General features: G+C 34.3%; 8 protein-coding genes across 9 annotated transcripts in view; 3 read left to right on the top strand and 5 right to left on the bottom strand.

Annotated features, from left to right (window-relative positions):
- Positions 1-1853: 1853 nt before the first annotated feature.
- LOC105347467 (IQ motif and ankyrin repeat domain-containing protein 1) lies at positions 1854-5005 on the bottom strand. Its single transcript, XM_011456577.4, has 5 exons — positions 4776-5005; positions 4161-4263; positions 3509-3646; positions 2861-2989; positions 1854-2224 (listed from the first exon to the last, which is right to left on the bottom strand). The coding sequence occupies exons 1-5, from the start codon at positions 4909-4911 to the stop codon at positions 2071-2073; spliced, it is 660 nt and encodes a 219-aa protein (XP_011454879.2). The 5' UTR covers positions 4912-5005; the 3' UTR covers positions 1854-2070.
- Positions 5006-5997: 992 nt separating this feature from the next.
- On the top strand, positions 5998-11042 carry LOC105347466 (IQ motif and ankyrin repeat domain-containing protein 1). 2 transcript variants are annotated; one of them, XM_011456576.4, is made up of 15 exons: positions 5998-6138; positions 6290-6411; positions 7018-7223; positions 7381-7545; positions 7660-7789; positions 8000-8124; positions 8245-8307; positions 8639-8778; positions 8949-9003; positions 9216-9308; positions 9614-9728; positions 9824-9920; positions 10027-10161; positions 10377-10505; positions 10625-11042. In XM_011456576.4, exons 2-15 carry the CDS (start codon positions 6291-6293, stop codon positions 10788-10790), a joined length of 1740 nt encoding a protein of 579 aa, XP_011454878.3. In that variant the 5' UTR covers positions 5998-6138; position 6290; the 3' UTR covers positions 10791-11042. The 2 variants fall into 2 exon arrangements, with proteins under 2 accessions (XP_011454878.3, XP_011454877.3); XM_011456575.4 differs by having other exon boundaries at positions 6038-6156.
- Positions 11043-11901: 859 nt separating this feature from the next.
- Positions 11902-32010, bottom strand: LOC105347465 (R-spondin-2). The gene is made up of 5 exons (XM_011456573.4): positions 31597-32010; positions 21432-21614; positions 18907-19056; positions 15105-15290; positions 11902-12566 (listed from the first exon to the last, which is right to left on the bottom strand). The coding sequence occupies exons 1-5, from the start codon at positions 31685-31687 to the stop codon at positions 12286-12288; spliced, it is 891 nt and encodes a 296-aa protein (XP_011454875.2). The 5' UTR covers positions 31688-32010; the 3' UTR covers positions 11902-12285.
- Positions 32011-35259: 3249 nt separating this feature from the next.
- Positions 35260-42679, bottom strand: LOC105347464 (eukaryotic translation initiation factor 3 subunit E). The gene is made up of 13 exons (XM_011456571.4): positions 42524-42679; positions 41331-41448; positions 39272-39389; positions 39140-39182; positions 38907-39011; positions 38411-38536; positions 38030-38154; positions 37701-37821; positions 37014-37115; positions 36616-36725; positions 36201-36303; positions 35875-36006; positions 35260-35476 (listed from the first exon to the last, which is right to left on the bottom strand). The coding sequence occupies exons 1-13, from the start codon at positions 42611-42613 to the stop codon at positions 35453-35455; spliced, it is 1317 nt and encodes a 438-aa protein (XP_011454873.1). The 5' UTR covers positions 42614-42679; the 3' UTR covers positions 35260-35452.
- A 156-nt stretch (positions 42680-42835) lies between these two features.
- LOC105347463 (E3 ubiquitin-protein ligase rnf146) lies at positions 42836-45423 on the top strand. The gene is made up of 2 exons (XM_011456570.4): positions 42836-43009; positions 43477-45423. Exons 1-2 carry the CDS (start codon positions 42943-42945, stop codon positions 44397-44399), a joined length of 990 nt encoding a protein of 329 aa, XP_011454872.3. The 5' UTR covers positions 42836-42942; the 3' UTR covers positions 44400-45423.
- Positions 45424-46681: 1258 nt separating this feature from the next.
- On the bottom strand, positions 46682-51698 carry LOC105347482 (1-acyl-sn-glycerol-3-phosphate acyltransferase epsilon). The gene is made up of 8 exons (XM_011456593.4): positions 51414-51698; positions 50395-50473; positions 49804-49919; positions 49531-49617; positions 49324-49414; positions 48138-48299; positions 47797-47920; positions 46682-47552 (listed from the first exon to the last, which is right to left on the bottom strand). Exons 1-8 carry the CDS (start codon positions 51627-51629, stop codon positions 47324-47326), a joined length of 1104 nt encoding a protein of 367 aa, XP_011454895.3. The 5' UTR covers positions 51630-51698; the 3' UTR covers positions 46682-47323.
- A 210-nt stretch (positions 51699-51908) lies between these two features.
- LOC105347480 (uncharacterized) lies at positions 51909-58044 on the top strand. Its single transcript, XM_011456592.4, has 10 exons — positions 51909-52049; positions 52152-52248; positions 52425-52480; positions 54147-54357; positions 54614-54909; positions 55039-55185; positions 55299-55401; positions 55666-55758; positions 57210-57355; positions 57588-58044. The coding sequence occupies exons 1-10, from the start codon at positions 51918-51920 to the stop codon at positions 57921-57923; spliced, it is 1617 nt and encodes a 538-aa protein (XP_011454894.4). The 5' UTR covers positions 51909-51917; the 3' UTR covers positions 57924-58044.
- A 7944-nt stretch (positions 58045-65988) lies between these two features.
- The window catches only part of LOC105347460 (uncharacterized), a 6815-nt gene continuing 2077 nt past the window's right edge, over positions 65989-70726 (bottom strand). The window contains exons 5-10 of the mRNA XM_011456569.4: positions 69112-69185; positions 68794-68991; positions 68061-68154; positions 67562-67695; positions 67013-67156; positions 65989-66888 (exon numbers count right to left, since the gene is read on the bottom strand). Coding sequence (XP_011454871.3) covers positions 66766-66888; positions 67013-67156; positions 67562-67695; positions 68061-68154; positions 68794-68991; positions 69112-69185 — 767 coding nt within the window. The 3' untranslated portion in view covers positions 65989-66765. The remainder of the gene's footprint in view (positions 66889-67012; positions 67157-67561; positions 67696-68060; positions 68155-68793; positions 68992-69111; positions 69186-70726) is intronic.

The raw sequence follows: 70726 nt of genomic DNA on the forward strand, positions 1-70726 counted from the left end.
ATTTTAGATTTATCGATGTTCATTTTCAGGTTCCATTTTATCCAATAAGTATGAAAGCAATCTATCTGTCTATGCAATTCTTCGGGAGATTCTGCCAACAGTATAGTGTCGTCTTCATGTAATATAGCTATAATTGGATAAAAATATCAGAATTAGATTGAAAGCCTGCAGAGTCAACTCTAGAGTGTTTATGGTCGAGTTTTACAAGTTACACGATCAGATTTACACATATTCAAATACAGACTGACACACCAACACGATCGCATATATATTGGATTTACAAGTTTTCATGTCTGGATTTTATTAGCACGATTACCCTCCCTACACAAATAACCATGATGATGTCAGACTCAAATTCCCATATAGTAATATTAAAATAATTACCATACATGTAATATGCCCCATGCATTCAAACGGTTTGTTCCCGTTTTGCACACATTTGAAAATTAGGTATCGAAAAAATGTGTGCGAAACGGGAATTTGACCAGGTGAGATAATTGCTTAATTGCTATAGTCTATATCACAATTCCTGTGAGGGCTATTGACAATGAAATAAATAAAAAAACATATGTACTCCCAATTGATATTTACATCTATTTTATGTTACAATATGAATTGCATATAAGCACATTTACATAACAATTGACCTGCATGTTTTTGAATTTAATTTCAAACATTACTACAGTAATTTAGTCAAGAACAATTTCATTAATTTATTTAAACAAGAAAGATTATTGCAAAAATGTTGGATATGAAAATTAATGCTTTGTTTAACTTGCTGTCTATAGGAAGTTCATATACATGTACATGTTTGACTTTGAAAAGAAAATATATTTTTATATTCAATTATAATTGCTTTTGCTGACATAAAGTGAGGAAATGTGTCCAGTGAAAACGCTGCAAAATATTTCTCATTTATGCTGTGGCTTGAATAATCGAAGAAAATATACAAACTTTATGATGGTATGATGATAAATCGGCAATTTTATATGCTTCAAAAACTGTAAAACCTATCAAATGAAGACCTAAACCTTCTTCTGATTGAACTATATCGATTCAATATTCAGATTATTATTTTTGTTAGAATTTTTTGAGCTCCATGTATTTAGCTACTGGTTTGAACCACACCCCCCCCCCCCCCCGAAAATGTACCGCAATATAAACTAAAGCGGTGACGTCATAAGAACTTAATGAATCAATATCAAAATTATTATTTTTGTCGGAAATTTTTGTGCTTCATGTATTTAGCTACTGATTTGAAAAATCAGAAAGTGACACTCAGTTATAAAATGTAATTTATACTAAAGCGGTGATGTCATAAGAACTACTGTCAAAGCCGCTACTTCGAAGATTGAAATATTTTGTGATAAAGATCTGTTTTTCCTTTCATAATATTCTTTCTGTTGATACCAACCAACCAATAATAAACATGCATTTTACATATTTTGCAACCAAGTTGTAAAAAGAGACATGGAGTACATGTACCCCATCATCTTCACAATATCTTGACCTGAGTGGAAATTTAAGACTACAAATATCATTTATTTATTTTTATTTTATCAAATGAAAAAAATGGTGATAGTTATCAGTTGTTAAAATACAACAAAATACAATTGTATCTATAATCTTCATGTTTCATCGTAAAGGCGCTGATAAAACACAGGTATAAATCCAGGTAAAATCTTTGACTGAAAGCAGACTATAATTGCTATCACAACACAAATCACACCTATTGTTCTATACCCAATTATCAAATGTGTGCAAAACGGGAACACACCATTCAAACGACGCCACCGTCTAACAGTACTTTCAGTACTTTTATTGTATACTCTTTAATTACATAAAGACATTACCATATTATATTTATAAACCGTTCATAAAAATTTATTAGGATTAATAATACATATGGTATACAAATTCGCCCTGAAAAATCGCATGGAACAAATAACAATATGCATACAACCAACAGAATAAACACGAGAACCAGTTCACAATATATTGCATTGAAACCAATGATATAAAGAGACTAGAGTCGGTGATATTCATCACCATGGTAACAGTTCTCCATGGTTACGATTCTACACGTACGGTCATCATTTTGTCCGTGAACCCGTTGGTATCTTCATTCTTTGTAATGATTACAAAACCAAAGTCGTCCTTCATCCCGAACTGCAGGATATTACTGTATAAGTCGTCATCTGTTGGGCGCATTAGTTTCTTGATGCTAAAATAGGATGAAAAATAAATTTAATCTTTTTTTTTTATCTTTTTTCAACGTGGCGAAGTTGTAAATGAAGTCAACAGTGTAATTCTGAATAATATTCGTATACTTGATATACAATGTTGAAAACAATTATTATACTGATCTACTGATGGGCAAAATATTTTAAGGTATAAGGAATCTTTCTTTAAATATTATGGGGTGATCAAATATGGTCGAACGTGGTCAAATCTATCATAAAATCATTCTGGCTTTATTGGATTTGATCATCTTATAATACTCAAAGAATGATTCCTTATTACTTTTATTTAAATAATTATCATCAATCGTACGGTTAGATATTATTCATGAAATGAATTGGACTACACGTTACAAAATCGATTCGTATTGTTATTATAGAAAGCCACTGGAAAATGTAAAAATATCTGTTTAACATCTAAAATGCTTGTATGTAAAAACGTGTATCTATCATAACAATTCACAATATGAGTCCTGTGAATATAAACCTATATAAGCACACTCGTTAAATCGTAGTTTTTACGGGAATACATAAATATGTATAGGGATTGTAATTTTGGAACACAAATAGACAAATCTCTCTCTCTCTCTCTCTCTCTCTCTCTCTCTCTCTCCACATACTTATCGTCCTCCATAATGCTTTTGTCCAGAATCATCTTAAGGAGGCCCGGTTCAATCTTCTCCATCACGCTGTAGATCGGTTCATAAAGGTCAACTCCCATCATGTCAATGACTAACTTCTTTCCATGCCTGCAAAAACAAGTATTCAATAAAATTGCAGATAAAAACATTTGGTTAATGTGAAATTATTTGTGTGATGATAAATATTGGTACAGGTTCTTCAATCAATTCTATTTGACAAATGCAATAGAAAATTTTAACTCCGCTTGTATGTTCATAAGGTTGTCGTATGTTCTCAGTCCTTGGCAACTTCATTTAATTAAGGAATAAGGAATCATTCTGAGTATTATGAGGTGATAATTTCGGTCGGGGCGTGATCAAATCCAATGAAGGGCTTTATGATAGATTTGACCATGCCCCGATCGAAATGATCACATCATATGATTCCTTATTACTTATATTTATATAATTTTCAGCCATTGTACGATTAAATGTTTAAATATAAATAAGCAAACACCGCTGGCGCACCAATTATACGTCATTTGAAGCTATTGGGCTTTATATTACAAAATCGATACGTAGTGTTATCACAGGCAAAGACACTGAAAAATGTAAATATTATGTATTGTACCCAGTGGTTTAACTGACCTGAGAGCAGCGAGAGTCGCTATTCGAATCCTGTCAGGAGAGTTGATGAATTCGTGGTCTAGACCGTTGATGAATGTACACTCCCGGTACTGTAGGAATCTCCCGGATATCTCGCTCGGATCGATCATCATTGGAAACCTATAATATGATAACAGAATGATGTGGTCACTCGCAGAAATTACCAAAATCGAAGCTAAAGACAGTGAATACTTTGAAATCCAAAGATCGCCCTCATGTGAGATCCATGGTAAAAAAAAAAAAGAAAAGAAAAGAAAACATGTATATATACCCGGTATATTCATTGGTGGGTGATGCTTGTTAAAATTGAGAACACGAGAAAAAAAAGCTTGCGTATTTCTTTTAAATTCTGTCATAATCCTTTAGAATTTCGGGTACATTTTAATTATTTTTTTTTATTAGAAAGGCAAAATAATATATATTCAAATCAAAGATGTGTATTTTGCTTGTGAATATCCGTATATTTTTTAATGTCTTTAAACAAAAGCCATCCCAAATAATCCATACAAAATATTTTTTCGGTTTACATGTGTTTAGATTGGAAAGATTGAACTGTAATTCATTCCACCAATTGACAATCTCTCTGTGTAAACCAATCCACGTAAAAATATACATTGAATTGTCGTTTACTGACCATTTGGAATTTTTCACGATGTTGTCCGCGTCTTGGAGCACAAACGCGGCCAGCTCCTTGACAGTGATTTTGTGTTCTGGGGGTTTGGCGGGGGCTGCTTCAGCTGTAAAGACCCAAAAACGTGCATGAAGCTCAAGGTCGCTGTAAATATGACTGGACATGAACATCATTATTTATCTTACCTTTAAATAAATAAAGCTGCATTTACAACAAAACTAAATAAATCGAATATATCTCAAATATATGTATTAACTATGTTTTGCCGGTGTGGACCGGAAACTTAATATATGCAATAAGATAAAAAAAATCGATATTCCGATGTAGAGCCGTACCAAGAAAAACAACTAAGAGCGGACGACCAACTCTTGTCGCTACCTGTAAGAAAATCAATTATTTGGAAATACCCTTTAAAAAGAAGCACTTCAAAATCAGACTTTGTTTGAGTTATTTGATGTGCAAGGACAGCACGAAAATCTTTGACACCCCTAATACCCGATTTCAAAAGTGGATATGCACTGAACAAAACAAAGAAAAAAGAATAAATAATGAAAAATAAAAATACATATTACAGAGAAATTGAGGACCGTTGTGAATAAATAGGACATCAGCACTGACCTGGTTTTGCGGTGGCGGCAGGTTTGGCCGGTGTTTTGGTGGTACTTTTAGGAGCCGCCGCTTTAGCTGGTTTGGCCGCAGTACCACCTTTACTGGCGGTTGTTTTGACCGTTTTTCCTGCGGGTTTAGGTGGCATTCTTCTGTTGTAGTCTGAAAATTGTTCCACTTCTTCGCTTTTAAATACCCCCGGATTGCTTTAAAGAACTAAAAATATTGGACCGATCATTGACTATATGAGTAACGATTAAAAGTCCAAATTTTCCAGTGACGCACGCTAAACCAACGGGGACCAGTGTGTGGCCAAATAATTTCAAAATATCACATATCCTTCATTAATTATCCTCTTCTGCAACTGGGGTTGTCATTTGGTATTGACTTTATTGGTTTTTATCACATTAACTGTTTAATTATGAAATCTGTACACATACAGTTCCTGAGCGGCAAAGCCAATCAATGAACTAAAAAAATGATGCAAAATTATCAATACACGCCTGTGTGCATTCACAGAATGAAATACTTGATATCAATTCATCAAGGAGAGACTTGGGAAAGGAAAATCAACAAATGATCGAACTCAACCTTGGTCCCCGTTTATAGCTTCCTGATAGATGCGTGTGCTCGAAGTATTTTCGCCACTTTGGAATTGTATTTCGATACATTTCTATTGATTTTGCTTTATCATAGTGATTATACTATTGTAAATATATCCATTTTCGAAAGTTGTGATATAGAAGGTTTAGAAAAAAGATCACATAACCAATTTATTTATCATAAATTGTGCAAATTTATGATCATGAATTGATTATCAATTTCATTAATGCAAATTTTCATGAATCATATCATAGTACAAAGAAATATCAGTCAGTAGCAACTGGGAAACGAGGAAGGGGGATCCTTAGCATACGTAGCTATATATAGTCCTTTAATGAATCACTTGCCTCAATTACATGTAATTTTGCAATAAACCCCCCCCCCCCCAGGCCATCAAATTAATTAAAAAAAAACCCAACTTTTTACAATAGTTTACACTTTATTTTCAAATTATCTCCAAATTATGAAGTGTTAAATTTTGTACTTATCATTTCTAATTAAGGTATATTATACTTTAAAATTTTCAATTTATTAAATTCAATCATATAAGTAACACATTCATACTTTATAAATAACGGGGCTGGGATTTCCGATCTACGTGTTTTTCCCTAATGAATCACATGTACTTGGATTTCCCCCTCTTTACCTTTCTTAAATGTACATGTACCGACTGTATCTACATAATTTGAAAATATCTCGTCAAAAATAAGAAGAAACTATAAGTCAGCATAGATTTTACTTCGTCTAATTTAATTTACAAGAACAAGTTAATGTACGAGATAATAAGTTCGTTAGTATTTTTATTTTAACCAATGAAATTGTTTCTTTTTTGAGATCGCCAAGTGCGCCCCTGTGATGTTTACAAATGGAGAGCTGTAGAATGTAAGACGATTTTAGAGAAGTTTTCTTACACTCCTTTTCAGAATGCCGCCCAAAAAGCCAGTGGCAGCTAAAGCACCCGTCAAAGCTGCAGCAAAACCTGCACCAAGACCTGCGGCTGGAAGAGGGACAACCCCTGCTGCAAAGAAAGGAGCGGTCGCACCAGGTATAAACTTTATTTTTACAATACGAACAGTACGTACTGTCAAATGCTGTACAAAATAAAGAGTCGGATACACGTCGATAAATATTGGGGCCACTTTGACGATACAAGGTTGCATGAGTGGCTGGCATGACGAAAGATTTGAAATAGAATTGTTTTGTAAACCATTTAGTGTTCACTTTATTTATATATTGACCACAAGGGTTAGGAAGCTGATAGTTATTTAGTTCTTTTAGAATTGAGAAATGATTTATTATTTGCTTTAGAATATATGATGTTTATGGCACGATTCGATTTTTAATGCTTACTGGCGTGCGACTAGTTCTCGCTGAGTACCATTTCTCGCCAGTACATTGTGACGTCATTTTTTGTCTATAATTTTATGTGTTGTTAAAATGACGTCACAATGTACTGGCGAGATATGGTACTCGGCGAGAACTGGTCGCACGCCAGTAATGAACTTAATTCACACATATAATAGACATATTTTTTCTCCAAACCTATTAATTGTGTAGCACATTTACATTTTCAAAAAATATTCAGTGGTTTTTATTGTGTTTGTATGGTAGTTTCTAAATTAATCCAAGGAATGGATTTTCTGATTTTAAGGTGCTAAGAAAGGAGCTGCTCCAGCAGCAGGTAAAGGTAAACCAGCTGAACCCGCAAAACCAAAGGCAAAGGTGTGGACAGAAAAAGATGATGCAGCTCTTAAAATACAGACCAAATACAGGCAATTCCGGGCAAAGAAAGCACTTGATAAAAAGAAGAAAGAGAAGCAAGAGTATGAGGATCTTATGGATAAATTGGAGAAGGAGGTAAGTACAACACATAGTAGAGAGCTTTTAAATATGTAACATTAAAAAAAAAAAACCCTCATATATGTACTTAATGATACTTTAATGGTCATAATGAATACATACTCTGGCCAATTTTTAAAATCATATTTAAATTTAACATTTTTGTGATTTAAAGGCATTCTTACAACTTGTCAAAATGGAACAAGAAAAAGCAGAAAAAGAAAGACAGAAAGAAGAGGAAGAAAGAAAAAGAAAGAGAGAAGAAATAAAAAGAAAGAAAAGAATGTTGGAGGCAGCTTTTGAAGGAGATATTGAGGAAATAGAAAATATTCTGAAAGAAGTAAGTTTACACATTTTTTTTCTTCACAATTTGAAATTTTGTAAGCCTGCGCATGATTTCATGAATTAAGAATGAATAGTACCCTATCTAGTGTTTTCCTTTTTTACTTGATAGGTAAAAGCATTGGACGACCAAAAGGGAGTGGGCAAAGATGCAATAGGATTAGCAATACGTAATAAGCACCTGATGAATGTAATTGAATGTGAAGATGCAAATGATAACACTCCTCTTTCAGAGGCAGCCAGTAAGTAACATAGCTTGGTGCATCAATGTTACTTAAATACATGTACACTACTTCATTCCTACATGTAGCTGCAATGTTATAACCTTGCACCCCATCTTTTTTTTTTTGGGGGGGGGGGGGAAGAAAAACATCAGAAAAAGAAAAATAACAGGAATACATTATCACAGCTAGATACTGATTATGTCATTAATATTTTTTGTTCAATTTAAGATGGAGGAGATCCAAAGACAGTTCAGCTTTTTCTAGACAAAGGTGCAGATCCAAACAGCAAGGGGCAGTTTAAGCGGACTCCTTTATACCGGGCAGCATTTGCCGGTCACTTAGAGGCTGTCCAGGTAAACAGCTGCAGAGCTTCATCTGTTCACATGATTTCTTCTTTCATTACTTTATAGTAGATTTTTGGATGAGTTATACTTGTCACTACGGTATATATTATAATGTGTTACCTTTGTCAGGCGTTACTTCAAAATGGTGCTGATCCTCGTCTATATGCAGATGATGGACAGAATCCAGAACAGGTGACTTAAATTATATCAAATACATCAAAGATAGATACATCTACAGTACAGTAGTAGATCAAGCCATGTCATATAATATTATTTGTTTTCATTTTTACATTACATGCATATACATATATTTCATTCTTTTAACAATATATGTAAATGCCAAGATTGAATTCATTTTAATGTATGCTTTTATAATCGTTCTTCCTTTAGTCTTTAAAACTTCAATTACAGGTTTTAAAATAATAAGTTTTTGAATTTAATTAAGATATAATATACATGTATTATGATTAGATATTTCTTTTATGATATGAAAAATGATAACTTTGAATGTTTCCTGTATTAGATAGCGTCAGTGGAGGCAGTGAAGGAAGTTCTAGCTGAATGGGACGTAGCGGAGACTGACAAATTACTGCAGAAACTGGAAGCAGAGAAACAGAAGAGGAAAGAAGAACAGCAAATGAGAAGAGATGCTGAAACTTCCAAGTAAAAATTGGATCTTCGTTTTAAGACTTTTGTACCAATTTAAAATTTTCTTTTTTTTAAATATATTGAGTTGAATGTTGATTTATTTGATTTATAAAACTTTTAAACTATACACAATACCAACATGTGTATGGTATAACTGAATGTTTATGTAATTTTTTTTTACTTAGATTGGAAGGATCTGTACAAGCAGCTCAAGAGGAATATGACAGGATTCAGAAGCAGGTTTGTAGAAATAAACTTTACAATATGAAAAAATCTCCTTTTATTTAGTTTCTTCCCCCCTCTCTTTCTCTCTCTCTCTCTCTCCATGAATTTAATTCATTCGTTAAAAAAAAATTTTTAAAAATTAAACTTTCATAGCAAACTGTGCCTCTACCTATGTCTGGTTGGTGTAAAATGCATTGATGAGCTACCTGTTTATTCTTTGTTTACAGTTGTCACATGCTTATTGTGAAATGAACAAGAGAATCACCGAACATGATACAGCCGTTGGATCGGGCTTTGACAGACCAGAGCTTACGCTGCAGGTATTTTGTTTTCAATGAATAAGTCTCTGATAAATTCACCTTTCTCTTTATATAGTCGATTTGCTTTACAGTGTATGTATAAATACATGTGATCCTATTTAACCCATTATAAATTATTTTTGTTTCTTGTACTCTTTTAAAGTTAATTGCCGTTTCAGAAGTATATAATTTCCAAATTTATATTTTTAGGATCTTAAGATAAGATATTAAATAATCAAGTTTATTTTTGTAAAGATATACATGTATAAACATGTGCTAATCATACAATTTATTCATATACACATGTTATTTGATCGTATTTCTAGGCTATACATGACCAAGAGGATGAAGTTGAAATACTGAAGTCCAAGTGTGACAAAGCGCGAGAGGACCTTGCAAATGCCAAGCTAAAACTGCGAGAACAACTGAATGAAGGCTTAGGTATGCAAACTAAAGAGCAAGCTAAATGAATCAAATTTACGTAAAAATTATATTGTACATACTTTATGTTTAATCATTCTATTCTTTTCCATTAGAAACAAATGAAAATCTTCCTGGAATGCAAATTCTTATCAAAGAACTGGATGATGTACTTCTTAGAGATGTTGGCGATAAAATCAAAGACTCGGGGAAGTATGTGTACTTGTTTAATCATGAATTAAGTACATAATATAAATGTAATTGAAAATTGTCATGATTGCATACCGTTACTTACCATGAGTTACCTCTCTTGCTGTAGATGGCCTCTCATTATCGACAGAAGTTCACAAGCAGCTACTTTCTTGAGGTACAGGGACACAAATTACCTCAATACCTTAAACACGAAGGAAATGGAGCCCAACAAAGTGAGGCTCTCTCTTCTGGGAGCAATCAGGTAAATAAGATTTTTGCATGCGTTCATTCAAAATTCTTATGCATGTTCCAACAGTGCAACGTTTTGGTTTATCTTGTATTGTTCTTGAAATATTGTATCTTGTTTCAACAATTCCCCTTCAGGCTGGTGGTTCTATTCTGGCTGCATTTTTGCGCTGTCAACATTTATTATTTGTTACATAATAAGAAGCATAAGAATTGTGATTTTGCCTGTAGATTTGGAAAACCACTGGTTCTAGATATGATGGAAGTCGACATGTTTCATACAGTCAGTGACAGATTCGATGAAATTGAAAAAGGTTTAATGGACCAAATTATGGACAAAAGTATCATGCAGGAGGAAAAGTAAGTCTACTTGTTTTAGGCCAATTTTTTCACAAGTTTATAGCTGTTACAGTGGTAAATTTATTAAGCTTTCTGACATTTTTTCATAATCATTTTCTTTTACAATGTTTTTTCTTCAGTTACTTGAAACTGATAAAAGAAGGAGATGGACCAGAATATGAGAAAAACAAATTCACTTCCTACCGAACTCAAAACTTTAAGTTCTGGATCATCACCAAGAACCCCTACCCCCCAGATTACCTGTTAGACAGGTGTTACACAATCAGAATCTATGTGCCAACGTAACAATAAGGAATATTGTTCTGTGTATTACAGTATAGAGTATCTAATCAGAATATCTTCCAGTTTGTCAGAATCCCACTGATTGAACCAGCATTTGATTTATCATATTTATACATGTATTTATTCCTTTGAACTGTGATAATTGCCTCCCTGTGATAATATTGATGAGTGCTTGGCTTCAGATTGTGAATTTTTAGCATGCTTGTATACATGTACTTGTGTATATTACTGTTCAAGAATAAAATCAGAATTAATTTTTTTTTTAATTTCTCCTTAAACCTTTACTTCTTTAACAAGAAACTTGCATGTTCTTTCTGAAACAGCGTTACACTTTCGGATGCCCGATCCTTGGGTTTACAAGTAACGAACGTGGCTGTTTGACTGTATCTTGTCACAATATCTTTCTCCAGTGCAAACCATTAAACTTAATAAGACTATCAAATCATAGATCACCATGGCGTATGTTGCAGTGTTACATGTATATCTAACGAATTAGATCTAACCACTGTTTAGAGAAGAGCAGATGTCTTTTTCTATTACGTGTACAATTAAGGTTTTTGCACACATTGTTTTTGGGGGCGTGTAATCAACTATCTCACCAGAGTGTTCATCAATCTGTCTTCTCCTTGTCTGCTCATTTTGAAAATGATGATAGGTTCAAGCTAAATTTTATATTTTAAAGGAAGGACGTCATTAGGTTTTGTGATTAAATGACTGCAAACGAAGTATATATTTTCATTATTTTCTGTTTATAAGATGGTTGAAAAGTTAATTACGCCATCAAAATACTCCAAGTCGGAAATAAATTATGTAGAAACTATGAGATGGGGAATATTATATTAATTTTTTTTAAATATCCACCAATAAAGAGGAACCTGGTGTGATTTTCATGCATTCTTTGGAAATACTTTTTGTCCTTGAGATGGTGTAATTCTGTATTGTGTCGACTTAGTGCACTATCTTCGTCAATCGGATAAATATCTGCAACTTGTAATGGAATTATCAGCCTGATTTACCTCTTGACTTGTTTCGGGAAATTGCAGGGTCAGGAATCTTATTTTTTAATTCTCAAGTACCTTACCTTCACCTGGCTTTTTTTTATTCCAATAAAACATTAAAGTAAAACAAATTTATTATCAAACATGTATATATACAAAACATACAAAACCCCAAAAATAATTATTTACAATGGAAAATGGTTTTGTAAATTCTTCACCATCAAAGAACTTTCTTTTTCGTGTTTTTAAAGTCATTGTCCTTCAAGTGTCAAACACTGCGAAATTATGTCACATGACTTGATTCAGCCAATAAGCTACTTTTGCACTGGTTCAGTGGTTGTCCCCCTTAGTTGTGCTCGTTAGAACACTGGAGAAGTGTGTTCGAAACATTTTCGGAAGATTCCATGTTGTCAATGATGGATGTGGTAAAATCTGAACCTGCGTAATATATAATAATAATAATTGGGACATCACTAGCCCTGCTTTGATCATTCCCTGCGCTACAGAATGCTATTAACATGAATATATACAACGTCCTTTCGGCAAAACTGCTTCCAAGCTTCTTTGTAAATCCGCAGTTTCTTTTTGCGAATATTAAGTCTAGACTTTTTACGCTTTCTAAACTTTTTGCGCTTTTTCCTTCTATCTTTGGGTCGTCGCCTCCTTTTCTTGTTTCTTTTCCTATGCCTCCTGCGTTTCTTTTTTCGTCTCTTTTTCTTGTGTTTTTGCAGACGATTTTTCTTTTTCTCGGGGATGAGATCAGAATTATTGTAAGTTAGATCTGGAAGTATAGACAGGAAGTGGGTGAGGGACTGACAGCTCACGCGCCGAACTGGAGAGAAGCACACACGAAGAAACATGCGGCAGGCTAGAATCTAAGGGAGACTACTTGACTACTTTATTGCCGACCTCTTTTCGGGGGTAAATCGGGGATCACTAGAGAAAGCGTTGAAGTAGCGCCATAGTTTGGACTATCTCGTCTACATCTAGTCTACTTTGATACTTGTTAACTGCTAAAACATCAAGGTCATTGCTAAACAGTAGTAGCATGCATGATTTTAAAGATCTTAACAACTTCTGGGTATCAATATGTCGCCGATTCCACACAGGAGTTCGATCTCATCTACATTTTAAACATTAACCTTTGTTTATAACACATATTGATTTATTAAAAGAAAAGATTGTGCTTACGAAGAACATCCACCATATTTTCAAAGTAAAATATATATAAATTTTCCATTTTTTTTTCTCTTTTCATAATAAACGTACGAGGAATCTGATTTCGAAAATGAAAGTTTTCAACAACAAAAAATAAAAATTCCAATATGAGCATGGTGTGAAAAGATCGAACGTACTGTAAATTAAAATTCCTATTCTTTAAAAGACCAATGGATATTCAAGCCATGCATGTGGAATTCATCACTGAAAGCTGTTTGAATTATTCCATACCACAGAGTAACATAACCAAGCGAAATGCAAAGCGTGTGCTACATCTGAAACATGCATCAGACCGGAGATTAATGGCCAATTGGTAAGTAATTGTTCGATCAGAACCTTCCAAGGTTCGTTAATCCGAATCTCATTTTTATCAGATGAGGGATTTATAGAAGATGAGAGCGCGCACTTGAAATTCATTCGAGGCCGAACATGCACACTTTGCGCTCAAATGACGTAACAATGTCTAGGATGCAAATTGATCGGATGTGTAATATACGTTGCAAATTGCTCTGAAATTGATTGAGGAAAAATCTACAACTCCCTGAATGGGTAACTGAAGAAAAGGATAAGCAAGATCTTAATTAGAGAGACTATTTGAAATCGTATTCAAAGATTGGCTAATCCTTAGTCTAACTCTATAAAAAGAAAAGAAAGGTGTGACTAAAGTCGTAGATTAATATACTGTAACAAGCATGCGATTTCTGGAATGCTAAGACTCAATTTTCAAATCACCGTGACCAGCTTTGAAGCATGGTATTTAGAGTGATCTAATTTTATGTTCCACTTCAAAAAACGTCTCAAAATACTTTTATCTTCATCTCTAGAACTTTATATCATAACCACCATCCGTTCTATTTTAGCAATAGACCACGCGCTGAAATTACCACGAAAGTGAAACCAAATGTCTTGTTTTCTCCTTTAACCACAGAACAATACCACTGTTATAACTTGAACAGCAACCGAGAAAAATCAAATTAAACAAATCTACACAAATATCATGCAACAAAGACTGGTCATCGGGGGAAAAGTTCATGAAATATAAAATTGGGAAAAAAATGTTGAATCCAAACGATATTGTACTTACAAGAGAACATGAGTATTCATTTGTCAAATAGTATAATTTGACTGAGAATTAATTCATAATATGACAGGAAATGACGCCCATCGTATTGTTTTTTCAGTTATTACTTATTAGTAACATGTAGAATTGAAATTCTGTCAGATCTGTGAGAAATGAAGCTCAAATTGATCATTTGGAGATAATGTTATACAGGATATTTAAAACCTCAAATTCAGTACATGCATTAACTTGTATGAAAAATTTAGGAAGAAACACACATAAAATATTTTCTTTATGAACTCGATAATGTTATCTACTATTTTGTTTTTGTATTATTACTGTTGTTTGAAATACGGAATTTTAATTTTAAAAAATTGAAACCTTTTCCTACAGAGATCTGACACAATTTTGATAACTATCTATATTATATATAATACAAATGAATAGTCAAATATACAAAATAAAATAAAAAATGTACAACATTTAACACTAGACATATACTAAATTGTTTACATTATTGGCATATCATTAATAAAATGCATTTAAACAAATTATTGGTTTGAGGATATTTTTGTATAACAACAATATACTAGTATATACATGCATTTATACACAAATGTTTGTGAATGAAATATATGTTAAAACCAGCTTCTGGATACAAATTATGAGAATGTGCTGCTAATTCATGAAACAAAATTTACTCAGATATCAATCTTTAAAATTCATACTTTTTTGTAGCGACAAAAACCTCAGAAATTGACCGGTCAGTTGTATTTGAATTACGGAAATTTCACACGAAAAGGGCATACAGGTGAATTTCTTGTAAAATATACGTTTTCTGGTAAACTGAAAAACATAACCCATTTATTTTACACACTTTCTTATTTTATTTTTGCGTAAGTGTTATTTTCACGTGAAATTCGCGTTCTCTTTTCACATGTATTTCACTTTTAAAATAATTTCTACAAGAAATACATGTGATGCCCAATTGCGCGTTCATGGAGTCATTTAATACTGAAATCAACATTATAAACCACTCACCGACACATCGCCTCATCTCCATGAGGCAACACCGAGTTTCTATCAGACTGGGGCACCGCGCCCCGTTGGGGGAGGGGCTCTCCAAGACCTCGCGGGTCCGGGTTATCATACCGTAGCGGTACCCACAGTTCTGACCGTTCCGTGTACACGGGCTCCACAGCGCCCAGGGACCGGCCATGCAGTCCACTGAAACAGGACTGATTATTAGAAAAAAGGTCAAGGTCATTTAGAGGTTATATCAAAAGTTAGAGTTTAATAAAGAATTCTAAATATATGATAATATCATTAATCAGACATTGTAAAAAAATTGAATTACATGTATACGTAATAATCTGTGATCAAATATTATATAGCTGTCGATATATTTGATGAGAAGAAGGTACAGTTCCTTTCAAAACATACTCTAATTCAAAAGTTGTTTTAATCTCATAAAAATACATATAAACCATCTTAAACACTTGTAGTTATTAAATACTAAGTTTGATATGCACTTTAATTCTACTTTTAAAAGGGGATACAATGACTTCAACAATATGTCATTTTCCTAAGATGTAGTCAAAAACGATGAAAAATGGCACATTTTCTCATAGTTTTTGAACATGCAGGAAAATGTACCGTGTTCGCTGCCGTCGCCCACAACAAAATTGATATATTTTACGTGATTTCGCATAATTAAATGAATTTCATAGTGGGCGACGGCTGCGATTTAAGTTTTCTTTCAAAAAAACTACTGAAGAATTGGTGTCCTCTGTTAAGTTTTGACGGAAAAAAATTAGTGAAAATGCACTTTTTAGCTCACCTGAGCCAAAGGCTCAAGTGAGCTTTTCTGATCACAATTTGTCCGTTGTCTGTCGTCGTTGTCGTTGTCGTTGTCGTCGGCGTCGGCGTTGTAAACTTTTCACATTTTCATCTTCTTCTCATGAACCACTGGGCAGATTTTAACCAAATTTGGCACAAAGCACCACTAGGTGAAGGGGATTCAAGTTTGTTCAAATGAAGGGCCACGCCCTCTTTAAAGGGGAGATAATTGAGAATTTTTGAAAATTTGTTGGTATTTTTCAAAAATCTTCTTCTCAAAAACTATTCGGCCTGAAAAGCTCAAACTTGTGTGGAGGCATCCTCAGGTAGTGTAGATTCAAGTTTGTTCAAATCATGGTCCCCAGGGGTAGGGAGGGGCCACAATGGGGGGGATCAAGTTTTACATAGAAATATATAGAGAAAATCTTTAAAAATCTTCTTCTAAAAAACTATCAGGCCAGAAAAGCTCAAATAAAAATGGGAGCCTCCTCAGATAGTGTAGATTCAAGTTTGTTCAAATCATGGTCCCCGGGGGTAGGGTGGGGCCACAAGAGGGGGATCAAGTTTTACATAGGAATATATAGAGAAAATCTTTAAAAATCTTCTAAAAAACTATCAGGCCAGAAAAGCTCAAATTAAAATGGAAGCATCCTCAGGTAATGTAGATTCAAGTTTGTTCAAATCATGGTCCCCGGGGGTAGGGTGGGGCCACAAGAGGGGGGTCATGTTTTACATAGGAATATATCGAATTTTTTTTTAAAAAATCTTCTTCTCAAAAACTATAAGGCCAGAAAAGCTTAAATTTGAGTGGAAGCATCCTCAGATAGTGTAGATTCAAGTTTGTTCAAATCATGGTCCCCAGGGGTAGGGTGGGGCCACAATTAGGGGATACATTTTTATACAGGAATATATAGAGAAAATCTTTAAAAACATTTCTTTTCAAAACTTTATGGCCAAGAAAGCTCAAATTGTAACCATCCTCAGATAATGTAGATTCAAGTTTGTTCAAATCATGGTCCCTGGGGGTAGGGCGGGGCCACAATGGGGGATAAATTTTTATATATAGAGAAAATCTTCTTCTCAAAACTATAAGGCCAGGAAAGCCCAAATTTAAGTGGAAGCATCCCAAGATCGTAAAGATTCAAGTTTGTTTAAATAATAGTCATGGGGTATGGTGAGGCCACAATGGGGGATGAATTTTTACATAGGAATATATAGAGAAAATCTTTAATATATTCTTTTTAAAGACTATTTGGCCAGAAAAGCCTAAACTTGTGTAGAGGCATCCTCGGATAGTGTAAATTCAAGTTTGCAAAATCACAGTCCCTAGTGATAGGGCTGGGCCGTGATGGCGGTTTGAATTTTTACATAGGAATATATAGAGAAAAATCTTTAAAAATATTCTGGGAAAGTTTTCGGTCCAAAACTCAGTACTTAGTGTGAAAGCACAGGTTATGCAGATTTAAGTTTGATGAAACCATGATTCCCTAGAGAAAAGGGGGGCCACGAAATGGAGGGGGGGGGGGTAAATTGGAATAGAGAAAAATCTTCTTACAGGTACAACAACAAAAGGGGCTTGGTATTTACCCCAAAAAAGAGGTGGATAAAAATTGGCAGATTTTCTATTTTTTTTTAGCAAGATCTACTGTACTTAGTTGTCGAGATATTTTGATACTGTAATGCTAATTTGATCAGAATTAAGGCAATTGTTGCTCAGGTGAGCGATGTGGCCCCTGGGCCTCTTGTTTGACGTTGTGATTACCCTGACGAAAGTCTAATTATGTATATATATTCAATATTTATTTAGTCTTTTGCAAATAAATCCTACGTTTCTATTTTTTGTGATATTTTTTAAAAATATTTTAAAAATAACTCTGAAACAGGGCAAAATATGACTGAAACTGTTCTTTTACGCCAGCATGCCCGCTTTTGTTATAGATAAGTTCAGAATTCTTTAATTTTCAACTTTTTATTTATCATAATGGCAAACATCAAGAAGTTACTTCTTCATTTATCTTATGTCATTTTTTCCACAAACCATTGAATCTTATTTTGATTTAATTGATTTTTTAAACCTTAATTTCTCTTAAAGTTGTTTGTCTGAGAAGCTTTTAACACCTATGTTCGATGTCCCATGCCTAGAAAGTTATTCAGGGCCAGATTTCCCGCAAACACCTTAAGCAGTGCATGACAATAAAATTCGTGAAAATTGTATAAACATACTTTAAGGTAATTTCGGCTTGGTTTGTATGGGATGGTGATGGGATTTGTATAATTAGGTGGAAGCGTTCGAATAAATCGTCACTTGGTGTATATATTCATATGTATTAAAGCGAGAACATGTGTTAGTGGAGAAATAGCCTCCCATATGCCATCAGCTATAGATAACTATCAACATTCCGTGCGTTCAGTTCTCTGTTAAAAAGTATACTTTTAGAAGATTTTATCAAAACTCTCCTATTGACAAAGAACAATGAAACGGAAGATGGGGAAATTGATTAGGTTTTAATTAGTCAGAATACAAGCCTCTACATTATGGGACGTTCTGAAATTGTTACTGTCCTTAAAAATTCTCGCCTTGATATTTATACGTAAACGTATAGTATTCTATATAGTGAAACAATTTAGCATACACATGAATCAATTTAAAATAAGAGTATTATGTTCTTAATAAAACTTATTCGTGTAATTTGATTTTCTACCAATTAATCAATTAATTTCCATTTAAAAGTGTTCTCCATATACTGGTAAGACAACATTATATTGTAAAATCTGTTGTACGATATAGTGTGTAGTGCCACGGCAGGCTAGTGTTGTGTAGTGTAATGTAGTGTAGTGTAGTATAGTATTATATAGTATAGGTGTATAGTATAGTAAAATCAGTATAGTGCAGTACATTAAAGGTATGGAATAGTATAGCGTAGTCAGCATAGCAAAAATAGCATACTATACAACTGTATGTGCTTTCTTTAATAATGGTATTTTGTTCAATAAATGAACCTACCTGTGGGTCTACAGTCTTTGGAATAGTTGGCGTAGTGCATGCCCTCCGGGCACCTGTCTATACACTGTCCCCTATAAGACAGGAAGGGCTCCCTGCATCGCGTGCAGAAACTCTGACCAAAACACGTCTCACAATTCTCGATTTGACATTCTGTAAAATGAGAGTCAACAAAGTTATTCATCTATAATTGCTAATTCATAGAAGATAGTTTAAAAGCGAAATGAGGCGTTAGCTCAGTCACACAAATCCTGATTTTATGATTGAATATTGAAAAGGGGAGCTCGAGATAAGAAGTATCTATCAAAATATGTATAAGTTGAATAAAAAAAACCCCGAACAAACAAACAAACAAAAACAAGCAAACGGACAAACATCGATTAAATACATATCAGTAATGATTAAAACAATTAAAAAGAAACATTGTATTAATTTTTTACTTTGCTGTCAATTAATAGAGCAAAAGAGAAAAAAAAGAAGCTTTATCGATAGAGATTTTAACTTTGTTTTGTAGGGAATCCCTTAGGTTGTTTTGTCAGGAATCACATTGAACATCAATGACAATGATACAATTCATAAAAGCGATTTAAAATCCCAAATTATATGTACGATATCTAAGCGCAATATTTGTTACCCCTCCCTCCAAGACAAAACTACACTGTGTAGCCCAGCATTACGCGGTGGTCAGTTTACATTTCAGGCCGTTATAAACAGGAGAGGGGAACTTGCTGAAAACAATCAACATGGCCTGTTTATACTTCCTTGATCCTTATTGCAGTCAGCGGTTGAAGAACTTATGGTTCCACATTCTCCCTTTATTTAAACTGATACAAGATCAAACGCGATGCACGCTTTCAAATATCTCATTAGCGAGAGCGAACTCCGAAACCGGGGCCGACCCACCTCATTGTAGTACGATCGTACCCTGTCACTGGGCCCGGTGTTCCCCCAGATAATTCGACTAAAAGCTTGGTAAAGTAGCTGACATGAGTGTGATAACAGTAATATTTTTCGGTAGTACAAAACTTTTTAAAATTAAGTCATGTGTTAATTTGCTTTTAAAACGATAGTGTTATTTTTTTTAATTCGAATTACGTAAACACTTTTAAAAACCAAATTATGTAAAACACTTATTTTAAGTGTGGAAGTTACGAAATATCAATAAAAAAAACTATGACAGAAAGTTCTTTGCTTATAATATTTCTGAAGGGTATTCAATTGTTGTAACTTTCAAATAATACACATTTTTTCGAAATTCAAATTAATACATTGTAAGGTATTAGTTTACGGTAAAATGAGCGTTATGAATGTAGAAACCGTAGTTTTTATAGTAAGCATATCCGATGGATAATTGGTCTTTCGAAGAAAATTACATCATTTACATCATCACGTATTTAAAAAATAAAATTAAGTGTACCTTATCCTGTTCTGTTAATAATCGAAAAGCATTTCCAACAAAAAGACACATTACATACAAGTTTGTACATCCAATGTTTTGTGACAATCTCTATGGCCCATCTTAAATTCTTCACAAATTATCTCAGCTGGATGCAGAACTCTTTCTTTTTAATAACGTGAATTTTTGATAAGGAAAATTATAAAGTTTCAAAATCGTTTAGATACCGGTATGCAGTTTTGCGAAATAAAAGTACAAAAAAACCAACACTCAGACTCTTGTACCAAAAATATTTTGCTTGTATGCTGTTTAAAAAGTTGTTGTAATTCATTTGTTCTGTGAAACATTAAATTATTGATACAATTAAGTCAAACTAGTAACATCGCTATCTCTGCAATATTGAATCCGGCAGCAGGACTTATTGTTATAGTTTGTGAATTTGTATCTCTGATAGTTTTACGTCAAATTAAATTAACAAACTGTCTTCAGCGTGTGAAATGTCTCTTTTTGAGCAGATGATGCGCTTCCCCGATCAAACGTTGTGAACCGACAGTAGATGCCTGTCAATTATCTGAACTGTTTCAGAATTCCTAGAAGTTACACCAGTTCTGTACTAATGCAGCAAACTATTTGTCAAGCTGGTGTGTGAATTAAGTAATGAGTGAAAGCAATCTAAATACTCGGATTGTGCTATAGCTCAAAGCTTTAGGTCTGTTTTACAACCCCGTGTAAGAGTAATTTGTCTACAAGGGTCTCTATGGAACTTTGTTATATTTTTAAAGGAATAAAGAATAATTTTTTGAATTTTATGAGATCATCAAATCTATCATAAAGCCCTTCGGGATTTGCTGGATTAATTCACCTGACCGTATTTGATCACCTCATAATACCCCAAAAATGATTCCTTATGCCTGTATTTATATGATTTTTAGCATTTGTAGTACAATTTAATATTAAAAAAGTCATTGATGAAATGTATCGGGTCATACATTACAAAATCGATTGGCAGTGTTATCATAGACAAAGACAATGGGAGAAAATGTATATATATGTACAATCGTCGACACTCTCGACCAGTTTTGCAGCGTATGCGAGACTGGCAGTGAGTTTCCGTTAAAGGGTATAGACTCACTATAACAAATACTGTAGTTATGACGTCTGACGCCGTAATAACCGGTTGGACAGCTGTGTGTACAGATGCCTTGTTGGCGCATACCGGACCGCGCAAGGAACAGGAAGAGGTTGGGTTGACACGTGATGCATCCGTTAATGGCAGAGCAAGAAGTGCAACCGGGTGGGCAAAGCTGTCGATATGCTGAAAAAGAGGAAATCATAGTTAACTTGAAGGAATCCTAATAATTACTGGAATCTAACGTAATTATCAAAAAACATACCACGATAGATTCCGGGCATACTCGACAAGATATGCGATATGCGTGCCAATTATATAACGTAATCTATGTTACAATTGAACCGGTGACACTTGTTGTAATTAAAAAGCATAGCACTCACAACTTGCCAATGAACTTGCATCTTCTTAACACTTGTGTCTAAAAGAAAATCTCGTGTTTTAAAGCAACATTTCCCATTTCCGTTCATGTAGTTCTGTAATTAATGGAGAATGCTATAAGATTACCTACAATAAAATAATGAATACGCTTTTTGATCTTTGTTTTGTTTCACTTAAAAAGAGGATGATGATAGGACGTTGTTCTTTGCTTTTTCATTATTTATTTTTTGCTCCGCACATCTGCTGCAAGACAATCTTGCAGTCTACCGACTAGGCTTATAATTAAATTTTTGTGAGGAATCCAAACAATGCAGTTCCGATGTCCCTAGATTTGGGTAACAATAGAATAAATTAATCTGCCAAAGACCCAATGCTTAGCTAAAATTTAGACTGTACGTTCCAATAACTTTTCAAGCTTTAAAGTGATTCGCACCCTCATCATCTGAGCGCTTGCCAGATTGAACAAGGAAGGGAATCTTCTATCAATAGAAGCTCGTTATCTTGGTGAAATGTCTTGATTTTATTAGGCGCTGTAACAACATGTCTCTCAGCGTTTACATAGAACTACTTTGTATATTGCAAAAGCTTAGAGCCTGTTGTTTGACGCCCTGACATAACCCGCACAGAGAGAGAGCAATGAAAATCGCTGTAGCGCGCCAATATCGCATCCTTAACGTGGTTTCTTTTGTTGCTCGCTGTTAAATAGATCGTACACGCAATGATAATATTTTATTGAAAATAATAAATGATATTGATATATTTTCGCCCCCCCCCCCATTTTTGCGTTATAATTCATATAATGCAACAAATATTGAATAAGCATTGGTAGTGTTTAAATGAACTTTAAATGCTTTTTTACCGTATCATTCACAAAATGCATAGTGGTATATACATGTACATGTATTTTATGTGCATTAAGTCGTGTATATTCACGGTAGGCTATATATGTTGAAATGACTATTAAGGCTCTCCCCAAATTAAAATGCAATAATCGGCAACATGGCTTTCCCATTTAGCTTATTTATTTACAGATAAAAATAAGAAGCCCCTCAAACATATCCACTGCCTTAATTTTACTTCGAATGCACCATAATTGTATTATTTATTTAACATATTCTTCTCCAATTGAATAAAAGTAAAAAATAAAAAAGGTCAAGGTTATTTCTGTGGGTTCGAGGTGGTCTCATTAACTACATTATTTTTCCTTTGAAGAAAGTAAACCAACGGAGGAGAGCGGCGAGTAACGCTTACTATGGAAGCGCCGTTACTTTAGTGTGATCACACAAAGGACCATTGATCTGGATACAGACGGGGGTCGCGGATTCAAAGGGGGCACCTGTTGGACACAGACCAAAGGGCCCCCGTAAAACTCGGCGTCACGAACAGAAAAAGCTGATGTCATATTTCCATCATAAAACTGCAACATGGCTTCAAGATAGTTATATGAGTTTGTTTAAAAGGTTGCAACTAAGTTAACAGATTTTGCAGTGATGAGCAAAGTCATAGTCATCAAAATACATCAAGCACCTATCCTCTCTCTCCCAAAATAGTGTCTACATATCCTGCTTTGCTTTGGCTACTTTGTGTTCTTGGTTTTAAAGCTTCTTTGTTATGTTTCAAAACTTATTTTACTAGTATTTTATAAGACTTTCCTCCTTTTTATTTACTCAGATAAAAAAGTTTATTAGAAAAACCATTCCAAGGGAAAACATAAACTATTTATAAAAGAGTAACAATACAAGTGTTCGATGGGGTTAAGAAAATAAAGATGTCCAATTTCAATAAAATTTCAATTTATTTTGTAGATTTGTATGAAATAAAAAAGAAGGATGATGACAAATACTGACGTTGATTTTTTAAAAATGCCAGATATCTTGGAATGTAAAGTAACGTATTTCAAGTTGGACAACAGAGACATCTTTTGAGAACTGAACATGTTTGTTTTTGTAATCGATTGATTACGCATTAAAACGAACACTTCATTCCGATTTGATTAATCTATAGAATTATTCAAACAATAAAATGCTTCCTTTGATGGCTAATACATTTAATACAGGAATGACGAAATGGGCACTTGTATCTCTTTGAATTCATAGAAAATAAGTGAAAGTATCATTAACCAGTATGTTAAATAGATTGGAGAGCCAGTGCAATTTGACCTTGACACGTCTCCATATCTGGTCAGTGGCTTGTTGACTTTTTCCAGTTTTTAATAAGTCCATCCATTTATATAGCCTATCCAGTAACATTATGAACTTTAGAAAAAGAGAAAAAAAAACTTAACTCAATGAAATTCTAAAGTATTGAGGATAAAAATTTATCAAACAGAGGATAATGTGCTCAGTTTGTTTCATGATAAGAACTCTTCTTATAAAATGGTTACATCATTTTTCAGTAAAAACAACTGAAATTTTTAACTACGATGCTCACTTTTTCTGATATAAACTCAAATCAACCTTGAGCATCAAAAGATGAAATTTAAAAACCAAACACTTGAATATTGAGAATGACGAGAGATATGGATGAAGCCAGGAACATACATGCAGTGGGTGCGCCTCACTGCATAACAAAAAGTCTGCTAAATCAGCAGATCAGCCGCCAATTTCGACTTTTTTCTATTAACTTTCAATTTCATTACCGTGTGTGTATTGGAGGTAGACGCTGACATGCCCAATAAACGTTCACAATTGATAACCTCTGAACCCTTCCGTATATGCAAAGGTTTTTCTCTCATTAGGATCAGCTCCAATTGCTCTCTCGAAAATCAGCAAATTGCTGTTGATTAAATGTATTCTGATACGACTCCCTATATCACTTTATCTCGGGATAATTTGCCTAACCTGCACACAAGGAAAGAGAGACAGACGGAAAGATAGAGAGAGTGAAGAAATTATATTCAACGTTTTGTCTGTTGCTTTCTCCATGTTTCTTTTTTGCCCATCAGCAAACAGATGACTTGGCAAGATATGTCGCTTTCTAGTTTTGAGGTGTCGTAAAAATGGATGTTCAAAATCCAATGTCTTTACCCACTGGACCTTAGCCCTGTATAACACTAGTTATACAGATAAATAAATGAAAACATATATCTTAGTGAATATGACATTATTGCTATACTGGTGTATGCATACACGTAGTTAGAAGCTATGATGCGCTAGCCCAAAACGCATAATGGAAATGATCATAGCGTTTTGTTCATTGAAAAACAATGCTTATTTCATCCGAACAGTCAATGGGCAATATAAAAATATCCAAGACAACACTATTTTTTAATTATATTGAACGCTATGCATTGATTAAAACAAGAATGTTTAATAAATTAGGAAACTAATTGAAGGTGGGGGTCATAATTGTTGTTTGTGGTTTACAGTTTAAAAAAAAGTTTAATTTTAGAAATGTTATCTGCAGTTGGCCACCAATTTAAGCGTCATATCTCCTGTAATTGCTAGGAGAAGATTAGAAATGAAGCAATTATAGAATTGGAATCCCGGTGTGGTCTTCATTCACATAAGGTGTGGGTACGGGAAACTCAATATTTATGTCCATTTTATTGGGTTATTGCAGAACAATTGTAGACTTTATTATAACTTATAGATATTGCGTCATTAAACACGTGTGTGAAAAAAACCCAAATAGATGTTGAGTCGTTATGTTTGAGATAAGACACAGTTTTGATACTTATCACTAAATTCAAAACGTCGAAATACTCGCTTATCAGAGAAGTTCTTTTTTCAAACTTAACAAAAATAAACCTTTATACATTTATGAAAATAACTTGTGTTCCTATTTTTATCTCGATGACAAAAAACCAAGGAAACTCGGTATGATACTTCATCAAAATATTTAACAATCAAAAAATAAATAAATACTTGTAATCGAAACACACGGCGTGTGTAATAAAATGAAAAGTTCTACGACTCCCTGATTTAAAGCAAAAAGGACACTTTTTAATAAACCTATTATTCGGAGGTGCGGAGCACAGGGGCCAAGCCCGTTTTAACATTAATTTCAATGTAACCATCTTTATTTATGGTTACATTGAAATTAATGTAAAACGGGCTTGGCCCCTGTGGTGCGGAGTTTACTTTCTGCAGCATTTCGACTTATTCTAAGACAATTTGATAATCTGTTTAATTTCCCGTGCAGAGCGTTACGACTGGATTCATCCGAGGAGCACTTGTTGAAGCTTCAGAGACAAACAGCATCTTACTCTGCCAAAATACAGCTTGTTGACAAAGTCGGCTTACATCTATTGCATCACAGCTCCTATGTAACATGCATCAACAAAACTTTCCTTGGGTGTCGAGAACACGTTTTTAAATACTAATTAATTAAGATTCGTCGCAAGAAAGGGGTAGGGGGCAAATTGGTATAAAGATAAACATATAGTCCTGAATTTGACTAATCACGAACCACAAAATTGGCTTTAAAAACTCGGTATTAATTTTAGTGCAATCAAGGTATAATCTTCAAACTCTTAGTTTTAGTAACGAACCTCTTTGGTTCATGAATAGACCACCAAAACTCTACGGCTCCGGAAATGTAATTGATGAAAGTGGAAAAGTTATGGATTGTTCCCTCGTTAATTTAATTCGATATGATTGGGTAGAGAACCACCAGAAATAGATCCTTTATTTTCCTCTCAATAAACTACTGTACTCGATCAAATGAGGCTACAAACAATTAAAGTATCTTTTTCCATTAGAATATAGATGACGGAATCTTTTACTATCATCACCGCGTACAGATAATATGGAAATCGCCCAAGCTCATTCAAAACATCAGAGGCTGGAAAGGAGGAACAGAGAGGGTGATATTTGACACAAACACCAGTGGAATCCCAGCTCTCTTTGATGTGTACGTCTAGACAAAATCTGCCAACTAAAACTAACATTGTGTCACTTATCAAATGTCTGTGCGTACACGTGTATGTGTGTGTTCAGTATGAAATCTCTTAAAACAAATGGGTATGCTACGACTGATCTCGCTAGAAGAGTTCGGTTCGACATACCTCTCCCCTCGACCATACCATTCTTCTATCGGCATTCAAGAGTCTTTCACATTTGTAATTATGTGTGTCAAACGTAATTCACGGAGATGCTGATTACTCGCCGTGTGTATCGGGAAGACGGCTCGAACACGGCTCAGGTGCATCGCGTCTCTGTCTGTTTCTTATTCATGAACAAATTTAGTTGAGGAGGCTGCTCAACGTCTATACCTTAAAACTTTCGATATGAGTTTAGGTGTAAACTTTATTAATTATTTAGTTAAGAAAAAATACAGATATTTAAAGTTTAAAATTTGAACATTTACCTTTATTTTCATATGGAGGTCTTCGATTCAAAGAGATAAATATAGCCTAAAAATGGCCACGGCCACCTGGCCTTTTAATCGTTTTTAAAATAGAAATGTTTAAGAATACATATGTATTCGGTTAAAAAATCGAGTTAAGCATCAATCTTCAAAAATGGTACTTCAAATTATGAGTTTTCTAGTGGCAATTATACCAAATAATCATTTGAAGAGTGCTTTATCAATATTGGTGGTTAGGGCCCGGATGGTTGTATTAAAGAAGACGAGGCTTAATGGAAGTTAACCATAACCGTATTACTATAGCATTAAATAGGATTTAATCTGAAATTATTTCTTTACTCTTGTTTCTGTTTCCTTTTTTTTCAGATAACATCATTACATGTCAAACAAGTATCGTTGTCATTTAAATAATTGATGGGATAGATTTATTGATTGGTTTATTGATTTGCTTATCGATTGATTGATTAATTGATTGGTCAATTCTTTGACATGAAAGGGACTAGTATATGTTATTGTACATAGTTGAATTTCCCTCCGTCAAACATTTTGTTCTCAAGAATCATTCATTTACTATTTTTCTTTAAATATATGAGGTTATTATATATATATATATATATATATATATATATATATATATATATATATATATATATATATATATATATATATATATATATATATATAAAATTATCATATACGTATACATGTATTTATATTTATTCACAGAATACAGATCTGAGCGATTATTTACATTGATGGGTTGTTTGGGTTTTTTGTTTTTCTTTTTTTTATAATCCGTTTAAAAGAAGATACAGAGGAATATCACAAATTGATTGTAAAATTTCAGATAGGAGAAATAGACATTATTCTTTTTTGTTTAAGATTCTTTTTCTATGAACAGAATGTAATTATTGGGTTTGCATTGCGCACATTGCTTTGATATACATCCTATGATGTGCGATCAAATTTAGTTATTAATTATAAGTATATCTATCAATCTATTTTAGTCTTAATTTAATCGCTGTTATTATATTATACTAATGTATAGAGAATTTCTTAACAAATTTGGGATTTTAGAAGTTTTCTAGAATTTCTTGGTTATATTTTTTAGATAAAGCCCAATGGAGATTCATTCAGTACAAATCTGAATCAACGGGACTTGTATGTGTCAGAAACGTCTGGAATTGTCAATTACGGTCGCCTAATAAAAAACGACATGAGCCGCAAGTGTCAATAACTTGTTTTAACTGCTCACGGTTTCGAGCGATAGCATCATTTTTTCTAATAAACCCATTTACTGATATTTTCTTAGCTATCATTATTGTATGATGCTGAGTGAAACCTTAATACGTAAAAGCACCATTCCTTATTCTGTCACCAAAAAACCCAGGAATAGCATGTTCGTGTGGGTTCTTGCTACATGCACAAGTCGCAGTATGCGCGTGACACATTGCTTTAGAAGTGTAAAAAGATGTTTTCAAATTAATTGATGGTGAGGTACTATGGTGACTCAGATGACAGAAAAATAACTTGCATCATTTATTGATATTTCCAAGATAAAAATACTCCAGAATAGAAAATTTCTACGTCTCCAATATATATAATTTGAAAACAGACATTTAAAACATGTACACTATTATATGAATTTAGGGTATATGTTTTATGTTTCCGGGGGAACTCCCGATCTAAGTGATTTTGTTTCTTCATTTTTTTAATTTATTTTAACAATATGTAAAAATGAAGGAATCACGAAAACGTGATTCAAAAATACAGTTATCGCGGTATCTTGAAAAACTGTTTCTATTTTTTTTTTCTTTACCAAAAATTAGTTGATTTCCCGCATTTAATAATGTTATATTTACAAGAAATCTCTGCGTGTAACTTACCACAAACTAAAATCAAAACTGAGAGGACTAGGAAAAAATAACCTCAAAAAATGAGGATAATCGTTTAATCCAACCAACAAATGGATTTGCTCTCAAAGAAATATAATTGGCCTATGTCGGGAATCAGATGGTATAGAGATATTTTTCTCTGAAGTTTTTTATTAAGGCGAGTAATCTCTGCAGGTGTGCCGTGAGAGTGGGCAAAAAGTTACTAATTTCTGGCATATTTCTCTGTTACGACCACAATGGAGATCTAGGAATGCTGATACATGTGTACATGTATACTGAACGACAAAATGAAGGAAAGTAACGCCATTTTACTATTTATATGCCTATGTTTTAGTAGACTTAAACCAGTTCAAAGAAATTGATTAAAAAAACTGTCATTGTGTTAAGGAATAAAAAGTGTGGACGACTTTGGGAGATTATGAAAAACTGTAACATAAAGAATATTAAGAAGCAAAGAAATATCAAAGAAAAGAGGTCTTGTGGTAGTCTGGAAAAATTGTCCTGTAAAAATTTCCAAAGTGTTATTTGTCTTTATATAGATAAAATATATCACAAAATGATAGCAATTTTTCCCGATGAGGCGAAATCAATATGATTTAATTTTCGATTTCAACACTCTAAAGTGAACATTTCTTTAAACGTACCCAAGAAGGGTTCTTTTTTAAATCGAAACTCGCATAACTATTACCTTCGCTACTAGTAATTAATACATTACATTTCTTGGCCAAATTATTTAAACAATCTGTAACTTTTTTATATATATGATACGTTATATACACCTGACCAAATCAATAAAAATAATCTTTTGTATAGACCAAGCTATATTCACACTGTCCCATTTTAAAATTGGTTCAGATCAAGTGATTAAAATCTAAATATGTTTTTCAAGTCAAAGAAAATAAGGGCCACCATGAGAGAAAGAATGCATGGACCGAGTATAGACAAACAGATTGTCCTCTTTACGAGGATTAAAGTCCCAAGGAAAAGACGAAGACAGAATCAGAAAAGAATTAGAGAAAATGCCCCTAAGATGTTTAGGTTTGTTTCAATGGTAAACCAAATTGAATCATTTACTCTGGTTTTTAAAATCCGTGTAATGGGCAATGAAATAGGAAAATCTTCATACAAGCTTCGTTATTATTATTTTGTCAAAGATTTGGTAATGAATTCCTTTTTCTTCTGTTCTTCCTAGGGGATACTGCTCAACACTGCCTATGCTGACATACATTTGAACTTTAATATATACAGCGTTTATTATCCCCTATAGCGTCTAGAAAATATGTATGAAGTTCATGACCACAAACTTGTGCAGGGGAAAAGTATGTAAAAGCTCATTTTCACATGATGCTCAACACTTTTAATGAGCAATTTTGTCCTTTCACTTTAAAAAAAAATTCTAATTCATTTTTTTTTTGAGATTATTGCGTGAACTGGTGATTTTTAAAGAGGGGGTGTTTTGTACCAAAATCAACGCGTTGGCCTGTACAGTCGGAAATTCCCTGGGAGATCTTTTTGGAAAGGAAGTTCGAAACCGATGCAACTGATATAAATACCTTTGATAAGATTTCGACTCAAAGCCTATAATAGTGCTCCGTTAGAGCGCTAACATTGGACAACGTGTACATTAGCTCAAGCCATGTGCATTGAAATAAAGTCGGATTAATAGATACAACTTGCTATTAGAGACATCAAATAGCAGAAGGGAGTGAACACGAATTAATTAGAAACATGGCAATATACAGGGGGTCAGCTTTCTAGGTTTTTTTTTTGGTTGGTGTACATATGTACACGATAGATTTTACATGAAAGGTCTGAGCATAGCGCGTCACAACCGCGTGAATTTCTTGACAGGCTGATGTGTACGGATATGTACCCTATAATTCTCTGCAATAAACAACAAGCCTTGAATATAAAAGATAATTCCCTAAGTTTGGGGTCTAGATCTTTTCCCTGTAAATTTCCTTCCGATTGATGTGTAATTAACAAAGTTATCACGTGTTGGAAACAAGTTTGGATTTGCAGGTTTGGATCTTTGGGTAAATAGACTATTCACTTTTGCAGAACCGCCTTTACCCGCAAATTGCCACGTTTGAAGGGTGTTAATTAATACCACTTCTATAGTGCAAGGTTTGGGTTTCCATCTAGACAGCATAATTACATCTCTATCTATCTCGCAGCTCAAATTATTCTTTCTGCTTAAAATTCCACCGCTGTCCCTGTCTTTGTTCGGAGTACAAAGGTTTGGAGTTAAAGATGACTAATTTTTGCTATGTGAACAATAACAATAATTCGCAAACTCTCCAATTTTTCTTCAACCAACACAAACAAATCGCTTTATCCGCTTTAAAAAAACAGACCCCATGTTCTGATATTTTTGAAACATAAGTAGGAATTTAGTTTTTTTTATCACGCAAAGTACGTAAAAAATATATTTCACAAATATATATATATATCAAGGGGGGACGTATTTTCGTCAAGAGTGCAATTTTCCCCTGCTATTCTACGAGGAGGTGTAGAGAAAATATCTTGTTGCATATGTTACATTAGAAAAAGGCCTTGATGCAAAAGCTAGTTAAACTCACATCGCATTTGTCGATTCTCCATCCGCGCTCTTCCAACATGCAGATCCGTTGCTACACAGAACAGAAAAAGCACCAGTCGCACACAACTCATCCTACATTATTTAGGTGGAAAGTGAAATCCAACATTGATATTATATTAATCCAAACAATTTGGAATCAGAAATATACACAATCGTTTCACGCTGTAATAACCATTTAGAAACACGTGTTCGGGAGATATAAGATTTTGATGTCAACCCATGGCTACAGATGTTCCGATTTTTCTCAAGAATATTCCGAGAAAACAACCCAATTCCTCATAGTATATTCTGAATCTGATTCCAAACACTAAAGAATATTTGAGGGTATTACAGTATTGTACCTATTCTCTGAGTTTCCAACTTTTGGCACCTGAAAACTATAGCTGTCGGTCATATAGAAAACCCCGCCCCCTGCCGCTACCGCGTGATTTGGTGCATAAATGTTTAAAAAGATGCATATTTAATCTGAACAAGGATAAATTTTACTTCGCTAATTATAATTCTCATAAAGTAAATCATGTAAGATGGCTTAGCCTGAGAATTCAATTTAGGGTTTTTTTTTAGCACTGATATTCTAAAAATTCATATTAAACGATGAAGAGACTTTGCCACTGATGAACACAAAAGCGGAAAGAAAATAATATTGCTCAAATCGAGTGGTTCTTTAGTTCTTTGCTCAAAAAATGAACTTAATCTTCTCTCTTTTTCGTTTGATTTCTCAAATTGATTCATTTTAGAATTTGAAGGCATCAATAAAAATGCCCTCCATAGCGTCTGTCTTTGAATCTATTCATTCTAAGGAGGTCGAGCCCATTTGAGGCCCATCCAAGAGGAGAAATTGACACACCCCCAAGGAAAATAAAGATGCATTCCGATAAAATTATAACATGCAAATCGGTATTATTTTTATGACTGAGACACAGAGGTCAGGCCAGAAAAGGAAAGAGATCATATCATTTTAAAAGGGAGGCATTTAGCTGGCTATCTTACACGACTGTTGCCTTTTAAATGTACCCCACAATGATTTTAAATAAATCCTCATATATTCAATCAAGTAATTACAAACAGAGAAGATTTTAAACTTTGGAAACTTTCAATGGTCCGCGGTCCAATTTACATCGTTTTCTTATTTTTGACAAATACTCTAAAATTGACACAATACCAGCCCACTTACACCAAAACGTTGTTCGCTTGCTAATTTTCAGTACCATTATTCAACCTACAAAAAACGGGTCTTCGCATTATTCGACGATTATTTATGCTTAACAATAAGTGACAATGCGAGCAAATCTGCAATCTAATGTGCACAGTGTTTGGACATTTAATAATCTATTTCAAAATACAAATTTATGAATAATCAAATATGAAATGAAAATCAGATATCTCCACTCCACACCTCGTTATATTGCGGCATGCTCGCTTCGTCCTTGCCGCCAGGTGTCCGATGTAATTAAAAAACATCTTAATTAGCGCTTACAAGACTGTACTTTCATTTCAAAGGCCTGGGAACGGCATTCATGGTGTCATATTTCAATTAACCAAAACATGAACCAACAACAAGCTGGAGCTTTCAACATCAAGACTGTGGTTATTGCACGAAGTAGCATTAATTACAATCTGCGGGGGAAAACGTGATCGAATTCCGAGAAGTTACAGTTTTTAGGGATCCGATAAGTCCTATTTCCGCGTTTAAAATTATCGTAAACTGAGCTACAACTTGTATTTTTGCTCCGGGATATCTCCTACACACAGTCTTTGGCGACACTATATACCGGTAACCTTTGTCGACTCTCGGTACTCATTGTCTTCGGCTGCAAAATGTTCCCATCCTGTGTATAATATAGCTCAACTGTTTGGATTAGAGTTTTACTATATCTTTAATTTAAATCAGTATGTTGATTAAAAGACAAAATTAATTTCTACGCATATTGTCATGATTCAGGAAACACAGTGAGGGAATTAACGGTAAAATTGCATTCTTTGACGAACCATTTTATAAAATGTGCAAATGTTCGTGGCACATGTTGTCGCCAGCGTCAATGTTGGTTCATTTTGTAGCTTACTCTTCATCTCATCCCATCGCAGGCGACCGATGGGCGGAGATATGCGATATACAATGTATCAACGCCTGTTGATATCTACGACATATGATGTCTCCGGCGACATTTGTGATATGAGATATGTCTCCGGCGATATACAAATGGACGAGTCGAAAGTATCGCAAATTGTTGTCCATTTGTACATGTATGTCGCCGGAGACATACCGCATACTGTGGAATCATTGTAATACGAGGTGGCTCAATTTTTCTTGGGTAGCCCTCACCCAAGAATTTACACCCTCCACAAAAAACAATTATAAAAGATAAAGTTTTCCTATTAAAACTGAAAACCTACGCATCCACGAAAATGCATCCCCACGAATAAGCAAAAATCCCACAATTCATGAAGATTGGCCCCTCGAAAGAAAATTATTCCACAGTATTATCGTCCATTTGTATGTCCCCGGCGACATAATATGAACAACAATGTGCGATATGTCCCTGGCGACATACAAATGGACAATATGCGATTTGTTTCCGGCGACATACACGTGCAAATGTGTAACAATATGCGATATGTCCTAGGCGACATAAAATGAACTACAATTATATGCAATGTGTCCCCGGCGACATACCAATGGACAGCAATTGCGATGTCTCCGACGACATACCAATGGACCGATTAACAATACAATGGGATCATTATGTATCGATGGACTACAATACATAGATGTGATGAGTTGTCAGGGTTGTACAGGGCTAGATTACGACTCATATTTTTTCCTCTGGCGTTGATTATAGTTTGCTGTGGATCAGTACAGCATGAACGATTTGTTTTAGAAAAACTTATCAAAGTAAAACATAAGGAACAACTTTTCGTCTTCAAATTGTGTGAAATTTAAGCAGCTGTGACACTAATTCATTTTTGGGATTGAATACTATGCTAGCTTCACATTATTTTAAAGCAATATGAGTTGTATTTTTTAGAATTTTATTTTGCTGCAAAAACCTGCTAGTATGATAAGTCTGCCTGTAACTTAAATTTTTATGATAAATAAGATTTGAAAAAATCATTAATTTTTGTCAGGAGAAAGATTTCACTTATAAGAAATATATAGCAGATCAATTTTTGTACAGGACGACAATAATTCAATTTTGCTCCAATTAAGGCTTCTTAATGGCTTTTCCCACAAAAACAGAGCTATCAGAAATTTAAAAACCATATTTTTTGTCATTTTAGTAGAAAAAAACATTTTCTTCAAAAAAAATTTCAACATGAAAATTGTAGCTCATATTGCTTTAAAGGCAAAGGCATTTTCTTTATTTCCATTTATGGCGCGAAAGTTTGGTTCTACTTATGAACAGAATTTCAGGGAGATTATTTATACAGTATAATATATCCTAACCATTTATATATGTATTTTCTATATGTACAATAAAAATGTTTCTAATCAATTCAAATCACACAGTATGATATGAATACCATAGTTGTAACACCAATGACATCAGTAACTTAGATCTGTTCTTTAACCAGCTGGATTGTTTTCGGGATTTGAGACTATGTATTAAAAAAGAAAGAAGAAGAAAAACCCAAAGACTATAAATACATTAATTTGATGTTTTATTTTTTCCGTTTGATTTTCCAAGTCATATTTTGTAATAAGTTAATAAACAGTCTATTGTATTCGACCCTAATTGTCATTGCTGCTTCCTTGGAGGCACACAATAATTAGCACTCTGTAATATTTCACGACAGGATGGCGGCAAATTCGACAGAAATGGAAATGGTTGATACAACTACTCCTGACCCCACTGTGGTAGCTGTAAAACACATAGATTGAATGTTTTAAACTTTTTTCAAACCTCTGTTAAAAAAAGATTCACAATTCTTAAATATAATAAATTTTGCTGTCAACTAAAACCCTTTTTGAATTTTTGAAAAGATTAATAGGTAATGTGCAACACACTATTCAATTAATATTTCAGACTTTTCTTATATCTAGGGCTATATTAATAGACTGTGGACTTTATGTATGATGTATCTTTCTAGTTTATCATCAAAACAAGTAGACTAATGATGGTCCATAGTGAAAAATGCTGATTGACTCAAACGGACCATTTCCAAACTGGCTCTTCAGCTTACCATTTAGTTAATTAAAAAATTGAGTTACAAGAGTTAAATCCCTTGAAAGTGTAGTATCTAAATACACAAGACTCACATCTCCTGTCTTGATTCCAAGTTTCTTCTCAATATTCATGGCAAGCATCTGTGATCTAAATGCCAGGCCCTTTGTTTTCTCAATCACCTGCTGGTATGGGGATACAGCCTGGGCTCCCATGACTACATGACCCTATGAAACATTAAATGGACATCAAAATACTAAATTAAATAATTCAAATTATCTTTGACAGCAGATATACACATAAAATGGAGAAACAGACAAAAATAAGCTGTTCATTTGTAAAAAAAAAAATAAATAAATTTAATTAAAAAGGTTAAATGTAGCTTGAAAACTGATGAAAAAGAATAGGCTTAATAACATACAAGTTTTGAGTCAATCTTGGCATCCAGACGAGCATTACGGATTAGATTAACGATCCATCTCTCGGCATCCTCTTCTGTCATATTGAGTTTCTCAGCCAGCATACTGTAATATACAACAACATTTGTAAATTTGTGTCTAAAAAGAAGGTCAATGGCACAATTTACTTACAGACAGCAATATTGCAAATCACGCCCTCTCTGGATTCCAATTTTTATTCTCTATCAGAAGAGTCTCAATATGGAACAGATTGATAAATTCCTCCTCCAAAATTACATAGCTTCAGATATTTTGTATAGCATTAATAATTTGAACTGCAATTTTGGAATATCTGAGTGGGTTACTATTGGGTTAGAATATGCTCTTTTTAACAGATAAGAATTTTGCTTATCAGATAGCACTCCCAATAACACTTACTTGATGCTGATACACTCATGAATCCTACAGAATGTCTCAAAGATCAGCAGTCTAGCATTCTCAATGAAGTCATCCAAACACGCCACCAAAAAGAAATCATTCACCAACACCTACATAACAGGATTGCATGATAAATGTCTATTCTGGATAAAAATCAATCTTATTTAGGGTACATTTTTTCTTGAATTAAAAATAAAATTAAAATTTAGCCATTTTAATGGAGAAATCCCTGCTTTTACCTTTGCATTTTATTTTTATGAATTTTTCCTTATATTAATGTCAGAGAAATTTGTTTTATATCAATTTCTTTGATAATTTTTTCTTTTACATTGCAATGAATACAGTCAATATCCGTAGTCTATGAAAAAGAAAAGTTTAATTGACTATTAAAAACTTACCTCTTCACATTCTCTTAATTTCTGCTGAGCTCCATCAAAGTCAAAGTTGACATAAAGACACTCCACAAACTCTGTTATAGGGTCTTTGTATTTGTAACTCTCCTGCATCAACAAATTGAAAAGCAATGTAAGGGAAGCTACTCTTTTTTTCATCTACTGAAAGATTTTTTTTTCATTTTGAATGAAAGACCAACTTAAAGCTTCAAGCTTATCATATGTCACTTTACCGGTAATTATCTTACAGTTCCAGTATTTTTCTTAAACATTATTACATGCATAACCTAATTATTTCCTATATCATGATGATTTGAAGTAACAAGTAGCTACTTTATTATGAATATAAACCAGGTTGAAACGGTGAAGGCCTTCACTAAATCTATTTTATAATTTAATAAAGCTAAGATTATATTCCTATAAGCTTGGTACTGTAGCTATCAAATTCATTTCTGTGTGATAATGATATGCATACAAACTGGAAAAACAGAAACAAAATTTATGACCTTTTTTTTTAAATCTGGGTAGTTCAGGAAAACTGAACTGAACAGCTGTTGCAGCTGCAAATGGAACGCAGAGGAATGATCAATTCTTGATATACACTTACATACTAAGCAAACATTCTTTTTTGTTAATTGATCTCTGTATCAATCCAAAGTTTTATATCATTATCTTTATTTGTATCGTGTATACCTGTTGGATGACCTTGACCAGGTCCTTCATGACGGTCCGTCGTCGACTCTTGTTGGTTATGACGGCTGTGGTCAGGTATCTCAAGATATGGGAGCAGGTTGTCTGGATTGCATTCAGATACCTGGGGCAAATTTACTTCAGAATTACACTTAGCAAATTTAAAATGAAATGCGGAAGCTACATGTACCATAATTTCTTACTAAAAAAAAAAGACCCAAAAACAAACCAGAAACATTTTAAAAGAGAGATAAACACATCCATTTACTGGGAACTATACATTAACATTTTGTGATTTTCTTACGTTTTAATCTTACTAATGGTCTACTTACAAAGGCTGGTATATAAACATGTCTATGATCAGATCTCGGCCTTTAGGGTGATTGAAGAAGACAAACAAACTCCAATGAATTAGCCAGGTTCTCTGTTGTAGGTTTTGCAGAGCTGATCCAAAGGGCTACAATCAAGAAATGCACACTCAGAAATTTGAGACAAAACAATGGGTTTATTAACACATAATAATAATGAACACATATCATAGTAACATTGATTTTAATGATTTAATTTTTAATTTTAACATTGATTGTAAACATAAAACTCAGATAGATGGTTTTTGAGACTATCTAAACACAGTAACTATCTATGGTATATATTGTAGGTAATAAAAATTAAAAACTCCCAACATGTGATGGCAGCTGATTGACTGGACTTACATTGCTGTCAATAATGTCTTTCAGTTTCTGCAGATCATCCAGGGCTGTCTCCCAATTCTGCATCAGGATTTCTGAGGCCAGTTTACCCCACATGGCATCCAGGAAGTGACTGTCTGTGGATGGCAGCTGACAGAAGAGAAACCAATGTTCATCAGCTGTATACCACTTGTGTAAAATATGACTACTTACTCATATTCAAATTACTGTTTATGTGAGATTTATAGATTAGATTTTGATTTAATACTGGTATAAATTTTATTGTTCAAATGTAAACAGTTGAGGAACCCCAAAAAAACCAATGCTTTGAGCAAACACAACTAATGATAGTCAGCATGAAACACAACAATCAAACTTTAAGAAATAAATTCGAGCACAGGCTTGATAAGCATGTCTGCTTGGTTTAAACAATAAACTGGCTAACAACGTTTTATTTTCATGATCAAATTCTTCATGCAATCAGTTTCTGTATTTCTTCCCGTTGTTTAGTTTTACTGACCAGAACTCTGACAAAGTACAGGTATTCCGCTGCTCCTGAATAGTTTCCACACTCATACTGAAACTTGGCATAGGTGTACAGGGTGTCCACCATACTGGCTTCAAACTAAAGGTATAAATAAGGTTAACAATTTATGTGCAGGTGATAAAAGAACATTATGATTATCATAATGTTCAGATACATGTACCAGTAACTAAGTAAATACTAATACTGAATATAGAAAATATACTTACTCCATGTTCCTTGTTTAAAAACTCATACAACTGCCTGCCATCTCTAAAAAAAAACATGAATCAAATTAATTAACCTGGTACTAAAAACATAAACCAAATAAATTACGATATCCTTGATGTTAACCTGTGTACCTTGAACTCTGCATTTGCCGAACGACTTCTGGATCTTCAAAGATTTTGGTTATCAGTTCAGTTTCTGCCTGTAAACTTTTCAATTGTGCCACAACATCTTGTCTTTTGCCTTTAAGACCTTAAAATAATAATAAAAAAAAACAACACTGGTTTAAAATTTGATTTTCACTTGCTTGTCCCTATATTGAATATTAAGGTGGTATGGGACACTTCCATGTTGTGATGTATTGTTTATCGAAATAAACAATAAAATTAAGTGCAGTTATATAAGTAGTTTCTTTCCCAATATTGTCATCTAACAGCGTAGCGCAGTGAGTTAGAGGGTTTACTACGAATCTGTAAGTCATGATTTCGAATCCCACTGTGGGTTTTACAACTTTTACCTCTCAAAATATTTTTTAAAAGCTATTTTTTGGTTAGATATTGTAAATTTGAAAATTCTAAACCGTTGAAAGTATTTCAATTATAATGTACTTTAATCCACATTAATATCGACAGATGTCCCATACCACCTTAAATGTCCATTTTATTTTGTACATTGTTAAATGAACTAAATCAATTTTTAATTAGAACTTTAGAACATAGAGGTATAAGATAAAAAAGATGAACCAAAACATAAACTGTGAATTTCAGTATATCCTTGAATAATGTTCTGTACCATAATGTTGACTCATTCTATAAATGTGTTACATTGCTAATCTTGCTCACAGGCTTTTAAACACTAACATACACACATACCTGTTAACCCTTCCGCATTGCGCGGGAGACTCCCGCAAAACGGCCTAAAAATCTAAGATCTCCCGCATCCAACCTATCTCCCACGCGGGAGACAAATTTCTCCCGCTATCGTATTTGTCTCCCCCCCAAATTCTGAATCATTACATGCAAATTTCAACAACCACTGTGGGTTTTTCTCTGATTTTGGGCTAAAAAAGCTGCGGTGTAGCTTGAATATATCAAAATCCATCCAAGTACTGTCTACCGTGATAATAGTATGACATGTTATAGTCCAGTTTACTTTTTACGATTACTTCCGGTTTTGACTTAAATCAGTTACGTATTTAGTTATGCATATATATAGGCCTTATAAAAAAATAGTGAAAGCTTAAAACATCTTGATTTTACTCTGTAACACCAAAGAAAACAATACACAGCCAGTGGTGTCACTTAACAGGTGCACAGGTAAAGCACCCAAGCCACGTGCAGTGAGTCGTGACTAATTCTGTCTGGCCAGCACTGTCGGTAAAAATCAAAGTAAGTTTGGAACACTGAGTGTTTATACAAGCTACCGATAAAAAAGCGTTTCACAAGAGTTTTTAAACTTTATAGTACCGGTACTATGAATTACAGGGTCGTATGGATATTACAGCAGAGATCATTTTTAAATGATACTGGAGAAATACATGTTTTGTAAATTAAAAATCTATCCTATATACCCGGTATAAGGCAAAAAAATAATTTTAATGAATATTATTTACTGGTATTTTCTTAACTGCAAATTCAAAATGCGTAAAATAAATTTTCTGTGTTTACCCTAGATGTCAGCATGCAGTGATGGTTCAATACTGAACAATAAGAAGACTTAATATAAAAAGTAGCACTATTGACTTCTTGTATTGTAACATGCAAACAAAATACATGTAATAGTTTTCTGAACATGTACAGCAACACAAGTTGTAATTGCACACTGGTAGTCATAGAAATAATAAAATTTAAAATAATTGCAAATGCATTAATTACAATGGTAAAATAAGGTATCTAACAGTATTTTTAATATATATTTGTATTTCACGTTTACGCAAAATCTCCCCCTTAGCCAAGTTGGTAAGGGGGAGATTCTCCCACATAGCAGCTTTGAAAGGTTAACAGGTATGTACACATTACATGTCACCCATATACACACAGTAGGGATGTTTTTCCTCCTTTGCAAAAAGTAAAGGCATATGCATCAGGATAAAAAGTTAACTTATACAACAATACTTTCATGGCAATGAATTATAGTTGTTATGTAGAATTAAAACCTGCTATATAACATCTTAAGATAAAAATGAGTACTTACTGTTTGGAACATCTTGATCTGGATACAGATTTTTATGAACATCCATAGCAAAGTCAACCATATTAGTGTTGCTAAGCAAATCTAGTTTGCCTTTTAACATTTCTTTCTCATCATAGAGCTAAAAAACAATGTATGAATAATGAAAAAAAATTACCAACAGAAAAAAAATCTGTAAAAAGATTCTATGATTAAGAGGAGAGCCAAAGGTGGGGCATTACAAGTACATTAGGTACTTTGATCATTTCAGTGACTGAGATAAGACTGGGCAAAATAAAATGTTTGTTTGTTTGGAATTGCCTCCTGCCTCATTCAAATCCAAAAATAAAAGCGAGTTGTACCCAGTACTTCCTCTTGTTTAATAATAGGAAACCACCATACAGTATCAGCTTATAAATTTTCTTCCAGCTCATGAGCGTCATATTGGCCATATTTTGTTTGACAAAGACAACTCGATCTCTAACTGATTGAATCTTTTAGATGTACAGATATATATCGCCCCTAAACGCGTTTAAAAACAATCCAAGATTTCAATTTCAAGTAATTCACCGTAAAACAAATTAAAGGACTGTCCTGTGATGTGGGGGGGGGGGGGGTTTAGCCCTAGCACAATAGAGGGTTAGGCTCCCCCCCCCCCCACTTTTTCTTGCAGCAAACATAATTGATCTGAAATTTACATGTACCTTGTAAAGATTGAAATATTGAGAATTTGGAGTCATAGGTATCTAGTTTAAGATGTGGGGAGCCGCTAATAACAACAGAGAACCCACCAAGAAAGTGGCCAACAATAAATTGTATTAAGTGTCGATGCCCATGCACCTGAATTTTTATCAATCAGACGCTTAATAAGTCAAATATCGAAAAATTCTACCCCTACTAATTGCTACTATATATATAGTATGGGGTATAATTTTTTTTATATTTGGCTTATTGAGCGACTGATTGATAAAAATTCAGGTGCCTGTGGTTGAAGTAATCAAGGTTCTATTTGACTTTTCCGTTAAGTTTCGATATGACGAGGTCTTGGTTTGATTTGTACCCATTGCTTAATTTTATACACTCTGGTTCATAATAACAAGTACCGGTACTGTGAATTTGGGTGTCATATGTTGTAACACCGGCAATCTGATTTCAATATTATTTAAATCCACTGGTATATATTCAAACATTATCTACGTAACGAAAGCTATAGTTACCTCTTTAACAGATAAAAATTCTAATAAAGGAAAAACTAAGTGCCGATCTAAGTATTGGCCCATACGCGTGGTCAAGTCGAATTCCGCCATCTTGCCTGAAAGGAAGATAAAGGAGAAAAAATTTCCGTGGATACAAATGATCCGGATTCGGAAAAATGTTTTAATTTCAATAAAATTCTTAATAAGAATTCACAGAAATATTTTATAGTCTATTGTCTATTGATGTTTCAAAATGAAAAACCGAAAAATACAACAACAACAATTTTTTGCACAAAGACATTGTTATAGATGTACGACTTATCTATAAAATTTACATTCTCCAACGAAGGTCATGGTCAAAACTACATTTCTTCAGAAAAATGCAGAAGTAACAAGAACAAGAATGGCGGGTATTTGACGGCACTGACTTTGTATTTATAATGGAGGATACAGAGATCGAAGTTGAGAATAGGGTGCAATTACATGAGAAATGTGGTTCAAAAGAAGGTAAACAATAATCAATATGGGAATTGAATCTGTTTTCAGTATTTGTGTATTCAGTAGTTTTCATATACTCCGATCAATATGTTTTTCAATTGTTTTATCACGTTCAGTTAATATTATATAGTAAGGTAAATTAACAAATGCATTTAATATAAGTTAAGCTCATTAGATTTGATTTCTATAAGTACTGACCACCCTTTTAAAAAACAAATTTTAATCATTGTTCATGTAAACATGATACTAAATTGTAGGCCTAGTGCATATTTAATGTCATGTAAACAACAAAATAATCCATTTAAAAAGTTGTAAAAGTTCTGTGTAAAATAATGTCCGATTGATTAAAAGGCGTGTTCAACAGAGCGAGCGCTTGCCAAAATTCCCTATTCACTTGCTCTGTTGAACAGGCCTCCAGTTATATACAACATTAATTTTGTTTATTGGAAGATCAAAATTGTGTTATTACATTTTAGAACCAGTTTGCCCTGTGGAATGTGCTGTTTGTCTTCAACCTTGTATCCATCCTGTCCAGTTGCCCTGTAAACACATTTTCTGCTTCCTTTGTGTCAAAGGAGCTGCTCACCGAAGCAAGAGATGTGCTTTGTGTCGTCAGGATATAGAGTCAGAATTCTTTGATAATCCAACACTGTTACGGTATGAAGATTTAGAACAGACCAAAAAATATGACAATCAGTACCAGTGGTTTTATCAAGGTGGAAATGGTTGGTGGCAATATGATGATAGAACAAGTCAAGAATTGGAATCCAAACACAAAAATGGAGAAAAGGTTTTTGAAATCTTAATTGCAGGATTCCTTTACATAATTGACTTTGAGAATATGGTACAGGTGAGACGCAATGACAGATCAAGGAAAAGGAAAATTCGTCGCGATCTTGTATCTATTCCTGGGGTTAAGGGTGTCGCAGGATTGAAATATTCAAAGTCTGCCTCCCCCTCCCATGGTAGACCTGTCGGAGATGGCAACGAGCAGTCTCATCAAACCAATCCTGGTAATCCTAACCAAAATCAAACATCCAGAACTTTGACTCAAAATCGTCAACCCCGCATTTCTCATGGTCAGCCCTCTGTGCCCCGCACCCCCAGTAACACCCCACAGACCCCTAATACTCCTGTAGACAGTCCACCCAGCAGTGTTCAGTCCTCCCAACAAGATCTCACCAGTCAGCTACAAAATCTTAACCTGCAAAGTGATGACTCTGACACGAATGATGTGGCAATGGTGAGGCATGTCCCAACAGGAAGTAATGAAAATAGCCCTCCGTCGTCTAGAACCCGGAGTCATGACACAGTCCGTCCAACAAACCCAAGGAGTAATAGGAGCGATCAGAATGAACAGTACAGTGATTCTGATTCCAGTGATGAAGATATTGTGTGAAACCTTAGAATTCATGTTGTGAGTTAGTGGAAGATATATATTGTAAACTTTGCCATAATAGGAAAAACAAAAAGGTAATATTTTCTCGTTTTCGGGGAAAATTAATTACCTGTATTATTCATTTTGTAGACTGTGGTTCACTAAATAGTTGCAATAGAAAATACTTTGTAGACAAAATATTGATCTTTATGTTGATCTATAAGAAGCCTTATCAGTCACAGTGTTTTGTTGGTACATGTATTATACAGTAGCATATAGAGAAGTTCTTTAGATATTTTGTAGATTTATTTCTTTAGTTTACCATTCCATCATTAGCATTGGAAATCTCTTTGATTTGATTTTCCTAGATTAAAACAAATTTTTTTAATAGTTTTGTAAATCATGGTTTATTAGGGCATATTTATTTGTACCGAATTTCATGTCTCAGTATTGTTACACCTATTTATATTGACATGAGATGTGCAAAACATATACCATTAATTTATTGTTATTTTCTGTTCCTACACCTGCATGCAGCTAGAGCTCTTGTTTTAGTTTTGTTTAGCTGAAATTGTGTACATATATATTGCATCTGCAATTGTTTAAGTCACCAGTACCATTAATTACAGGGGCATTTTTAAAAAAAATTATATCAGAATTTCTTTTAACTGTACAATTCTTATTCAATTCCAGGTGTTTATTTTTTAAAAATGAATGGAAACAAAAGTGCTTCTTAAAATTAGTTTTTGTACTTTTGTGACCCCAATATTCAGTGTTGTTTTCTGTATCAGACAAAATTTATCTTCATATAAGAAAATACATGTTCACACCACTGTTGTAATATCAGTGTGTCATATAGTGCAGATTTTATTATGTTTATTTGTTCAAATGTTTATTTTCCCTTAGAATATTTTATTTACAAAAGCTGTGTAGTTGGGTTTATTGGCATGAAATGCATTATTTATGTAGAGGATATGTATACATGAGCTATTTCTCTGTGTGTGATACAAAGTTCAAGTGATTAAAAAAGTGCTTGTTTAATTTCTTTGAGTGTTTTCCTTTTCTTTCAGTTCCATCCCTCGATTTCTCTTTGTTCTTCATGCATAAAAAAACAAATTTATTCCTTATTCATTTTGTGTGCAAGAATTTATTTCAGTTGCCCTTTGCACAACCTACAGTATTATCTTTTGTGCATGACATAATATCTCTTGCACAACATTAATATCTTGTGTGCAGGACATACAGTTGAACTTCGGTATCTAGAATATCAATATCATGTGGATATGTGATTTGTAAGTCCCAATCTCATCTTTTTAAAGATACCAAGGTTTTACTGTACTATCTCATATGCACAATTTTCTCTCATTCCCACAACATACCATTATTGTCTCATTAGCACAATATATTATCTTGTGCGCACAACACATCCCATGCAAAGAGCATATCTTGTGTGCACAACTTATGATTGTGATATTATCAAATACTTTGTCAAATATCAATGAAGTATGTATATGTAGAAGGAAAGAGATCATTATGAAATACTTTTAACTGGATTTTAAAGCATATGAATTGACTTGTTTCATTCCGTGTAACATTAGGTATTTACGATACTCATTTGAAATGGAGAAAAATTCCTTATCAGAAGTCACTACAATTTCTTCTTAATTTCTTTTAACTATAACTAAGCGCAAAATGTACTTATAAACAAGGAGAAATTAAAACTTTTAAATAACTGTAATTTGGTATACCGGTACTTATAACATTTATTTTCTAAATGTCATTTGATCATGTTTTGCACATGAGATAATATATTGTGCACACAAGATAATATGTTGTGTGTGCGAGATAATATGCTGTGTATACTACCGTAGATAATTAATAAGTCATGAACATGAGATGATGTCATGCCCATGAGATATATGTCGTATATATATAAGATAATATGTCATGTCAGCGAGATAATATGTTATGCACGCAAGATTATATGTGGTGCGCATAAGATAATTTTTTCCCATATTATTTTAAATTGCAAAGTGAAAGAGACATGAACAGAATTTGCAAAGTAAAGGTCAAGATATTACCCAGAATACAATGTATAGGTTTTGAATGAATGCCTTTTGAATACAAGGTATAGGTTTAGAATGAATACCTTCAGTAATAATGCTTCATCTCATATCGCATACATACCAGCATGAACCTGGGAGAAGTGTTTGTGACACACATTGTAGCCATATAGTTTGGCTTTCAAAGAACAAAAATTTGCATAGTTGAAGATATTACTGAAAAACGACAACTCATACATATGAATTAAACAAGATCTTTATCTTTTGTAAACTCCATACAAAGAAAAAACATACATAGCAAATCTTTTACTGGTTATCACAGTAAGTGATAATCAAATTACTACTTTCATTTCTATGTATTCACTAAATGTATCTGATACAAAATTAAAGCCTATTTTAAATCAAAAGCTGCAGGTATGAATCCTAACCAGACGGATATAAAAATACATAACAAATACATGTACTGTTAGTCTGTTTCACAGAATAAAAATGCAAATGGTGTAAATCTAGCGCAGGCAAACACAGCAAAACACAAAAGAAGCAGTCCAAATGTCTGGAAGATGTTACAGATTTATAACAAGGCCAAAAACAGATCATAGTGAAGAAAGAGGTAGTAGAATAAAATTTCTTCAAATTTCCAAAATAAACCTTAAGATCACTTAAACTGAACACAAGCAGTTGCAATATATTTTGTAAGTTGCTGATCATATTAAGAAAAAAAGTATCTTCAAGTTTCCAGCAAACGTTATGACGAATATACTTTGTATAAAATCATACTTTAAAAAACACATTCATTCCAAATAAAACTTGTAGCAAATCGATGGGAGTTAATCAGGAAAAAGTAAATATCACACATCTGCTTTTACACACACTCGACAAAGTCTATGCTTGGGATCTGAATGACATCCAGACACATCCTAACACAGTTCCAAACAGGGAGATTTTCCAGTATAATGAACGAGTCGCGGGAGTTGTCAGCATCAAGCACAGGCAGCCATTATAAAAGATGGCTGCTGGCACAGTCTGTGCAAGGGTGATCTGCAGATGATTCTTCTTTCCTGGAAACTTGCCAGCTTTGTCTTTGTCCAAAGAGTAGAAATGAGACAGCAATCTGATAAATTCAATATGACATTTATTAAAATATCGGTATGCAAGCCGATCTGCATTGTAAGAATGAAAACAAAATAATTTTTACACCCAATAATACCCCTACTGGCCTTCACACTCACAAAGAGACCGGTATTTCCATCAATAAAGACTATTACCGCTTTTTTAGTATGTTATGTCTCTCTTTCTTTTATCTTTGGGTTACAAAACGATAAATCACTAGCTGTATTGCCAGACTCAACCCATACCTGTCTTTCTTCTGGAATTGTTGATCTAACCAGGCCTGTAACTGGTCCCCGTCAGTGGGGACATCTGTTATCTTTATTTTCTCTACATTCAGATGGATCTCAGGGGAATCTTGCATCAGAAATTCTGAAAACAAATCTTATAGTATGAAACAATATATTTTCTGACAATCACACGCTATAAAAATATTATTAATGCACAATTTACTATAAAAAATTTGTTACACTTTATAACACAAAACCCAAGATTTAGAATAACACTGAAGGCCAATATGTTTTTGAACAAATCTACAAGAAACAGCTCTATAGAGATATTAACAATCAGCTTGCTAATATTATCCTACCTGGCATCCCGGGGGACTCTGTCCTCTGTCCTGACCCCGCCGTGGTGTTACTGAAGGCAATCGTGACATCATAGATAACTGTAGCATGACCCCTCAGCTGTTCCAGACAAACATGCATTGCTCCCATCTTTGGTGGCAGGACATGCTCCATTGGAACCACACCTGCAAGGATTAATTAATGAGAAAACGAGTATAACAAACATTCACTGATGGTGTTCCTTTTGTCTGGTAGAATATGTATGCCAATCTGTCTCTGCACTTATAGAGTATATATGCCAATCTGTCTCTGTATTTACAGAGTACCGGTATGTATGCCAATCTGTCTCTGTATTTATAGAGTATGTATGCCAATCTGTCTCTGTATTTACAGAGTATGTATGCCAATCTGTCTCTGTATTTATAGAGTATATATGCCAATCTGTCTCTGCACTTATAGAGTATATATGCCAATCTGTCTCTGTATTTATAGAGTATATATGCCAATCTGTCTCTGTATTTATAGAGTATATATGCCAATCTGTCTCTGTATTTATAGAGTATATATGCCAATCTGTCTCTGTATTTATAGAGTATATATGCCAATCTGTCTCTGTATTTATAGAGTATATATGCCAATCTGTCTCTGTATTTATAGAGTATATATGCCAATCTGTCTCTGTATTTATAGAATACATCAGACATGGATCTCAGCATAACTATTTATGCATCTAAAAATGCTTATAATTTTCAGTATGACTACTATCACTGATTTTTTGCTGGTTCTATAAAAATCTGATAAAAAAAAACACACCAAAAATTTATATACCGGTACTTTCCAGTATTAAATATTAAATCAAAACAGTGAAATCTATTTACAAGTAAATAGTATTAATCAAAATACAATGCTTTCATCAGTGTTAAATTCAGAGGTTGAAATTTCACACTATTTAAGAGCTAGCTGACTTAGAAAGTCATATATTTGTAAACTGTTCAACTGCAATATGGAGTCTTGATTAGAAGTTATTCTGTGCTGGCTGTCAGTATCAATTTCTTGCTCTGTGGGAGTTTGGGGAAACAAGGGCTTATAGGAAATGGAAACGGCTACATACAAATGTTGTACAGAGGATAGAAGGATTATCAATCCCTTATCGATCCTTACACTTATTTAGTGAGACCAGAACCATTATTTCTGATCATCATTGTGTACCTTTTTTTTCTGCCAGCGTTCTCGACTTCTTTATGGATTCTTTGTTCATTGGGTTAAACCTTGTTCCTTCAGGGAAAATTATCATCCATACCTTGATTCAAATTTAAAACATATTAAAACAAATGTAAATAACATCACAAAATATTAGAACTACCCTCATTTCAAATTATTTCCTGGTTTCTGGCTTGATAATCACACACAACTCACCGGTTCCTTTCTCTTCGCTATCCTCTTCACCTGTTTCTCCATGGATTCTTTACTAAAATTCCCTCTTCTAACAAATATACAATCATGCTGAAAATAGAAGATTTACCATGTCGGAGGACAACAAAGATACCATCAAAACTCTGTAAATGGTCTGACACTCTCGTATGTATGGAATGAAAAATTAATTTCATGTATTTCAAACACAATCACTCCAGACCTCTGTGATAAACTGGTACACATATTTTATTTCATGTTTATTCCCAACAAACTTACTTGCTTAAAATAAAACCCATAGAGTGGGAAATATTTCAGTCCATCTTTTATCACATATCTAACATGTCCAAGAGAGTTGTGTTGTAAGGCAACCATGTTGGCAACCACCCAATCCACTGAGTGAACAAGAAAAAAAAAATTAATGTACATGATGCATCTACAGTACATTACAATAGAATGATCACAATCCAAACCAAATAAAAGCTTATGATCCTCTCATATCTGGTCATTGTTGCATTTATTTAATAGAGGAAAATATTCATTTACTAGTACAATTTAATTGAATATAATATTGAAAGTTATCCATAATTCCATATCCATATCCATAATAAAACTTTAAAGCAAATACATTACTGACATCTATTAATTAAACAGGTTTAAAATGACATCATGTAACAAGTTACATATTCAAAGTAAAAAATATATGATGCTTTATGTGATCAAATAGTCAGTAGTACATTTAGAAGCTTTAGACAGACTCTGGACAATGGTTAAGAGGATGCTTTGATGAAAACTAGAAAGAGAATCTAAGTAGAAGAATGGTAGTAGAATATAAGACTTAAATATGTTATGTGCAACATGATTTCTTACTGGTTGACTGGTGATTGCAGATGAAAACTGCATTTTCTTTGTGATCAGCTGCATCATCTGTATCACCATAAGTGTATATCTAAAGAGTAAAATTGAAAAATACTTAAATTCAATATTTAATAAAATTCTCTTAAGATGTGCATCTATTATCAAACAAAAAACCCCACAATCAATATTTAACAATCTAAGTGAGTTAACTTAAGAGTTAAGATGTTTTAAATTTATCTTTAACTTTTCAAATTCAGAGACAATATACTAAGAGGGTTTGCAATTTTTAAGTGCAAGTCTAGCAATATCTCAAGATGTGGGATCTCATTGGTGAATTGTAATTTCCATCACATATATTGGTACATGTAATGTCATCAATTACATCAGAACAAAATCTTTAATATACTATCTAAAAAAATACTATCTAAAAAAAAAAAATCAACATTTTTTTGCAATATATCAGCTGTTTATTTATCTTTTTTTTCAAATTTTTTATTTATTTATTTTTTTGTTGTTGCTTTTATTGAAATCTATTAACTGTGTATAATTCAAAATTTATTTGAAACACATCCTCAGTAACAAGAGGAAAAAAAAATATTGTGTATATTAGATATATAATATAGACTCAATCAGCCACATCCCTACTGGCATTAACTAGTGAGTTAACCCTTCAGCTCAGTCGGTAAAGCATTGTTTTGAAAACTAAGGGGTTTGTAGTTGAGTCTCCTGTAGACATCCCCCTAATCTGTTAAAAAACAAAAGGCAAAGAACCCCCCCCCCCCCCCCCGAGTTAAACCTGTAAGTATATACACCTGGCCGAGTATTCAATACTGGAATATGTCTTGGAATTGAAACAAAAATTAATTATACGTTGCATGCTGATGTAATAAGCGGAATGACAATGTTGATCATTTGTAAGGTCGTGCAAAACCTACCGCTAAAATATAGACTAGCTAAAAAAAACCGTGTCATTTAAAACATTTATTAAATTTTTTTTAAACATTTTTTCCCTTTCTGGAGAAATTAATTACCTCTGCACCAGTATAACAACGCATAAAGAACAAGACATATCTTTGGTAAGTAGAGTATAGGGAATCATCCAAAGCTCTATAAACCCTTCGGGGTAACGGCAATGTCAGCAACCGCACGGCGGTCCAAACTGTGATATGTATGGGAGCTGCACTGAGCATTGCAGCCGCGGGAAAAAGCCATCGTACAGATTGTGCATGAACCAATATTGACAACATCGCATTTCCCCATCCAACTTCGAGTTTGTTTAGGGTTATAACATGTGCTACTTCCGGTATGAAAGCGTATAGATAAGTTTAACACTGAATCATTCTTAAAATACGATATAAGGAAAGTTCTATGTTAAGATTATTTCAAATCAATTAATCAAAATTTTAAATATAGACAATCATTGCAGTTTTTTGAGAAATAGTTGCGTAAACTTATAGCCGTTCGGAATTAAAAATAGAATTAGTTGAACGTCATAATAGGATGACGTCATAGCTGTACAGATTAGAAACATAATCATGGCTAAGGAACAACCAGTAAGATCTAATAAAAGGAAATCCAAATCCAAAAAAGTCAGAAAAGAGAAAGTAGACGATGTCGATCCCATCGGTTTGCTTCGCAAGTTGACCAACACTGCCAAAAGCAAAACGGTTTGTTTACCCTATTAGGACTTTTATGGTTTAATCGTGTACTATCATTCCATGATTTGTTCTGTTGAATATTTTTTTGTCATATTTTTTTTTTTTTTTTAGGTTTTTGACGATCATGAGACGTCAGGAACCCAGGTTGGTGTCTCGCGATGGTGCCTTCAGAATCAGGCACCCTCCACAATGTCCTGTTACAATGGAGGTATAATATTATAATAGATGTGTTTTCTATCATCATTGATCCCATGCATCATGCGATAGGATTTTTCAATGTGTAGAAAATTGAAGTATTGAGTTTGCGTTAATATATATTTAAATTTATACATAAATTATGGACACCCTTTGAAAACTTGTTCTCGTATTTTTTAATTCATGTAGACTTGCCGGAATGGTTCGAGGATCTGACCGATGATAATGTGTCCGCCTTCAAAGATGTAAGTACATTTAAACTTCTCCGTCTGGCAGAGTTGATCCCGATAGAGTTTATAGAATTAAGTTACAAAGATTCTTGTCTACATCATTTCCACCACAAAGAAAAAATAAAATATTGGTTTCTTCTTATTATTATTATCATTAATATTTTGCTTTTTTATCGTTACTCGCTCAAGTCAAATTGGTCAGTTTGGAGAAAAAAAAAACCACGTTTTTTATTTGTGTCTTTTGGTTCAAGTTCAAGCTCAGTTTATTCTCTCATACAATACTAAAGATGGTTTATGAGGTTCAGAACAGTACACAGTGTAACAAATAATGTCCGAGGAAAATTTATTATAGTATATAATGTCATGCACAATTGCACATATATAATTATTTAACAATATACATGTATACAGATATGGCATGAAGGCATAATTTGTGTCTAATGATAAATACTAGACAAAATTAATTTGATTAATTTCTGAAGCAGGAAAATATATACAGCTATATGATAACAATTAGACCAAATAAGATACCAATTTGTATTTTACAATAATCTAAATTTGTTTTTATACTGACCGCCAATTTCTGTAGTTGAAATTTTTCGGCGTTTGGTTTTGATATCAGTTTCGTCTTCAGGGCATGGATTTAAATAAACGTATATGCTTTTCTTCTAAGGAATTTCTATTTCCTGCAATAAAAACTTTAATTAGATAAAGACGAATTCCTGTTTATGGTTTCATACCTGGCAGATTACGAAAGGTCGTGACAAAATTCACACTAGCGTAAATCTATCTCACCAACAGCTTTTCTCTTTCCCTATATATTATACACTGTTAAATAACTTCCCATCTTGAGGATTTTCTGTGTCGCGCTGTTTATCAATTAATTTCCTGCCAAGTCTTTTTTATGTCTAGTTAATTAATTTTTGCGCAAAAATAATACATTAAATATAAAATAAAAACGGAAGCAGAAATCCAATACAGCGATAATAGTTAGTGTCGTTTGCTATCGATTAACGTTCTTAATAAAAAGGAATAGTTCATCAAGTGTTTACACTTGTTACTTGTATCTAAACTATAATTATGGTATTGTAACACTAATTAAAACTAAAAACACACAACTGATTGCAAGGTATTACACAATAAAAAATACAGACATCAATTGCCAAAACAAGTCATCTCGAATATCTCTCTTCTGTGTATACATGTCTGTAGCTCCCGGTCTGAAAAAATTTGGATGGACGACCAATCCGATTTTTTTTTCAGACAGGGACCTACAGACCTACAGCTAACATATTATACCTCTATTAAAGTAAGTACCCCCCCCCCCCCCTCCCTCCCGATGCCCTCCACTTCTATGTACATGTATGTCATGACACAGAATGAAGCTCTGCCATTCAGTCAACTGAATGTAACTAAATGTCTGGAAAGGTGACTGAATGTCATAGCTATGCCATTCAGTCACCTTTCAGTTGACTGAATGACAGAGGTTCCTCCTGTGTGATATATACCGGTATTTCTGTCCATCTCCTGTGATATTTGTTATATACCACTGCATGTCCATCTGATGATCTCCTATGTTATTTAATATATAAACTGCCCATCTCCTGTAATATTTTATATAACACTGTTCAACTCCTTAAGTATACGATATACAACACATATATCATGCTCCCACCCCCAGCTGTTTGACATGCTGGATGCCGCCCACACCGGCACCCTGAATGCGGACGATCTGTACGAGGGCCTGAGGCGCGTGGACAGCGAGATCACACGGGAAGAGGTGGAGGCCGCGCTCAAGAAGCTGGACAAGGACGGCAACGGCGAGATTAACTTCGATGAGTTCCTGTTCCACATGACCCAGGGGGACCTGCTGGAGGGTCTGGGAGGGGATGGTAAGTATGGATTTATGGTGCCTCAAAACGGCGATTCTGTGTAATCTCCGAGAGATATGTACAGTTTCTCAGTATGTACAAAAACCTAGCCCGATATTTATGGTGAAAATCGGTAGAAATACAATATTGGAAGTATTGCAATAAACGTAGTATGAAAGCAATGGTTCGCGCACTGTTTTGACAGTACGTATAACAGCAAATTGATACATCATTTAATACAGTTGAAATCAGATGTTCTCAATTTCTTAAAACCCAGAAAAGAAAAGGAAGGGGACCTTTTCCCGTCGCCAAAGATTGTTCTTCACGGCCATTACCCAGTTCTCCTTGAAGAGAAGCCTTGGAGAGGACTTCCGGTACATCACCAAGCGTCAACCGCACGTACTGAGCCACTACACCGCGGGCCTGCGCCTCATAGGTCTGACTGACCGCCAGCTGGCGCTCCAAATGAAGAAGATGCAGGAAAAGTCCGCCAACACTGATTCACCGTATGCGAAGCCTCTGCAGTTTGTCTCTCCGACTTCTGGCATGAAAACCATGCACAGACCAGGCCAGGTACATATGTATATTGTTCGGAAAAGTAAAATCTTATTTCATTTTCTTTAATTTCCCATTGCATTTTTAAATTTCTTTAATTGGCTTTTTGGAATGTTTGTTTAGAGTTATGAATTGGTTCTTTTTCAGTATCGGAACAAGGACTTCAGCAGTAAGTACAAGCTTAATACGGCCCCTGTCTCCGCTGTCCTTCCCACAAGGTCTAAACCAGAGAACCCGCACCCCGGACCAATACACCCCGGGCCAGTGAATGCCGATTCAGTGCGCACGGAAAAGGTACAAAATATAAAACAATCTTTATATTGATGTTAAAGCATTTTCACTATTATCAGTCACATGTCTCTATAAATTCCAACACTCTTGTTGCATAAGGAATTTCAATTTTTCAGGAGATACCTTTAAAATCGTTCCCAACCAGAATAATGCGGGAGAGCATCGTTAATAAACTTCCTGGCGGGGATTTAATCAACAAGATCAAGAGGAGGGGGCGGGGTTAAATCATTTACATAATTTTTATCGTTGATTTGATAAATTGGAGTTCTTCTTTGCGAGAACATTTCATGATTTTGAAGTTATTTGATAGCGTATCATTTTAATTAACCTAATACTAAATTATATTGTTTTTTAATGGAAAATATCAATGATTCCATGTTCTATATGTTATAGTAATAACATTTTAGAATGATATATTTTAATTGCCATTCAAAATATTTTTAATATAAATACGTTATTTCGTATGCCTTAAACTCTTTGCAGTGAATAAAGCCATTACTTCAAAGCAGTTAAATCTAGCCCTAGGAATCAGACCTTCCCCTATTGAAAATGCTAAAGTGGAAAAACAACCAAAGGGTAGGCAAATAGATTTCTTATTTGTTTTTCTATTCTATTCTTTTTTTAACCGGGTTTTCCAACGGAAAAATCCGGTTATAAAAATGGTGAAAATGGCGGGCGGGCGGCTGCCAAAAGGGTACCCTCATTTTACGGATAACTCCTCCTACAGTTTTCAAGATGGGAAGTTGTTCTTTTGCAGATCAATTGTACATATATCAGAGGTGTGCATATTGCTAGGATTTTGATTTCCGATAATTTATAAAAAAAAAAATAGTATCTTTTGAACTTAGTCATTTTTTTGGCAAAATATTGCATATAGGGAACCCTCATTGTACGGATAACTCCTCCTACAGTTCTCAAGATAGGAAGTTGTTCTTTTACAGATCAATTGTACATATATCAGAGGTGTGCATATTGCTAGGATTTTGATTTCCGATAATTTATCAAAAAAATACCAGCTTTTGAACTTAGTCCTTTTTTGGCAAAATATTGCATATAGGGTACCCTCATTGTACGGATAACTCCTCCTACAGTTCTCAAGATAGGAAGTTGTTCTTTTGCAGATCAATTGTACATATATCAGAGGTGTGCATATTGCTAGGATTTTGATTTCTGATAATTTATCGAAAAAATACCAGCTTTTGAACTTAGTCCTTTTTTGGCAAAATATTGCATATAGGGTACCCTCATTGTACGGATAACTCCTCCTACAGTTCTCAAGATAGGAAGTTGTTCTTTTACAGATCAATTGTACATATATCAGAGGTGTGCATATTGCTAGGATTTTGATTTCCGATAATTTATCAAAAAAATACCAGCTTTTGAACTTAGTCCTTTTTTGGCAAAATATTGCATATAGGGTACCCTCATTGTACGGATAACTCCTCCTACAGTTCTCAAGATAGGAAGTTGTTCTTTTGCAGATCAATTGTACATATATCAGAGGTGTGCATATTGCTAGGATTTTGATTTCTGATAAATTATCGAAAAAATACCAGCTTTTGAACTTAGTCATTTTTTGGCAAAATATTGCATATAGGGTACCCTCATTATACGGATAACTCCTCCTACAGTTCTCAAGATAGGAAGTTGTTCTTTTGCAGATCAATTGTACATATATCAGAGGTGTGCATATTGCTAGGATTTTGATTTCCGATAATTGATGAAAAAAATACTAGCTTTTGAACTTAGTCATTTTTTGGCAAAATGTTGCATATACATGTAGGGTACTCCATTTCACTGGATAAGGGTTGACATGGATTATGGATACAGTTTACATAAAAGAAAACCCGGTTTGCTGTCACATTGACAGCCTTTCACTTGTTTTAATATGAATTAGGAGAAAAGAGATTTACGACAGATTAAGTTTGGCTATATTCTATTTTTTTTTTACTAAACAGGAATTTTCCACGAAAATAGATTTTTATCTATATGGAACGTTTAGTATTCTAGACATTTTTACCTTTTAGCGAATGGAAGTAGGAAGAAGACCCATTCTCACTGTGGCTGGACCGTTCCAAAGATTGAACAAGTCTTTGTCCCTCTCCCTGTTTTGAAAATAAAGTACCCCAAAAATCGCCCCACCATTGATGATCTTCCCAACATAAGAGAACAGGTCAGCCATACTTACTGTTTTCCTCGACAGCAAGATATCCCCTATTACTTTATACTTTATAGAATATTTCTTATCAAGTCATTAATTGCATAGTCATCTGTCATGTATGCTAATCAGGAATTCTCGTGTACAAAGATTCAATTGGTATCATGTGATGTCAGTATTTATATGTGTTAATTAATCTAATAAATTTCAGATTAAAAAGAAACTGTATTTTTTTTCATTCATATAGGCCCGAAAAGCAATGGGTGAGTTCTATCACAACATACAAAAGGCATGCGTTGTGCATTCCCTGGAACACTGGGAAAAGCTTTACGCTGATACCATCCGTCCCAAAAAAATGCTTGAGAATTTCCGCACCGTGTATCGAGCCTACTCTCCCCACAAAGAAGAGGAAGCATTCGTGGTGTGTCCTTGGATGCCGGGCCCGTGTGTGTACAACAGGCGCAGGATCCTTCCCATGAATCACCAGACAATATGGTCTCCCAGATCGTGCGGCAGTCCAAACTTGGTTCGAAACCTTTCCACACCGGATGCTGAACTACGGTGTGCATCCAGTCTGAATTAACAAATCTGCGGGAGTAAATTTAAGTTATATTTTGTATTAAAGTGATATAATTTCTGTATTTTTTTTTTAACTTTCACTCACAAGACAGCTGGGGAGATAAAATAAAAGATATGCAAATATGGGCAATGTTTATTTTTTTTATTAAAGACTTCAATGTGTATGAAGAACACACATAATGGCACATTAATAAGAAAACATGAAACTGATTGAAATTAATGATGTTAAAAGCGCATTTAAATGTCCTCTTTCTTCTTTCTTATGAAAAAGTCCTACAAAGTGGTTGTTTGCAATTAGGACAATTTTGTGTATGTATTCCAAGGCTAATGAGTTTTGAGCTTCACATGTGACACACACACTACAAGAGAAAGGCTCTCCCTGGGTACACTATGAGAAGAAAAGGTGTGTGTTGTGAATGTCATTACCCCGCCACGGTGCTGAACACAGCTCTCTTAAAATTAGAAAACCCAGATAAATTTTAAACGCTTCTTGCTTATTAATGCATTCTTTATAATATTCTTTCTAATACCGGTATATGGACCGAATCATAAATAGCGATATGGTGTACATCGTGAAACGCCTTTATTTGAGAACCATTACAATCAACAGATTGTTTTGAAGTGTGACATCTTGTTTGAATTTGCATTTAAATATCGAGATGAAAATCAAAGCCATAAATCCAAGGACTGTAACTTAACATCTCAATGATCCCGACACTAAGCACCGTTTCATCTCTACAGACGTGTTGCCATGCATGAACTAGCTGCATGTTGGGTATTGAAATCCACATGGATGAATTGCTCCAATGGCTTACATTTAACAAAAATATTTAACCATTAGGTGTGACTGTTTGTTTTACTGGTTGTAAGGACCAGGAAATTTAATCAATCTCCATCCATTAAATCATAGGCCTCTGAATTTCTATCAATAAGCTGTTAAATGTATGGGATGAGAGATATATATATATATATACCATATCTATATATAAATACATCAGGTGTACTTATATATCCGTATTTATATATAGATATGGTATATATATATATCTCTTCATACATTAACAGCTTATTGATAGCAATTCAGAGGCCTGTGATTAAACTCGTTCTGAAACAAATTCTACGTTTGCTATGATCGTGTAATTAATTTGTGAAAGTATAGGCTCTGGCCACACCATTGGCTGCAAAAGTTGCGGCACATTCTATATATCTGGGTATATGATATCATATGTACACCGGGATACCCTTGGCTAAGGTCAACCAGTCAAGCGGCGCCGTGAAAGAAAGGGTTCACAGTGGCTGGTCTCTTCATTCATTCAATTATTTCCAGTCATGTGACGAGGACCTTTGCGGAAGTTTTGTTTCTGCATGGGTTAAAACTGAACGTTTGTGAAACTGTACGTAATAATATCAATTAAGGACACATTTTACAATGCCTGCCGTATTTCAGGGATCTCAATATAAGCCCAATAAGCAGTCGTGTTGATTTACAAGTGTGCAAAGACGTTCAAGTGTTTTCTTCTGTTGTGATATGCATGAGCCAACGAGCAAAATGCTCTTACTATATAAACCTCTTTACGTTTAAGTTACAGACAAGAGATTCCTTGTGTTATAAACGTGTCGTTATAAATTATTTTAAAAAAAGAGACGTGTGCCACTCCTTTTAAATGCATATGGATGTACGAGATGGTTGATCAAAATAAAACAATTTCGTTAAAATATCATTCCCATCTTGCAGAGAACATTCGGCTGTCGTCTTTCGGCAAGGTGCTGGTAGACAGAGGGGTCATCAAACGTGATGATTACAATGTCTTGCTACAGAAGAACACCAGAGAGGATTGTGCCAAACTGTTGTTAAAACTGTACAAGATTTGTAACCCAGGGATAATGTTTCAATGCTTAAAGGACTCTGGTCATGAAGAGCTTTGCAATGACATGGAAAGCGGTTCAATTCCCGTACAGAAACACAAGATGTACGCAACACCACCCGCCTGTGGTCTTTATTTAGACAGTCAGAAACTCATCGAGAACTTTTCAGATCGTGTGAAAATGAAAATCCATAACGCTGAAGCTAAAGATTGTATAACAAAGTTTGATGTTTGGAGCGAGACTTTGCTGAAAGCCATCCAACGTGGAAGCTTGAGTCTGAGCGAGGAGCGCAAATATGCAGACTGTTGTTTTGTGTTGCTTGATGCATTGGTTGTTCTGTATCGTACACACAGTCTGGATCGGCAGTCCGTGTTTGGTAAGAAAGAGTTCAAAAACATGGAGTATCTCATCTCTAAAACAGCACATCCATCACTGACACGGATTCGTTACCAAAGTCGCTACGGTGTGTCTTTATTTCAAGGAGGTGAAACGGATAAAGGATTACAGTATATTTCATCAGCATTAGGTGATGCAAACTTATTTCTGTCTGGTAAAGATATTGGGAATATTTTATTTGCTCTTGTGAATATCAAACTTGAACTGTATGCCCAAAATCCGGATGACGAGTTAAAAAAGGAGATTCTCGATTACGTTGAGTTAGGGATTCGATATTTCGAGAACGAAAACGAGGATACTCGAAATAATTGGCGTTGTATTTATTTAGATAAGAAAACGTGTTGTTACCTAGGTCTGAACAGTGATGGCAAACCTATCGAAGGTGCCGTTGTTAGCGAGGAGGATCTGGATAGGGCCAAAGATTGTTTACAAGAAGCCGAGCAACTCGATTCAGTGATGGACATTCGCAGACGCATGCATTTCTATCGAGCCAGAGCAAAATACCATAACCATCAGAAAAACTACAAAATTTCTGTTGGATTTTTGGAGGAAGCATTAGAACTGGCCAAAATGGGCAGTTTTCACCACGACGAGAAAATACTGATCCAGCAGTGTTCACCCTTCAGCAGATCGGAAAAAGAGGCGATAGAACACGCTATAGAGATCGTCAATGAACCGGAATACAGCGTGAACACCGACAGAAATCGTGAACTGGACACCAAAGACCTGGATAAACGAGCCCTAGAGGTCATTGCTGCAGCCTTACATATGGACACCTTCACTCAAGTTATTAAAAGAGAACCGACGGAAAACTAAATGTGATCTGTGTATACTGTGAAAACATTTGAATTCGAGGAGGCCAATTTTCGTGTTATGCATTTTATTTGCTGATTGCGTAACATCGAGCTATATGACGTTCAGGTGATGAAAACATTACTTTTGAATATTTGGGCAAAATATATTTATACTTCAACTTTTCCTTTGATGCATGTTTTTAAACATTTTTCAAAGTCTGTAGTTATTTTTTAGAGATCAATATTCGTACCTCCAAAACCTCGAATTTAGATCTCGAACTTTATTCAATAGTACACGTTAAAACGGGGCTAACCATTCAGCAGCTATTCACAACGGGCATTCTGCATGTACATGTATGTATTTGATAATAATTCCGAAGAAATATAGAGGCAGATTCTCGGTGTACTTGCGTCACATTAACTATTTCAATTGTCTGATAAAACTATTGCCACGATGCATATACCGGTATATGCTTACAAAGACTGAGTCTCTTTTCCCCGAGAGTCTTCAGTAATATTGTTATAGGGCGGTTTTTCACTTCTTGATAACTTTACATAATTTCTACATCTTTAAACTAAAAACCTTTTCAGAACAAAAAAAACCCATTAATTTCTTTTGCATTGTCTCGTGAAACTTGATTCTTCTGAAACTGCTTTACACCCACAAGGCCCTAAGTTTGCTCAAACTGTGGGCCTGTGTTCCTTTGACAATCTTTGCTCCATGAGTGATGAATGATAATTCATTTTTCAATTTGTGAAGTCAAAGAAATAAAATCAAGAATTCTTTTGGATAATTTTGCTTTTTAATGGCCAGTGCCAGCAGATATGTTGTGACATCGCCAAAGCGTAACATGAAGAAACAACAACAACAAAACATACATGTAGATCTAATATTCAATGAAAACATAGACAAATAAAGAATACCAGTATAACGTCCAAAAAACTACCGATATACAGTTATATATAATATATCAACTGCAAAACAGGAATTCTGTTTTTGAAGCCCCCAAACTTTCAACAGACAATTGAACAGCTAGATGTGACTGTCACCGAAGGTCAGTCGATCTTTACACGGCGACCAATTTCAGAAACTTAGCTTGAACATACTGAAAATAATTCAGTTTTCGTGCCTCAAACAACGGACGCTGTAAAAATAAAAAGAGTAGGTCAGACTGAAAAAACCCGCTGACGAGCTGATGGTATCACTGCTTTGTGAACCCTCGTGTAGAATTTCCACAAAGTTTTTGCCTTTTAAAGGTTTTTCTCATTACCACGGAAATCTAACTTTTTAGAATGTCTATTATTTTTAAAGGTTTGTCATCGTGATCCCCTTATACGGATTAAGATGTGTGTGTACTCTTTTGTTGTAGTCTCTTGTTCACCGACCCAGCGAAATTATCGAATTCAGAATGTGATGAAATATTGTCATATTAGTATGTTAGATGAACATTAATTTCTAATAAGGAAACAGTATAGGGTTTTATGCACATTAATTAATTTCTAATGAGAAATCAAGAGGGTTTAATGCACATATTTATATGCTGAAATTTGTAGGCACTTCTATTGATTTATAGAAAATATGCAGAGTAATTTTTTGTTTTGGATATTTTTTAACGGGTGAGAGTAGCGGTCGGTTATGCTATACGATGCTATAAGACACGCCCATTTTGTGTCACTCATGTTTTATGAAGTTATTGGGTTTTCGGGTTCAAAATTGATGTTATCACAGACAAAGACAGTTGAAAATGTAAATATATGAAAATAAAAAGTTTTAAAATTTGGAATATACAATGATTATATAGTGAATTAAAACACCATTTTAATCGATTCAAGCAGGTATAATGAAGCATGTTTTATGGTGGACTCGGTCGATAATTTATAATCAAAGTACTGAAGAACTGTCGGGAGTTGATTTTGTCGATGTTTATTTATTTTAGAATCAATGATATGTTATTTTGCATGACAAGTACATGTATACGTAGTTTCTAATTTGAATTACGCATATTTGTATAATATGAATTTTTGAAATTTTTCGACTAGAATGTCGAGAAACCTCCATATGAATCATAATAAATAATATTTAAAGATAAAATTAATTCAATCAAACTATGTATCAGTGGTAGAAATATTTCTCGAAAATTGTATGGATCCAAGCAATATTGAACTCTAGTCTCGTTCAACCAAACGCTCGGCTGACACCGTAAATCTCCGACAAGGGTTTACGGAGACAGCCGAGCGTCGAGTTGAACCAGACTATGTTGAACTCTGGCGTAGGAATACATACGACTACAAAAAATATTTAAATTGTTCGTACCATTTAAAATCTGACTATTTTAAGGTATTTGTAAATAATTATAAGTTTCCTTGAAAAACAATGCTTTAGCATACATTACATCGAATTCATCAATCATTTTCAAGAACTAAGTCTTGTCAGGAGCAATGATTTGTGCTGAGGTCCAAACACTGTTTCACTTTCGGTTTGTCCGAGTGACTGCATAGGAGAGTTGATTAAAAATCAACTCCCAAAAATGCAAATATAAACTCTTCAAAACTGTTCAACAAGATGTACATATGCATTAATAATTATTGTGCAAAATGATAGCACTGCATAGTGCTCGGTTTTCTCTACCACAAAGCTATCTTACATTTATTTAGATACATTGTAGATTTTCACAAATCTATCAAATATGTTTCGACTTTCTTTAGTGTCGTCAATATTCACATATCGGAATTAGCGATAGATGAAACGGTTACGACTGTACTGTATAGTGTTTAATATGACAGGGAAGCGATGATCACCTTCATTAGGATGTATTAGTTAGTCAATTATTGACTGAGTACAGGAAACGGTGTTTATATCAGGGAAACAGAAACACCATAGAAATGTGTTCATTTTTTAAAGTGCACTAAGTTTTTTAAACAAAGTTAAGATGAAAGGAATTAGGTTGTTGTGAAAGTAAATAACTTACGCTGGCTTAGTCAGCTTCAATTTAAAACTAGATTTTGTCGGCATGTAGAGAGGTTGAACGTTATCAGTGCATATCGTCCCACACTTAACATGTGCATGCTTTGTTGCTGAATTTATTTTACAGTAACTTTTACGTAATATACAGATTTAGTAACATGTTCATGGACTACCAATGAAAAAAAAATTTAAGACTTTTTTGAGGGACGTAGCAGGTACATTGAATATAGAAACATTAAGGCATACACAGTGATTTCAGTGCACTTGTTTTATATATTTGTCACAATATTTAGTACATCCTCTCAGTCTGATAATTACATGCTCTACAATACAGCGAATACTCACGAGAACAAGAGAAGCATTGTCACGCGGAATTGAAGTTTTACAAATTTTTAATTCGATGAAAATTAAAGAGCACTATTGAGACCATTGCATATTGTATGTGGAGGGTATATTATCATTTGTCAATGACAGTTATACTGAACCAAACGGAACAACTCCAAGACACAAATAATCATCCGTTCCAATTCAGAACAAGCCTTACAACAAAGGAATGAACATTCAACTCGAGAATGAGCTCGATCGTCCATTACTTGTTTCATTATAACGCAATGTCTTCAATTCAAAAAGACGCTAATACGTTAAACAAATGCTATGAAATTGTGTAACTGGATGATAAAACCAATTTTGTATTTCTTGGTCTTGGAAAGCTTTGTCGTTTTAAAACCAAAATATCTGAGATTGTCTGCATGTTCTCCTCAAACCCCCCCCCCCCCAAATCTACCTTGCTCTTCGTCATACAAACTGTTTGTAAATACATGTATGTAATAAATATTGTAGCTCTTGTACCATTTATATGGTTTTATGAAAAAATATAAATGAACTGAAACGAATTGAACGCAAAAAAGAAAAGAAATTTTACGATCATATTACGATTTCATAATATTTTGATCAGTTGTTGGCACAAGTTGCTTGTGAGGGAAACGCGCGTGTATTCCTCTGGTTTGAAATATAAGTATGTAAACACGATATTGTAACAAAACATATACTGTGTTATTTGATTTGTTAATATGATACAATGTCCTTGAACAAGTTAACATGGTATTATCATATAACTTTTAGAAAATATACTGTCTTCCGGTTGTACAATAAACATGTCAACCGATATTTTCCCTACACGTGTAATATAAACCTTGGGAGTGTTATAACTTCAGGTACGTAACCCCCCCCCCCCCCCCCATAAACCTTTTCTCGCAGCAAACATTTTTTTAGATTTACATATAAAAATTGAATTATCATTGAGTGCCCCCCTCCCCCACTTCTTTGGGAGTATGTTAAAAATTGAAATAAAAATAAGGAAATTTTGAGTGAAATTGAAGTTATAGGTATACTACGCTACCCCATCTCCCTCCCCCCCCCCCCCCCCCACACACACACACACACACACAAACCAAACGGATTAGGATTTTCATGATTTGGGGAAGTTGTCTTTTTTTAATTCACTTTTTTGTTAGTCAAGATTTTTTGGATGAGTCTGCCCCCTCTTAGAAACGATGCTACATGTCTGAATTTTAAATTAAAAGCTATAAGCGATCTCAGGCTAATAAAGGATGCGATATAAAATGTGCCATGTAATAATTAATATGAGTCATTAGTTCCAATTCATAGAAACACACTTGCACTTAGCTGCAATAATTTAGCCCCTTCCATTTTTTCAGGTGATGTCGGGTAAAAAATAATCTGACATGCAAACACTTGGTATTTCATCAACCCCTCCTTTCTGCTCTTGACTCGTCTCAAGTAGAGTTATATTGGACTCTGGGCTTTACTGAACAGAAAGTAGAGTGTGCAGGAGTCATTGTTGTAAACAATAAATTACTGAACAGGATGTTGTTGAGTAGCTTTTCTGCATGACAATATTTATGTATTTTTCTCTATTCACTTTTCAGAACAATCACTTTGATATATCTTCACTCACAACTTTATTAGAAAAAATAAATGAATAAAAGAATATAATTTAGTAATTTTTAAGGAAAATATTCTAAAACTTATCATATTACTAAAATTTAATTCACAAATGGAATGTACAAATCACTAAATGTATAAATAAGCACTTGTCATGGAACAATCACAAAATCATTGTACATACATAATGATATTGACAGGAATGATACTTGAAATCATAATATCATTGCTATCTTGTTCACCTGTATATTATGCTGGATATGGTTACAAATCCTGATAGGTGAACTGGTATCCCCAGCTTTCAACGGAATCAACAGCATCGAGTACTTTGGTTTAAAAAAATATACTTGCTTTATAAACAGACAAAACAAATACACAACAATGGTCAACAACCAACACATCCACTTAACGGAACTGCACCCGGTACAATATATACAGGCACACAAAATGTTAAAATTGTCAATATCCATAAGATTTCATTGGCTGGAACTCTGTTTTCATGCATTTTATTACATGTAGGATTTCAAAACGGTTTGGTTAGTTGTACATGTAACAAATCAGCAATATCACAGAACATATTGAATTAATATTGCAGTAGATATGGTTGCATGTTATATAAATTCCTAGTTTTAAAAAAAATCATGGTTTAAAGGATGGCATCAGATATTGCAAATGTGATTTGTGGCATTGAAAATGTAATGTAATACAATTTGAAAAAAATAAATAGAATGAAAAACCCCAAAGAACTTGGTATGTATGCAGGGTAAAATATGACCAAAAAACACAGTTACAACATATGGTAAGAGAACACACAAGGAGATATCAATCGGTAAACATTGAGAGAGTCGGGAGTTTCTGGATTATGAATTGAGTCCCCAGTCATAATGCTTGTATCCCACTTTGTACGACTTTCCATCCAATAGCTCTTTTAACTGAGATTTCCTCTCCCCATCGGGCAGATTGGCTAGAATCCACTGTAAAACCTGTCACAAACCATTCAATATTAAATTCTTAATTCAAACAATTATTCGAAGTCAGGCTTTTTTTGTTCTACTTTTTTAATTGGGAAAGTTCTGAGAAAATAATTAGAACATGAAATGAATTGACCTCTTCTTTGTTTTTCCCAAAATCTTCTTGATACCAGCTGAGAATTTTGGTGAGCATGATTTGTTTTTTGTTCATGTCAATGGTGAGGCCATCATCACTGTCCAAGAAAGCTTCAGCAGCCAGTTTCAGTTGATCCTCTAACCCCTAATAAGCATAAATAATAAATCAATCTTAATCACATAATGAAATAATAATCATGCACATCATATTATATCAGTAAGGTATACAAAGTATTATGTATATATCTATTGGATGGTTCAGAACTTTAAGAAATGCTTTATAATATGTAAAACATTTTGCAAAGTTATATTATTAAAAAATTATGACTGCTTGGTAAAACAGTTTAAAGATGGAATCAGGCTCCACCGTCACCAAAGTTTTCAAATCCCTCAACTCATTCCTCAACTCAAATTCTGTAAAGGAAAGTGCATAAACTTGAAGTCAAACCTCAGATTTGAGGCCGAGTATTGACTTGAGGAAAATTGGTGACGACAGAGCCAGACTTTTGTAGGATGTACATTGTATGCATCAAACCAATTTATTTCTTACATCAGTGGAGTATGTTTTGATGGGGGGACAGCTTTTGGCTCCACACACAAGAGCAAAGTGAATGAAAGGCTCGGGCTCATCTAAGGCGACCTTCAGGCGTGGATCAGACTGGGAGAAAGGACGAAACAGCATTCCTACAACAAAACCGTGTCCTTGGACTTTGCACTTTCTGTAATTTATATTCTTCTTGCGAACAAAATACTGCCTCGAAGGACACCTGGGCCTCAAATCAAAAAACACTTCCTATATTGGCTTCACTGTTGTGCAAACACCTGTTTTTATGCAGTCAAGTTGGTATTACTTAAATGAATACCAATCATTTTATCATTTCAGTGAGCATCATTTTTTAACTTCCCTTTACTGTACTTACAGATGTATATGCACATTTAAATTAAAAACATTTGTTTTCTTTCCTGGTGTCATTAAGTAAAGAAGCTCTCTCTCTCTCTCTCTCTCTCTCTCTCTCTCTCTCTCTCTCTCTCTCTCTCTCAAAACTTACCCACTCCTTTTCTATTTGCTCGCAATACTCCATTCTCTATATCTTGCAGTGAGTAAGCATGTCCACCAATGATATAACGGACAGTATTGAAAAACTGCAAAATTTAAAGAATCGGATATATAGAGAATCATCAAGGTGTGGGGGCAGGGTGATAACACATCAAATACATGTATACCTATAATTGATTTAAAATCTAAATACCAAAACTGAATCTCATCATTTTCCTTGGTTTAATATCTTGCATTCAGTTTTTCTTCTTGGTGTCTGATATTATTAGATGAAGATTTTTCTAGATTCAATGCAATTATAAATGTACTACTAATAGAATCTCATCCTAAAACCAGAGCCCCTGACCCTGGGGACAGGAATTTCACATCTGTACTAGAAACACTCTTGTTCATCATTATCTTCTACATAGTTTGTCTGCTAGATTCACATTAGTAGATAAGATTATCTATACCTGAAGTTTTTATGCATTTTCAATACATGACCAATGGAGCCCTGCACGTCAACATTAGAATCTTTCATCCTAGAGCCATGCTTTTGATATATTTGGGATGGTAATTAAAATCACTGATTTTACAGCCCCTGTTTATATTTTACCACCTCAAAGTCTACATTTTTAAAATACATGTAGTACAATAGTAACTGTATGTATATTGAGTATGTATGGTATGTGTACCTGACAATTTCTATACATGTATTGAGTACTTATATCTATTTACTCCCTTACCTTGTATCGCTGCCACAGATTTACAGGAGGTCCAAAGGCAACATTAGCATGAATGACAAGAGCATTGTAGATATTGATGAAGAAGGCCACTTTCTCATCCCCGCTGGCATCAACGACATTCACTCGCTGCAACTCTTTGGTAAGACGTATATACTTCTTAAATTCATCACTGCCAGCAATTCCTTTGTAGTTCACTTTCTGTCAGAGATAATAGTAAAACTAGAATTACAATTTTTTTAACGACAGATTTTCTTTATAAAAATCATCTCAAAGTTCTACTTGCTGCAGCTGTGAATTCTTGTATGAATTAGTACTTACCTTACCATCAGACGACAAGAAGGCTGCGTATATCTTTAATATAAGCTTTCTGATATCTTCTCCCAACTCACCAGCTGAAACATAAGACAAGTAGAAAAGTATTAAAACATGAATAAGCAAGAAGCATCTCAATCATGAATTATATTGTTCTGTACAAATTGACATCCTATCTGATCTTTCTTCACACAGAGAAAATTTGCATTCTCTAACTACATTTGTAAACAATTTGACATATTACCTGGCTTTGATGGCCAGGATGACTTACCTGATACTGAATCACAGTGACATTCAATCTGGTCTTGGTTCGATTAGTAACATCTTTTCCTGTTTTTGTTTCATACAGTGTAGCTTACTAAAATTGGTGCATATCTACCTGGTCTTTGGTTCATAAAATTATAGCTTACATGGCCCTGACATATTACCTGGTCCTGATTCACAGAATGACATCATACCTGGTCTTGGTTGACAGAATGACATCATACCTGGTCCTGATTCACAGAATGACATCATACCTGGTCCTGGTTCACAGAACGACATCTTACCTGGTCCTGATTCACAGAATAACACCTTACCTTGTCCTGGTTCACAGAATGACATCTGACCTGGTCTTGGTTGACAGAATGACATCATACCTGGTCCTGGTTCACAGAATGACACTTTACCTTGTCCTGGTTGACAGAATGACAGTGACATTCAATCTAGTTTTGGTTCAATTAGTAACATCTTTACCTGTTTTTGTTTCATACAGTGTAGCTTACTTACATTGGTGCATATCTACCTGGTCTTTGGTTCATAAAATTATAGCTTACATGACTCTGACATATTACCTGGTCCTGATTAACAGAATGACATCATACCTGGTCTTGGATGACAGATTGACATCATACCTGGTCCTGGTTTACAGAATGACACTTTACCTTGTCCTGGTTCACAGAATGACATCTTACCTGGTCCTGATTCACAGAATGACACCTTACCTTGTCCTGGTTCACAGAATGACATCTTACCTGGTCTTGGTTGACAGAATGACATCATACCTGGTCCTGGTTCATAGAATGACATCTTACCTGGTCCTGGTTCACAGAATGACATCTTACTACTTGGTCTTGGTTCACAGAATGACATCTTACCTGGTTTTGGTTGACAGAATGACATCATACCTGGTCCTGGTTCACAGAATGACATCTTAATTGGTCCTGGTTCACAGAATGACACTTTACCTTGTCCTGGTTCACAGAATGACCTCATACCTGGTCCTGGTTCACAGAATGACATCTTACCTGGTCCTGATTCACAAAATGACACCTTTCCTTGTCCTGGTGCACAGAATGACATCTTACCTGGTCTTGGTTGACAAAATGACATCATACCTGGTCCTGGTTCAAAGCATGAAATCTTACCTGGTCCTGGTTCACAGAATGGCATCATACCTGGTCTTGGTTCACAGAATGACATCTTACCTGGTCCTGGTTCACAGAATGACACTTTACCTTGTCCTGGTTCACAGAATGACATCTTACCTGGTCTTAGCTGACAGAATGACATCCTACCTGGTCCTGGTTCACAGAATGACATCATACCTTGTCCTGGTTCACAGAATGACATCTTACCTGGT

The sequence above is a fragment of the Magallana gigas genome, chromosome 7 (assembly GCF_963853765.1).
Source record: "Magallana gigas chromosome 7, xbMagGiga1.1, whole genome shotgun sequence".
In the NCBI taxonomy this organism is placed as follows: domain Eukaryota; kingdom Metazoa; phylum Mollusca; class Bivalvia; order Ostreida; family Ostreidae; genus Magallana; species Magallana gigas.

Excerpts from the sequence above, each read along its gene's own strand:
- LOC105347466 (XM_011456575.4), top strand. The coding sequence starts at position 6,137 with ATGTACGAGATAATAAGTTC. Across the intron at positions 8,125-8,244 it reads GTCACTTAGAGGCTGTCCAG|GCGTTACTTCAAAATGGTGC; the intron begins GTAAACAGCTGC and ends TACCTTTGTCAG. Across the intron at positions 8,308-8,638 it reads ATGGACAGAATCCAGAACAG|ATAGCGTCAGTGGAGGCAGT; the intron begins GTGACTTAAATT and ends TTCCTGTATTAG.
- LOC105347482 (XM_011456593.4), bottom strand. The coding sequence starts at position 51,629 with ATGTTGTCAATATTGGTTCATGCACAATCTGTACGATGGCTTTTTCCC. Across the intron at positions 50,474-51,413 it reads GTTGTTATACTGGTGCAGAG|ATATACACTTATGGTGATAC; the intron begins GTAATTAATTTC and ends TTTACTCTTTAG. Across the intron at positions 47,921-48,137 it reads AGAGTCCCCCGGGATGCCAG|AATTTCTGATGCAAGATTCC; the intron begins GTAGGATAATAT and ends ATTTGTTTTCAG.
- LOC105347464 (XM_011456571.4), bottom strand. The coding sequence starts at position 42,613 with ATGGCGGAATTCGACTTGACCACGCGTATGGGCCAATACTTAGATCGG. Across the intron at positions 39,012-39,139 it reads TTTTAAACAAGGAACATGGA|TTTGAAGCCAGTATGGTGGA; the intron begins GTAAGTATATTT and ends TTATACCTTTAG. Across the intron at positions 38,537-38,906 it reads TGTACTTTGTCAGAGTTCTG|CTGCCATCCACAGACAGTCA; the intron begins GTCAGTAAAACT and ends CTCTTCTGTCAG.
- LOC105347480 (XM_011456592.4), top strand. The coding sequence starts at position 51,918 with ATGGCTAAGGAACAACCAGTAAGATCTAATAAAAGGAAATCCAAATCC. Across the intron at positions 52,481-54,146 it reads ATGTGTCCGCCTTCAAAGAT|CTGTTTGACATGCTGGATGC; the intron begins GTAAGTACATTT and ends TCCCACCCCCAG. Across the intron at positions 55,759-57,209 it reads AGTGGAAAAACAACCAAAGG|CGAATGGAAGTAGGAAGAAG; the intron begins GTAGGCAAATAG and ends TTTACCTTTTAG.
- LOC105347463 (XM_011456570.4), top strand. The coding sequence starts at position 42,943 with ATGGAGGATACAGAGATCGAAGTTGAGAATAGGGTGCAATTACATGAG. Across the intron at positions 43,010-43,476 it reads GAAATGTGGTTCAAAAGAAG|AACCAGTTTGCCCTGTGGAA; the intron begins GTAAACAATAAT and ends ATTACATTTTAG.
- LOC105347467 (XM_011456577.4), bottom strand. The coding sequence starts at position 4,911 with ATGCCACCTAAACCCGCAGGAAAAACGGTCAAAACAACCGCCAGTAAA. Across the intron at positions 4,264-4,775 it reads TGCCGCCACCGCAAAACCAG|CTGAAGCAGCCCCCGCCAAA; the intron begins GTCAGTGCTGAT and ends GGGTCTTTACAG. Across the intron at positions 2,225-2,860 it reads AGCATTATGGAGGACGATAA|CATCAAGAAACTAATGCGCC; the intron begins GTATGTGGAGAG and ends ATCCTATTTTAG.
- LOC105347465 (XM_011456573.4), bottom strand. The coding sequence starts at position 31,687 with ATGAGTTGTGTGCGACTGGTGCTTTTTCTGTTCTGTGTAGCAACGGAT. Across the intron at positions 21,615-31,596 it reads GGAGAATCGACAAATGCGAT|CATATCGACAGCTTTGCCCA; the intron begins GTGAGTTTAACT and ends CCTCTTTTTCAG. Across the intron at positions 15,291-18,906 it reads CAAAGACTGTAGACCCACAG|TGGACTGCATGGCCGGTCCC; the intron begins GTAGGTTCATTT and ends GTCCTGTTTCAG.